Raw genomic sequence first — 72,089 nt, 5'->3', positions numbered from 1 at the left:
TCCTGCACCTATTTTCTACGTTTTCTATGTTTTCTTTTGAAAGACTATGATCACCTACATCATACAACATGGCACATAATGAATGAACGTTTAGAGGACTGATCAATAGTCTTACAGCGGGATAGAAGCCTAGTGGAATGACTTTCGGGCTTTTACACCTTCTGCCTGAAGGGAGGGGGAGAAGAAAGAGTGTGGTTGATTATGTTGGTTGTTTTGCTGAGGCAGTGAGAAGTGTAGACAGAGTCCATGGAGGGGTGGCTGGTTTTACTGATGCGCTGAGCTGTGTCCACAACTCTGTGCAGTTTCTTGTAGACTTGGGCAGGGTTGCCGTACCAAGCTGCGATGCAGACTTGCAGTTGCCACACCAAGCTGCGATGCATGCTGTTAGGATGCATTCTTGCAGTTCCCATACCAAGCTGCAATGCATGCTGTTAGGATGCAGACTTGCAGTTCCATACCAAGCTGCGATGCATGCTGTTAGGATGCAGACTTGCAGTTCCATACCAAGCTGCGATGCATGCTGTTTTACAAGAGGGGAGGCTTGGTGCTCCGCTGATAGGAAGACACCAGGAACACTGGAGGAAGTTTGCAGCTCAGGGATTCAGGTACAGTGCGGGCTCAGCAGGACCTCAGGGGTTAAACCAGAAGGTGCAATCACACAAAGTAGGGTTTAATTTCCCGTCATTTAGAAGGTCAAGGTGTGGTTTAGTGCAACATACTAAATGGAAGACTAGGTGGATCATCCAGCTTCCCATCCTAATGCACAGGAAAAGAGATGTCTCCAGGGTGGTAGATATGGCCCAGTCCATCACAGGAAAAGCCCTCCCCCTACTCAGCACACTTATATGGAGCACTGCCACAAGAATGGAAGCAGCATCCATCACCAAGGACTCCCATCATCCTGGCCACGCTCTCTTCTCGCTGCTGCCATTGGGAAGGAGGTACAGGAGCCTTGGGTCCCACACCACCAGGCTCAGGAACAGATATTACTCTCTTTGAACCAGCGTGGATAACTTCACTCACCTCAACCCTGAACACAACCCCTGGACTTACTTTCGATGGCTGTAAAACTCATGTTCTCTGTATTTTTTTTTTGTATTTGCACAGTTCAGTTTCCTTTGCACACTGGTTCTTTGTCAGTCTTCGTGTGAAGTTTTTCATCAACTCTATTGCTCTGAATTCCCTTAAGAAAATTAATCTCAGGGTTGTACATGTATGTACATATTTTGATAATAAATTTACTTTGAACTTTAAATTTCTTTTGCACATTGGTTGTCAGTCTTTGTTTAAGTATAGTTTTTCATAAATTCTATTGTATTTCTTTGTTTTCTTGTAAATATCAATGAGAAAATGAATCTCACTGTAGTATATTGTGACATATGTGCACTTTGATAATAATCTTACTTTGATTTTGAGGTGTGAGGAGTGAAGTTCAGAGAAACTCCACCACAGAGGACAGTGGAAACTGAACCTCTCTTCTGTGTACTCACATGTCTGCCATTTAGCTTCACGTCAGAGATTGGTAAATATTTGATAAAGTAAGGATGAGGGGACATGGCGTGAGATTGCATGTCAGATACGAAGCACCACATTCAGGCAGTAAACTGGCCCTGACCTGTACCTGCTGTCAGTTTTGACCTTGGGCTCAGGTCTTTGAAGATGGGGGTTTAAACCCCAAGGGTCCAGATCTCACCCCTGCCAAAAAAGTAATGGAAGTATTGGTTTACTGTATTATTGTCACATTTACTGACACACAGTGAAAAGGTTTCTTTGCATACCGTCCATACAAATCAATTCATTCTTTCATTCTGTGCTATGTCGTATGATGTGGGCGATCCTGGTCTTTCCATGACCATGATTGTTCTTGGCAAGTTTTTCTGCAGAAGTGGTTTGCCATTGCCTTCTTCTGGGCAGTGTCCTTACAAGCCATTAACAACACTCTTCAGAGATTGTCCGCCTGGAGTCAGTAGTTGCATAACCAGGACTTGTGATATAGAGCATAGAATATAGAATACAGAACAGTACAGCACAGGAACAGGCCATTCGGCCCACAATGTTGTGCTGAACCAGCCAAAAAGCAAATCAGAAACACTTAAACACTAATCTCTCCTACCTACACCATGTCCATATCCCTCCATCTTCCTTACATCCATGTGCCTATTTAAAACCTCTAATGTATTTGCCTCCACCACCATACCAGGCAGTACATTCCAGGCATCCACAACTCTCTGAGTAAACAACTTACCCCTCACATCCCCCTCGAACTTACCCCCTCTCACCTTCACAGCTTGCCTTCTGGTTTTAGACATTTCTACCTGGGAAACAGATACTCTCCATCACTCTATCTATGCCTCTCTAAACCTCTACCAGATCTCCCGTCAGCTTCCAGTGCTCCAGAGAAAACAATCAAACTTTGTCCAAACTCTCACGATAGCACGTGCCCTCTAAACCAGGCAGCATCTTGACAAACCTCTTCTGCACTCTCTCCAAAGCCTCAACATCCTTCCTGTAAAGGGGCGACCACTATATGCAATACCCCAGATGTGGCCTAACCAGAGTTGTAACATAACCTCCTGTCTTGTGAACTCAATGCCTCCACTAGTAAAAGCAAACACTCAAGCTGCTCATACGACCACCTGTTCCCATGGCTTCATGTGACCCTGATCAGGGTGCTAAGCAGGTGCTACACCTTGCCCAAGGGTGACTAGCAGAGGTGCAGTGAGACTAGTGTAGGCTAGCAAAGGGAAGGAGCGTCCAACACCCCCTTTGGTAGAGACATAGCTCCACCCCACCACCCAATAAATCACTACACTAAATTAAGTTAGAAGAGACTGCTCAACAAAGTAAGAGCCCCTGATGTTACAGGAAAGATACTAACAAGGATAGAAGATTGACTGACCATCAGGAGGCAAAGAGTGGGAATACAGGGGGCCTTTTCTGTTTGCCTGCCAGTAACTAGCGGTGTTCCACAGGGATTGGTGTTGGGACTGATTCTTTTCACATTGTATATCAACTTTGTCACATGGTGTGAGCAGAATTATCTGCAGCTTAATGTGAAAAAGACTAAGGAGCTGGTGGTAGACCTGAGGAGAGCTAAGGCACCGGTGACCCGTTTCCATCCAGGGGGTCAGTGTGGACATGGTGGAGGATTACAAATACCTGGGGATACGAATTGACAATAAATTGGACTGGTCAAAGAACACTGAGGCTGTCTACAAGAAGGGTCAGAGCCGTCTCTATTTCCTGAGGAGACTGAGGTCCTTTAACATCTGCCAGACGATGCTGAGGATGTTCTACGAGTCTGTGGTGGCCAGTACTATCATGTTGCTGTTGTGTGCTGGGGCAGCAGGCTCAGGGTAGCAGACACCAACAGAATCAACAAACTCATTCGCAAGGCCAGTGATGTTGTGGGGATGGAACTGGACTCTCTGACAGTGGTGTCTGAAAAGAGGATGCTGTCCAAGTTGCATGCCATCTTGGACAATGTCTCCCATCCACTACATAATGTACTGGGTGGGCACAGGAGTACATTCAGCCAGAGACTCATTCCACTGAGATGCAATACAGAGCGTCATAGGAAATCATTCCTGCCTGTGGTCATCAAACTTTACAACTCCTCCCTTGGAGGGTCAGACACCCTGAGCCGATAGGCTGGTCCTGGACTTATTTCCTGGCATAATTTACATATTACTATTTATGGTTTTATTACTATTTATTATTTATGGTGCAACTGTAACGAAAACCAGTTTCCCCTGGGATCAATAAACTATGACTATGACAGATGACAGAATTGATGGATTTATGTTGGGTGGTGGTGGCGTGGAGAGAAGGAACAGTCGAGAAAGCAGGGAGTCTACAAAAGGGCTGAGACATATGAGGAGAATGGAAAAGAAGTGCCTGATGGAATATAGTGTAGGGAAGAGTATAATTGTGCACTTTGGTAGAAGGAATAAAGGTGTATACTATTTTCTAAATGGGGAGAAAAATTCAGAAATCATAAATGCAAGGGGATTTGGGAGTCCTCGTGCAGGATTGCATAAAGGTTAATTTGCAGGTGGTGAGGAAGGCAAATGCAATGCTGGCACTCATTTAGAATATAAAAGTAATGATGTAATCCTGGGGCTTGATAAGGCACTGGTCAGACCACACTTGGGGTATTGTGAGCAGATTCGGGCCCCTATGTAACAAAAGATGAGCTGGCATTGGAGAGGTTCCAGAGGAGTTTACAAGAATGATACCAGGAATGAAAGGGTTAACGTGTGACGAGTGTTTGGTGACTCTAGGTTTGTACTTGCTAGAGTTTAGAAGAATAAGGGGGGATCTCACTGAAGCCTTTCTCATTGAAAGGACTAGATAGAATGGAGGCTCATAAAGTTTGTTGTAGCCAGGCAAGCTCCCACTAGCTATTAGATGCCTCCAATGGTGTGTGTCTGAAATAGACTCTGACAATCAAGTCCAGCTCCAGGCCTTCAGGTGTGGCTCAGCTAAGAGCAAAGGCGGGTTACTAGAACCTTAAAACCAGTCGCTTCCGGCAGCTGTGGTTGGCAGGTCATCTAGGAGAAGGAAAACTCTGATCTCAAATCTCCACTGCCTTGTCACTATACACACAGCTGGGGAATGATTCACAAGTAAATCCTGAGGGAAAATTCCAGCGCTGGAGTCACTAAGGCAGTCCTACGATGAGTTCAACGCTGACTGGCAACTCCTTTGATGCCACTGATGCCAAACTGTATTGGTCTCTGCCGTTCATTTGGATTCATCAGATGTGTGGAGAGGGGGAGCTTGGGCACGGGCAACAGCTTGCTCTCCATATCGTACCACCCTGGCCGAACAGCTACGAAACAATATCCATGGTCAAATCTGACCAGAAGAGGGTCTCAGAGAGAGTGGGTGTGGGGAGAATGTTTCTGAGAGTGGGAGAGTCGACAGCCAGAGATTTGGCTGTGACGTCTACGTGGTTGGACCATGAGAAGCTATTGGTGATGTTCACACTTGAGAACTTGAAGCTCTGAGCCCTCTTAACCTCAACACCGTTGATGTGGACAGGAGTATGTACCCCCCCACCTTGTCCCACCCCTTTCTGAAGTCAATGACCAGCAACTTTATTTTGTTGATATTGAAATGTTATTGTCACGATGCCATGAAGCTCTCTACCTCCTTTCTGTATTTCAATTCATTGTTATTTGAGATGCAGCCCAAAGACTGGTGAACCTGTGGAATAAAGCAGTGGAGGCTACCTCAGTAAATATATTTAAGACAAGGTGAGATAGATTTTTTGCATAGTAGGGGAATTGAGGGTTATGGGGAATTGAGGGTTGTGGGGAAGAGGCAGGCAGGTGGAGATGAGTCCATGGTCAGATCAGCCATGATCTCATTGAACGGCGGAGCAGGCTCGATGGGCCAGATGGCTGACTCCTGCTCCTATTTCTTATGTTCTTCTATCACTCCACACAGGGAATCCGTATCAAGTTTAATATTACTGGCAACGTCGTAAAATTTGTTAACCTTGTGGCAGCAGTACAATGCAATACATAATAATACAGAAAAAAACCTATGAATTACAGTTACACACGTACATATATTAAATAGTTAAAATACATAAGTACTGCAAAAAGAGAAATAAAAGAGTAATGAGGAAGTGTTCACGGGTTCAATGTCCTTTCAGATATTGGACGTCGGAGGGGAAGAAGCTGTTCCTGAATCATTGTGCCTTCAGGCTTCTGTACCTCCTCCCTGATGGTAACAATGAGAAGAGGGCATGTCCTGGGTGATGGGGGTCCTTAATGATGGATGCTGCCTTTCTGAGGCACCGCTCCTTGAAGATGTCCTGGATACTACGGAGGCTGGTGCCCACGATGGAGCTGACTGAGGTTACAACTGGACTTCACTGCCATGCCCACAGCTGTTAAATGTTGCACTGTTATTGATGTTTTTTTCTATTAATATCGAGGCTGCGGTGCCTGGCAAGGCTTGTAAAATTCCATTTACAGAAAAATTAAGAGTTGGGGGGGGCGGAACAGGCTGATACATTCCTCTTATCCTGATGTGGTAACGACACCTCGGTGTGAGCCAGGCTTCCGCTGGTGGGGCAGAGCGAGATAATATCCAGAGCAGAGGCACGGTGGTCAGCATCAGCTTTACTCCGGAAGGCACACCATGACATGAAGGGGCCTGTGATAAAAATGAACTTGACTAGGATGTGAAAGCAGAGAGATTAATGATTAAACTGTCACAATACTTTAATAAGCCTGTGGCTTCAATATGAAAAGAGGGATTGTAAAACAGTTTGTGAATCTTCAAGAGGCAAGGCCCATGTTTTATATCGTTTGCAAAGGTAAACACAGACTGGGGCTGGATTTTGGGCCAATCGGTTAGACAGAGGCAGTTAAACCATCCGTTCCGCAAACCTTTAATGTCTAACAGATACTCACTGGTTACTGTATTATCCAGGTCTCCCGTGGCGAGTTTATCGACTGAGCCACATCAAAGTGCACAGGCAATAGTTGAGCCAAAGTCTGACGAGCAGCGAGGGTGGGGGGGAGGGGGTAGAACAAGCTTAAAGGGCGAATGGCCTCTTCCGAGTCACTGGTTCTTGTTCACGACTAATAAATGCACCTGTACCTCCAAGTTGTGGAATGTTCATCAGATTGAGTGGTAGAGCAGTACAGCACAGAAACAGGCCCTTTGGCCCATCTAATCAGTGCCGGGCTGCTATCCTGCCCTGTCCCATCCATCCTTGAACTATTCCCTCCATGCCCCCCCCATCCATCCAAACCTCTCAAATGTGGTACTCAAACCTGAATCCACCACCTGAGCTGGCAGCTCATTCCACACTCAAGAAGTTTCCCCTCAGGTTCCCCTTAAATATTTCAACTTTCACCCTTAACCTATGACCTCTAGTTCTGGTCTCAACAAACCTCAGTGGAAAAACCCTGTTTATCTATATCCCTCATAATATTGGACATCGATCAGATTTCCATTCGGTCTTCTTCACTCCAGGGAATAAAGTGCTGACCTATTCAACCTTTCCCTATAACTCAGGACCTCAAGTCCCGGCAACACCCTCGGCACCCTTTCAATCTCATGTGAACAGTATGTTCTGTTCTGCCCTCAGCTCTGTTCAATGTTGAGAATCACCCAGATCAACCCTTTAATGACTGAAGAATCCAAATGGATCCTATGTTTGCCAATAATGAGACGTACAAAACTACAGTGTCAGGGGATATTGCTGAGGGAGGGTCACACTGTGGGAGGGGTGGTACTGAGGGAGGGTCACACTGTGGGAAGGGTGGGACCGAGGGAGAGTCACACTGTGGGAAGGGGGGTACCGAGGGAGGGTCACACTGTGGGAGGGGTGGTACTGAGGGAGGGTCACACTGAGGGAGGGGCAGTACTGAGGGAGGGTCACACTGTGGGAAGGGTGGTACTGAGGGAGGGTCACACTGAGGGAGGGGCAGTACTGAGGGAGAGTCACACTGTGGGAGGGGGGTACCGAGGGAAGGTCACACTGTGGGAGGGGTGGTACTGAGGGAGGGGCGGTACTGAGGGAGAGTCATTAGGAACCTCCTGTATCGAACAAAGTGGCCACTGAGTCTATGTTCCTGGTCTTCTGTTGCTGTAGCCCATCTTCTTCAAGATTTGACGTGTTGTGCACTCAGAGATGCTCTTCTGCACACCACTGTTGTGACACGTGGGTATTTGAGTTACTGTTGCCTTCCTGTCAGCTTGAACCAGTCTGGCCATTCTCCTCCGACCTCTCTCATTATCAAGGCATTTCACCATTTCTGAGGAGCAGTTTCTGAGATACTCAAAACACCCCATCTGGCTCCAACAATCATTCCATGGTCAAAGTCACTTAGATCACATTCCTTCCCCGGTCTGAACAACAACTGAACCTTTTGACCATGTCTGCATGCTTTTATGCATTGGGTTGCTGCCACGTGATTGGCTGATTAGATATTTGCAGGTGTACAGGTGTACCTAATAAAGTGGCCACTTGAGTGCATGTTACCATATACTATTCTTTGAGATTCACTTCTTGCATGCTTTACAAGAAAAATAATACAGTAGAACTTACAAAAAGAAATACATAAACAGACAAAGACCAACAAACAACCAATGTTCAAAAGATGACAAAATGAGAGGAGGAGAAGATGGCGGTGCGACGTAGCGTACGCGGCCATTCCCAATGATATCGTATCTGTGAAGTAAGATGCCGTGCGCAATCCTGATTTGATGGAGACAGACGTGAGAAGCACAGAGGAACATCTGGAGTAACTTCTGAAATGCCCGCTTCGCTGCCGCTGCTACTGCGCGATCGAGAATCTCCGGAGGGGAAGGCCCCAAATCCTCGACTTTGCCTATTGCCTGTTGCCGGGGCTGGGGTCGAAGCGCTCGGCAGAGATGGTGCTCAGTGCTCGATATCGGAGAGCTGGTCGGAGGCTTGGAGTTTTTGGACGGACTCGGAGTCGGACTGTGGTCAGATGCTTCCAGGATGCTGCTTCGGCAAGTTTGCGGCGCTGGAGGTTCACCGTCTGAGTGAGATGATGGAACTTTCGAGAGACTTTGAGACTTTTACCATGCCCATTGTCTGTTCTTTATCAAATTACGGTATTGCTTTGCACTGTTGTAACTATATGTTATAATTATGTGGTTTTTGTCAGTTTTTCAGTCTTAGTTTGTCATGTGTTTCTGTGATATCATTCTGGGAAAACATTGTACCATTTCTTAATGCATGCATTACTAAATGACAACAAAAGAGGACTGCGTGTCCTCATAATCTAAATGTATAAATAAAATAAAATTGTAAAGATTCCTTAAGAGTGAGTCTGTAGGCCATTGAACCAGTTCAGAGTAATGGTGAGTGAAGTTCTCCCCACTGGTTCAAGAGCCTGGTGGTTGGAGAGTAATAACTGTTCCTGATGGTGTGGGACCTAAAGCTTCTGTACCTCCTGCCCAGTGGGAGTGATGAGAAGAGAGCATGGTCTGTGCGGTGGGGGTCCTTGATGATGGATGCTGCTTTCCTGTAGCAGCGCTCCTTGCAGATGTGCTCAATGGTGGGGAGGGCTTTGCCTCTAATGGACTGGGCTGTTTTTCTCTCATCTTCCATAGATGACATTGGAGAGGATGCAAAGGAGGTTCACAATGATTCTGGGATTGAAAGGCTTGTCATATGAAGAGCATTTGATGGTTTAAGAGCCTCTACTCACTGGAATTCAGAAGAATCAGGGGTGACCTCATCGAAACCTATCGAATGTTGAAGGCCTCAACTGAGTGGACGTGGAGAGGATGGTTCCTATGGTGGGAGAGTCTAAGACCAGAGGACCCAGCCTCAGAATAGAGGGGCGTCCATTTAGAACGGAGATGAGGAGGAATTTCTTTAGCCAGAGAGTAGTGAATCTGTGGAATCTGTTACCACAGGTGGCTATGGAGCCCAAGTCATTGGGTATACTTAAGACAGAGATTGATAGATTCCTGATTAGTCAGGGCATGAAGGGATACGGGGAGAAGGCAGGAGATTGAGACTGAGAGGGAAAATGGATCAGCCTTGATGAAATGGCAGAGCAGGCTCGATGGGCCAAATGGCCTAATTCTGTTCCTATGTACTATGGTCTTAGGGTCCTATAAATGCTTCGTTACTGATCAGCCCATGTCAGAATGTAATCTGGGTCCTGCACTGTACAGACATGAAATACAGGATGGGACGATTTCAATGGGTAGGACGGCCTTCTTTGTCAATCTGGGATTCTATAAACTGTTCTATTGCAGGATTAGTCAAAAATGTTTTAAATTAAGATTAAGCGAAATGGAAAGCATTAAAAACCACAACAAGAACTAAAATGGGAGAGGCATCATTAAGCTCAAACTCTCTGTAAATCTTTCATGTGAATCTCTGATAGTGATCTGTGCCTTTGGATGAATGAGTACTCAAAGTGGGGCCCTCAGGTGAAATACGACCTTTCGTAATCTCCATGGTGCTTGTAAATTCCAGTCATCTGCCTCCACTGGACAGTCCACATTCTCCATCACAGCCCACTGTACTCATACCTACCACCTACTCCAGAGTACCAGAGCCATAGCTGTGGGGACGGCCCAGACAAAGCAGCTGGTTCAGGAAGGTCAGGCTTACACACACACACACACACACACACACACACAGGCACACACGCGCGCACACACTCACACTGACACTCTTCTCTACACAACTAAACCACCCTATCTACAGGCAACCATTTACTACCTTCTATCAAGAAGTGATGTGAGATGGAATGAGCGGAAGAGAGAAAGACAGAGAGACAGTGAGCAAGAGAAAGAGGAAAGGGAAGGAGGAAGACAAAGAGGGAAGAAAGAAAAAGAGAAAGGAAAGAGAGAGTACGTGGGAAAGAGGGGAGGAAGGGAGAGAGGGAGAAGGGAGGAGTGGGGAGAAAGAGAGCAGAAGAGAGTGAGTTTGAGAGCAGGGAGAAAGAAAGATAAAGAGAGAAAGGAGAAAGTGTGTGTGTGTGAGAGAGAGAAAGAGATGGGAGGAGAAGGGGAAGAGGGGAGGATGGGGAGAGAGGTGGCAGCCGATGGCAGGAAGCATTTCCCCAACCCAATCTAAGTATGGGAGTTCTTTCCTTCACAGCAGAGCTCACAGTGCCGCTGTCATGTGGGTTCCACCCTGACTGCTCTGGTTTCCTCCCGTGCCAAAAGACTTGAGGGTTGATGTGTGAATTGCCCCCAGTGTGTGGGTGAGGGGAAGAAAGGGAAGTTTTGAGGAAGGTGTCCGTGCGTGATGTCCCATCGCTCTCTGCTCCACCGGGAAGGTGTCCGTGCGTGATGTCCCATCGCTCTCTGCTCCAGAGAGAAGGTGTCTGTGTGTGATACCATAGAAAGCATCCTATCTGGGTGCATCATGGCTTAATACAGCAACTGCTCTGCCTGTGATCACAAGAAACTGCAGAGAGTTGTAGACACGGCTCAACACGGAAACCAGCTTCCCCTCCGTGGACACTGCCTACACTTCTCGCTGCCTCAATAAAGCCGCCAGCATTATCAAAGAACACACCCATCCCAGACATTCTCTCTTCTCCCCTCTCCCATTGAGCAGAGGATACAAAAGTCTGAAAGCGCGTACTACCGGGCTCAAGAACAGCTTCTATCCCACTGTTATCCCATCGCTCTCTGCTCCAGAGGAAGGTGTCCGTGTGTGACACCCCATCGCTCTCTGCTTCAGAGGGAAGGTGTCCATGTGTGATGTCCCATCGCTCTCTGCTCCAGAGGAAGGTGTCCGTGTGTGATGCCCCATCGCTCTCTGCTTCAGAGGGAAGGTGTCCGTGTGTGATGTCCCATCGCTCTCTGCTCCAGAGGAAGGTGTCCGTGTGCGACGCCCCATCGCTCTCTGCTCCAGAGGGAAGGTGTCCGTGTGTGATGTCCCATTGCTCTCTGCTCCAGAGGGAAGGTGTCCGTGTGTGATGATTGTGTTATCATTCTTTCTTGTGCCATTTGCACGATATTTTTTGTGCGGAGTTCCATGGTTTGTGTGGCTATCTGGAGAAGACGAATCACAGAGTTGTAAACTCCATACATACTTTGATCATAAAGTAACCTTTGAGTCTCTGAAATGTGAGGAGGAGACAATGGCTTTGATTCCGGATTGATGAGTGGTTGATGGTTAGTACGGGCTCGGCAGGCCGATATGCCAGTTTCCAGGTCAGGCCGTCTTCTCACCGTTACCATCAGGTAGAAGGTACAGAAGCCTAGGTCCCACACCACCAGGTTCAGTAACAGATTTTACCCTCCGACCATCAGTCTCCTGAACCACTGTGGATAGCTTCACTCATTTCAATACTGAACTGACTTTACACCTATGGACTTATTTTCAAGGGATCTTTACAACTCATGTTCTTTGTGTTATTTTTATTTTCATAATCCAGGGGTTCCGACTTTTTTTATGCCATGGATCCCTACCATTAACTGAGGGGTCTGTGGACCCCAGATTGGGAAACCCTGGCATAACTTGTTTTCTTTTGCATACTGTTTTTTTTGTCCATCTTTGTTTAAATATAGTTTTTCATAAATTTTATTGCATTTCTTTATTTTTGTTGTGAATGTCTTCAAGAAAATGAATCTCAAAATGGAATATGGTAATATATATGTATTTTGATTTTTTAAAAATTGCTTTTAACTTTGAACAACTCTGTGACGAAAGTTTGTGAATACTTTAATTGGAAATTTCACAGAAGTGTGGATTCCTGTAGGGTTAGAACTACAAAACAGAGATAAGACTAGTAAAGAAAGTTAGTGTACAGATGAATCAGGATCAAACCGAATAGCCTGTCCTGCTCCAAGCCCATAGATACCGCAGCCAAGAAAACTCAACAACACATCTACTTTCTCTGGAGGCAAAAGAAATTCGACATTGACCCTCACCAATTTTTACCGACATACCATAGAAAGCACCCTATCCAGATGCATCATGGCTTAATACAGCAACTGCTCTGCCTGTGATCACAAGAAGCTGCAGAGAGTTGTAGACACGGCTCAACACGGAAACCAGCTTCCCCTCTCGTGGACACTGCCTACGTTTCTCGCTGCCTCAGTAAAGCCGCCAGCATTATCAAAGAACACACCCATCCCAGACATTCTCTCTTCTCCCCTCTCCCATTGAGCAGAGGATACGAAAATCTGAAAGCACGTACTACCGGGCTCAAGAACAGCTTCTATCCCACTGTTATCAAACTATTAAACGGTTCCCTAATGTGACAAATTGGACTCTTGACCTCACAATCTTCCCTGTTATGATCTTGCACTTTCTTGTTTACCTGTGCTGCATTTTCTCTGTAGCTGTTACACTTTACGCTGCCTTCATAGTGTTTTACCTCAATGCGCTGTGTAATGATTGGATCAGTACGAACAGTATTCAAGACAAGCCTTTCACTGTATCTCATAACAGTAACAAACCAATTCAGATTCAGATTTAATATCACTGGCATACTTCGTGAAATATGTTGTTTGGCAACAGCAGAACATTGCAATAGATATTTGAATGAACAACAAATTACAATAAAATGTATATTAAAAATTAAATTAGTAGTGCAAAAAGACAGCAAAAAATAGGGGGAAAAAATCCCTTGTGGGGTGAGAGGGGGGGGAATCAATTGCTCCTCCCCGACAAAAGTTGTGATCCCCCTCATACTGGCCAACTTAGACCATAAGACATAAGATGTAGGAGCAAAATTATGCCATTTGGCCCATCGAGTCTGCACCACCATTTGATCATGGCTCATTTATTATCCCCTATCAACCCCAATCTCCTATCTTCTACCCATAATCTTTAATGCCCTTACTATCAAGAACCTATCAACCTCCACTTTAAATATACCTGATGACCTGGCCTCCACAGTTATATGTGGCAATTAATTTCCTCTGACTGAAGAAATTCCTCCTCATCTCTGTTCTAAATGTACATTCTCCTATTGTGAGGCTATGCCCTCCGGTCCTAGACTCGCCTACTACAGGAAACATTTCCTCCACATCCACTCTGTCTAGGCCTTTCAATGAACCCTTGGGGGTGGGCGGGGGTGGCATCTCAGTAGGTTCCACTGAGATCAACTACCTCGTTCCACTAAACTCCAACATGTACAAGCCAAGCGCCATCAAATGCTCAGCATACGTTAACCTTTTAACTTTTTTCACTCTTGGGATCTTCTAGACTCTCTCCAACACCAGCGTACTCCTTTCTTAGATATGGGGTCCAAAACTGCTCTCAATACTCCAAATGCGGCCTGACCAATGCCTTGTGAAGTTTTAGCATTATGCCCTTGCTCTTATATCCTAATCCTCTCAAAATAAACGCTAGCGACTCGACCTGCAAGTTAATCTTGAGGGAATCTTACACAATGTCCCTTTGCATCTCCAATTTCTGAATTCAGTCCCCATTTAGAAATTAGTCTAGGCCAAGGGCTCCCAACCTTGTTTATGCTGCAGACCAATACCATTGGGCAAGGGGTCTGTGGAGCCATGGTCTAGGCCTTTATTCCTTTCACCTATTTCCCCCGGGATCAATAAAATATGACTATGACTATGACTAAGTGCATGACTACACAGTATTCCATCTGCCACTTCCTTGCCCACTGAAGTGGCTGTCCTATGTTTGGTGCTCTAAATGGTCATGTTATCGAGAAAAGTTATTTGTAGAACTTTAATAACATCGCATTTCCCTCAGTCGCCATGCAACCTCCAGCACGCAGAACTGAACCCCGCACACCTCCCTGCCTTCTTCAGCCTCCTATCCACGGGCATTCTATCAACAGGTGGCATTACGGCAGCCTACGAACCGTCAGTCCCTGCCCACTCCAAACACAACAGGCCCACAAGGTGGAGGAGAAAGGTCATTGTCTCCGAGAGGCTGGAATATATCGGCCTCTGCTGGTTTGGGAGTGTACTACGGTCTCTACATTGAGGTCAAGTGACATAGATTGAGGGGGCACCTTCACCCCGTTCACTACAAATTTGGAATTTCCCAGTGGCCACCCATTTCAATTAAACTTTCCATTTCCATTCAGACATGTCTGTCGAAACAGCCACGATGAGGCCACTCTCAGGTTGGAAGAGCATCAACTCAAATTCAAAATCAGAATCAGGTTTATTATCACCGGCATGTGACGTGAAATTTGTTAACTTAGCAGCAGCAGTTCAATGCAATACATAATCTAGCAGAGAGACAAAAATAATAATAATAAATAAACAAGTAAATAAATTATGTATATTGAATAGATTTTTTAAAACGTGCAAAAACAGAAATACTGTACATTAAAAAAAGTGAGGTAGTGTCAAAAGCTTCAATGTCCATTTAGGAATCGGATGGCAGAGGGGAAGAAGCTGCTCCTGAATCACTGAGTGTGTGCCTTCAGGCTTCTGTACCTCCTACCTGATGGTAACAGTGAGAAAAGGGCATGCCCTGGGTGCTGGAGGTCCTCAATAATGGACGCTGTCTTTTTGAGACACTGATCCCTGAATATGTCCCGGGTTCTTTGTAGACTAGTGTCCAAGATGGAGCTGACTAGATTTACAACCTTCAGCAGCTTCTTTCGGTCCTCTGCAGTAGCCCCTCCATACCAGACAGTGATGCAGCCTGTCAAATTGCTCTCCACGGTACAACTATAAAAGTTTTTGAGTGTATTTGTTGACATGTCATACCTCTTCAAACTCCTAATAAAGTATAGCCGCTGTCTTGCCTTATCTGTAGCTGCATCGGTATGTTGGGACCAGGTTAGATTCTCACAGATCTTGACACCCAGGAACTTGAAACTGCTCACTCTCTCCACTTCTGATCTCTCTATGAGGATTGGTATGAGTTCCTTCACCTTACCGTTCCGGAAGTCCACAATCAGCTCTCTTGTACCTCGCAGATCTTATACTTATTTGCCGACTAATGAAGGCCAACAAACTATACAACTCCTCAGCCACTCTATAACTTGCTCAACAACTTTGAGGGGTATTTACTGAATCTGTTGACAGTGTGGGCAGACTCAGATTATCAAAAAATGCTTCCATAGCTTCAACCGCCTTGTGATAGGTAAACATTAGCATAGAACTCCTCAAAACACGTACTAATTTTTTCCAGGTCCATCCATGTTGTCGATTAAAGTTAACTTGGATAGATATATGGACAGGAAAGGAATAGAGGGTTATGGGCTGAGTGTAGGTCGGTGGGACTAGGTGAGAGTAGGAGTTCGGCACAGACTAGAAGGGCCGAGATGGCCTGTTTCCGTGCTGTAATTGTTATATGGCTCTATGGCCATTAGCTCAATTAGTACAGCACATCACAGTGGGCCAAAGGGCCTGTCCTGTCCCTAACTTGTACTATTCTATTTTCTGTAACACTGATCTTTGCGATGTAATCTGATCTCCAAAGTTCAAAGTATATTTATTATCAAAGTATGTATACACTATTCAATGCTGAGATTCATCTCCTAACAGGCAGCCAGAAAAAAAGAAACTCAACATATACATTAAAAAAGGAGTCTGTCAAACACCCAATGTGCAGAGAGAGGAACAAAAAACAAATCATGCAAACAGTAAATGCAAGCAAACAGCGTTCTGAACTGGTTCATAAAGAGAGTCCGTCCACAGACTCTTAGTCCAGCGTGGAGCGGACCAGCGAGCTGACCTGCCCGTGCCCAACCTTTCCATTTCAGTCCAGTGCTTATATCGATCGAATCCAAATCCGACCACACAGGGTGGGACTGGACTCACGTACAGGCCGGACTGGGTAACGAGAGCCACTCTGCCTCCTAAATGCACGTTACTGAAAGCAGCTGGTGTTTACAGCCACAGCCCGAGAGTTCAAAAAAATTATCCTTTTCAAACCCTCACAGAGAAACCTCCAGTAGGACACACGTTCACCATATTATGAAGCTAGTAAGTTCAGTCCCACACTGCTGAGGCTTCGGCAGCAGATTCAGACTCATCTATTTATCACACGTACATTGAAACACTGTTTGCTTTTACAACAAACACAGCCTAAGGGTATGCTGGGGGCAGCCCGCAAGTGCTCTGCACATTCCGGTGTCAACGTAGCATGTCCACAATGCTCGGCAGGACGACACAGGCAACAACAACAACAGCCAAACGAGCCCCTTTCCCACCCTTGTTCCGCTGTGACACACACAAAATGCTGGAGGAACCCAGCAGGTCTGTGGAAAGATTTCAGCCCATCGGTGCCAGGTGACAGACAAGACCGTAGCTGAACTGCTGGTGCTGATGGTGCCACGTCTCTGGACTGTCCCATACTAAGTTTACAGAAAGTCACCATTCAATCAAAGGAGGCAGACTCTGGAATAGGCCATTCAGCCCCTCAAGTCTGTTCCATACTCTATGGGATTATGGCTGATCCGTCATTCTTTACATTCAGATTCAGATTCATTACCACGTGTACAGCAAAACATGCAGCGAAACGTGTCATTTGAGTTAACGTGGATGTGCTGAGGCAGCCCACGAGTGTTGCCACACATTCCAGCACCAACATAGCATGCCCACAACGTTCAGTGGAACAAAACAGAACACAACAAGCAACTAAACGAGCCCACTATCTTCCCTCCCACCCACCCCCTCATACAGTCTGTTCTCCAGCCCCAGGACAGGCTGCCCTGGGCGCCTCCAGCGGACTTGGGGACTCGCAGACATCGGGCCTTCACTTCCCTAGTAGACTCTTAGACCCAGTGCGTCAGACGTCAGATCTCGACTTTCCAACTCACGATCGAACTTCAGGTCTCAACCCCCCAGGACTTGCCGATAATGAGCACAAATCCTGCCCATTGCAGCTTAGCACAATGCAGAGGTCAGTCCTAGAAGCCACGGGACCTCTCACACAGCCCCAGCTACACAGGGTGTAATGGACCAGAGGGGGAGTGGGTGGGATAGAACAGGCATTTGTTAGTAAAAGGCGCCATCTACTGGATGTGAAGTTGTTAACGGTGTACAGTACTCCCAAAGTTCACCACGAGAATGTCCAGAGAACAGCAACAACTTTCATTTACATAGCAGCTCTGCCGATAAAGCTTTCTGTTACATTAAGGGCCGCAAGTCAATCTAGTCCGGTTGATGCCCATGTCAAGAAAGCCTCTCCATCCTCAGGAGGCTAAAGAAATTTGGCATGTCACCAATGGCCATCACGAACCTTTACAGATGCACCTTAGAAGGCAACCTATTTGATACGTAATGGCTTGATACGACAACTGCTCTGCAGGAAACTGCAGAGGCTTGTGGACATAGCTGAGCATATCACAAAAACCAGCCTCCCCCTCCATTGACTCAGTCTATGCTTCTCATTGCCTCTGTAAGGCAGCCAATGCACTCAAAGGCCCCACCTACCTTGAACATTCTCCACACACCGCCCCATCAGGCAGAAGATACAAAAGCCTGAAAGCTCGTACCACCAGGATCAAGGACAGCTTCTACCCCACTGTTATCAGACTCTTGAACAGGTTCCTAATATAAGATGGACTCCTGACCTCACAATCTACCTTGTTGTGTCCTTGTACCTTATTGTCTGCCTGCACTACACTCTCTCTGTGTTTGTAGCACCTTATTCTGCATTCTGTTGTTGTTTTCCCTTGTTCTACCTCAATGCTCTGTGTAATGATCTGATCTGTATGAACAGCGTGCAGCACAGTGTATCTCCGTACATGTGACATTATACATCACCATATACCGACCCTGAGATTCAATTTTTGCAGGCATTTACAGGAAAATAAAGATATACAATAGAATTTAAGACAATCTATACATAACGTAGCCTGACAAACAACCAATATGCACAAGAAGACAAATTGTGCAAATAACAACAAATGAATCATACAGAGAACATGAGTTGTAGGGTCCTTGACAGTGAGTCTGTCGGTCGTGGAATCAGCTCAGAGCTGAAGTGAGTGAAGTTATCCACACTGGTTCAGGACCCCGATAGTTGAAGGGTAATAACTGTTCCTGAACCAGGAACTGTGGAACCTAAGGTTCCTATATCTCATTCCCGATGAGGGAATGGCCTGGATGATAGGCATATTTATATCTTTAAATCAAATACACAGGTTCTATATTTCTATGCACTTGTATGTACAGATGTCGTGTGTATATGTATTTATGTTGATGTACATCAAATATGTCTGTATGCATATGCGTATGCATGTATGTGCAGTGCATTTCTCAGTACTGTATGTGTATCAAATGTACAGTATGTGTATGTGTAAATACCAGTATGTGTTCTGTGTGTATGAATCAGTTTGTGCATCGAGGGTGTATGTGTATGTTGGTCTCAGTATGTGTATTGAGAGTGAGTGAGTGAGTGTGTGTATGTGTGTGTGTGAGTGTGTGTGTGTGTGTGTGATTGAGTGTGTGTGTATGTGTGTGTGTGTTTTGAGTGCTGTCATTCCTTCTCCTGTAACCAGTTAAATATAAAATTGTCAATTTGTCATTTGGTGATTAAACTAAATAAAGACAGTCAGTAACCACAAGCCAACCATGTGTTGGTTTGGGGAAAAAAACAACAGATATTCCTGGAACGTGAATGAGAAAGTATTTTCACCTGAGACCCTAGTGGTTCTGTTCTGTGAAATCTGTTCTTCCTGCAATCCCACTCATATTGAAACTGACACATTCCTGACATTCACCAAGCTCACCCGCAGGCTACAATCCAGTGGGGTGCGAGGTAGCACAGCAAGATCCCAAATTAAAATCCCATGTAGGAGCATGAGGAGAGACTTGATCCAGGTATACAAAATTATGAGGGGTATCGATAGGGTAAATGCAAGCTGGCCTTTCCACTGAGGTTGGATGAGACTAGAACTGGAAGTTATAGATTACGGGCAAAAGGTGAAATATTTAAGAGGAACCTGAGGAGGAACTTCTTCACTCAGAGGGTGGTGTGAGTGTGGAATGAGCTGCCAGCACAAATGGTGGATGCACATTCAATTGCCATATCTAAGAGAAGTTTGGATAAGCACATGGAAGGGAAGGGTATGGAGGACTCTGGTCCAGGTGAGGGTCGATGGGACCAGGCAAAATAACAGTTCTGCAAAGACCAAATGGGCTGAAGGGCCTGTTTCTGTGACATAGTGGTCAATGACTCTATGACTAGGAAGGGTGAAAATATGAATTAAGATCAGAAATGCTCCGCATTGTGAAGGAGGACCATTGCCCTGAACCACTAACGGTTTCTCTCTCCACAGATGCCAGCTGACCTGCTGGCTGCTCTGGAACATTTAACATCCCACCAGTAAACACACCTTCCCCTCCTCCCCCACTCTCCACTTTCCGTAGGGATCACTCTCTATGCAATTTCCTTGTCCACTCCTCTTTCCCCACTGATCTCCCTCCCGGCACTTTTCTCTGCAAGCAGGACAAATGTTATACCTGCCCCTTCACCTCCCCCCTCACACCCATTCCTAGGCCCCAAACAGTCCCTTCGCTTCACCTGCCACAAAAGGTGGGATTTCCCATCCATTTCAATTCGACTTCCCAATCCCAATGCAACATGGCCTCTTCTACTTCCACGATGAGGCCACTCTCAGGTTGGAGGAGCAACACCTCATATTCCGTCTAACTTGATCAGTTCCTCTAACCTCCGGTCATTTCTAACCCCTCCCCTTCTCTCTTTTCCTCTGAAAACTCTCACCTTATTTACCTGTGCACAAGGAGAACAGCCCGGACCCTGTCACCAAACTATTCCAGAGACTGAACAAAGAAATGCTATTTTAATACAGAAATTGAGTAGTTGGAAACAGATATTGGTCAATTGGTAACCTTGCAGGTGTTCAAATTCCTTATTTGTATAATCAATCACCAATCATATTACAATAATGTAGGTATTAATAGCCAATGGAATCTACATGTTAAAGGGAATAATACTTCAGAATCAGTAAAGTAACTGACCAATAGTCAGTGTCATCCTAGAATTCTTCATTCGCATCCTCATCTGTCTTGGTATGTCAAATGGTTCTGGTCCCCTTTTGGGCAGAGGGGAGCTATCTTCTTCAAAGAACTCTCTTTCCTGGGTTGACCGCACTCTGTCTGTAAACCATCCTTATCTGGACGTCATCTTATCCCTTACCTTGTCACGACTCCTCCATAAGATACAAGAGAGAGAGAAAAGAGAAACAGAGTCTAGATGGTATTAGGCTTTTACAGGTCGGTTCAAGAACCTGATGGAAGTGGGGAGGAAGCTGTTGTTGAACCTTGAGATGTTGGTCTTCAGGCTCCTGTATCTCCTGGCTGATGGCAGCATCAAGAAGAGGCATGGTGGGGGACTGACGGGATAGCTCTGAGAGCGGGCAGAAACGAAGTGGGTTTCCTCCAGGTGCTCCGGTTTCCTCCCACATTCCAAAGACGTACGGGCTAATGGGTTAATTGGTCACAATGGTGTAATTGGGTGGGGCCAGAAGGATCTGTTACAATGCTGTATCGCCAAATAAGTAAAAAATAAAAGCATTTTTAAAAGACAGTTGGACATGGATACAGGAAGGTTTGATCAGAAGGAGAGAGAAAGGAGCAAAGTGCAGGCTACCCAAAGTTGAAAAATTCAGTTTTAATACTATCAAGGTGTAGAATACCCAAAGAGAAATAGGAGGTCCGACCAGTTGCTTCCCCTTCTAGACCACTGATGGCTGCATCTCAGTTGGTCAGACGGTCTTATCTCAACCCAGTCGTGCCCTGAGCAATAGGCAAACCAATCAGCATCACAGGTAGACAGGGTAGTGAAGAAGGCATTTGGCGCCTGGGCCTTCATCAGCCAGGACATTGAGTATAGGAGTTGCAAAGCTTCGTGGCAGATGTAAAAGACACTGTTGAGGATGAACTTGGAGTATTGTTTTGGTTACCCTATTATAGGAACAAAATAATTAAACTAGACGGAATGCAGAAAAGATTTGACAGGATGTTGCCTAGACCTGGGGAAGCCTAAATTACAAGGAGCTAAGACCATAAGACTATAAGACACAGGAGCCGAATTGGGCCATTTGGTCCGTCAAGTCTGTTTTGCCGTATCATCATGGCTGATCCATCTTCCTCTCAGCCCCAGTCTCCTGCCTTCTCCCCATATCCTGACTAATCAAGAATCTATCAACCTCTGCCTTAAATATACATGAAGACTTGACCTCCACAGCTGCCTGTGGCAACGAATTTCACAGATTCACCACCCTCCAGCTAAAGAAATTCCTCCTCATCTCCATTTTAAAAGGGCAGTCTTCTGTTCTGTAGCTGTGCCCTCTGATCTTAGACTCTCCCACCATAGGAAAACCCTCTCCACATCCACTCTATCAAGGCCTTTCACCATTCGACAGGTTTCAATTAGGTCACCCCTCATTCTTCTGAGTTCCAGTGAATACAGGTCCAGAGCCATCAAACACTTTTCATGACAAGCCATTCAAACCTGGAATCATTTTTGTGAACCTCCTTTGAACCTTCTCCAGTTTCAACACACCCTTTCTAAGTTAAGAGACCTAACACTGCTCCAAGAGAGGCCTCACCAGTGCTTAAAAAGTCTCAATATTACATCCTTATATTCCAGTCCTCTTGAAATGAATGCTAATATCACATTTGTCTTCCTCAGCACTGACTCAATCTGTAAATTAACCTTTAGGGAATCCTGCACAAGGACTCCCAAATCCCTTTGCACCTAAGATTTTTGTATTTTCTCTCCATTTAGAAAAGTCAATCCTTTCATTCCTTCTAACGAAGTGCACGACTATATACTTCTCGACACTGTATTCCATCTGCCACTTCTTTGCTCATTCTCCTAATCCGTCTAAATCCTTCTGTAGCTTCTCTATTTCCTCAAAACTACCTGTCCCTCCACCTATCTTTGTATTGTCTGCAAACTTTGGAACAAAGCCATCAATTCCATCATCCAAATCATTGACATATAATGTAAAAAGAATTGCTCCCAACACAGACCAGTGTGGAATACTACGCCAACCAGCAGCCAACCAGAAAAGGTTCCCTTTATTCCCACTCTTTGATTTCTGCCAATCAGCCACTGCTTTATCCATGCTAGAATCTTTCCTGTAATACCATGGGCTCGTAGCCTGTAAGCAGCCTCGTGTGTGGCACCTTGTCAAAGGCCTTCTGAACATCCAAGCACACAACATCGACCAATTCTCATGTATCTATCCTGCTAGTTATTTCTTCAAAGAATTCCAACAGATTTGTCAGGCAAGATTTTCCCTTGGGGAAACCATGTTGACTACGGCGTATTTTATCATGTGCCTCCAAGTACCCTGAGACCTCATCCTTAATAATCGACTCCGACTTTATTGACTACAACATAGTAAATTGAAGAGTGACACTCACAACACACTGGAGGAACTCAGCAGGTCGGGCAGCATCCGTGGAAACGATGGGTCGACGTTTCGGGCTGGAACCCTTCGTCAGGACTGTAGAGGGAAGGGGCAGGGGCCCTATAAAGAAGGTGGGGGGAGGGTGGGAAGGAGAAGGCTGGTAGGTTCCAGGTGAAAAACCAGTAAGGGGAAAGATAAAGGGGTGGGAGAGGGGAAGCAGAGAGGTGAAGAAGGAAGGGTGACCCAGCAGAGGTCATGAGTACTGCAGACGGGGTAAAGGCATGCAGTCTTTTTTCCAAAAAAGTTTGAAGTTCAAAGTAAATATATTATTAAAGTACATAGACGTCACCATATTCAACCCTGAGATTTACTTTCTTTCATGCATTCACAATGAACACAAAGAAGCACAACAGAATCAGTGAAAAACCACACACAAAGATGGACAAACAACCAATGTGCAAAAGACAGCAAGTTGTGCAAATACAAAATGAAAAATGAAATAATAATAGTAATAGATCACTGAGTAACACATAATAATAAACAATACTGAGAACATGAGTTGTAAAATCCTTGGAAGTAAGTCTGTAGGTTGGGGAATCAGTTCAGAGTTGAGGTGAATAAAGTCATTCCCTCTGGTTCAGGAGCCTGATGGTTGAGGGGTAATAACTGTTCCTGAACCTGGTGGTGTGGGACCTGATGGTTGAGGGGTAATAACTGTTCCTGAACCTGGTGGTGTGGGACCTGATGGTTGAGGGGTAATAACTGTTCCTGAACCTGGTGATGTGGGACCTGATGGTTGAGGGGTAATAACTGTTCCTGAACCTGGTGGTGTGGGACCTGATGGTTGTAGGGTAATAACTGTTCCTGAACCTGGTGATGTGGGACCTGATGGTTGAGGGGTAATAACTGTTCCTGAACCTGGTGGTGTGGGACCTGATGGTTGAGGGGTAATAACTGTTCCTGAACCTGGTGGTGTGGGACCTGATGGTTGAGGGGTAATAACTGTTCCTGAACCTGGTGATGTGGGACCTGATGGTTGAGGGGTAATAACTGTTCCTGAACCTGGTGGTGTGGGACCTGATGGTTGAGGGGTAATAACTGTTCCTGAACCTGGTGGTGGAGGACTTGAGGCTCCTGTATCTCCTGTCCAATGGTAACAGTGGGAAGAGAGTGTGGCCTGGATGGTGAGCGTCCTTGATGATGGAAGCTGCTTTCCTGCGACAGCGCTCCTTGTACGTGTGCTCAATGGTGGGGAGGGCTTTACCTGTGATGGACTGGGCTGTGTCCACTACCTTTTGTCGGCTTTTCCATTCAAGGGTATTGGTGTTTCCATACCAGGCCGCGAAGCGACCATGGGGAAACAAGGGGGATGTAATAAAAAAACAAGAGGGCACAGGTTTAAGATCAGAGTAGAGAGATTTAAATGGGACATCATGGACAACTTCATCATGGAAAAGGTGGTGCATATTTGGAATGAAAACCAGCAGAAATAGTGGTCGAGGTGGGGACATTAGCAACACTTAAAAGCACATGGATTACAGAGGTTTAGGGGGCTGTGTGTTTAGATATGGGCAGATAGGATTATCTCACTTGGGCAACACAGCTGGTGTGGACCAGTTGGGTTAAAGGGCCAGTTTCCATATCGTTTGCTTTAACAGCCAATGCACTCAAGGGTAAGTCCTTCAAGTCTAGGACAGGCTGCCTTTGGGCTTCCAGTCTCTCGTCCAGACACTCAAACATCGAGCGTCCAACCACCAGACACTCAAACATCAAGCCTCCAACCATCAGACACTCAAACATCGAGCCTCCAACCATCAGACACTCAAACATCAGGCCTCCAACCATCAGACACTCAAACATCAGGCCTCCAGCCGTCAGACACTCAAACATCAAGCCTCCAACAATCAGACACTCAAACATCAAGCCTCCAACCATCAGACACTCAAACATCAGGCCAACCATCAGATAAACATCAAGCCTCCAACCATCAGACACTCAAACATCAAGCCTCCAACCATCAGACACTCAAACATCGAGCCTCCAACCATCAGACACTCAAACATCGAGCCTCCAACCATCAGACACTCAAACATCAAGCCTTCAACCATCAGACACTCAAACATCGAGCCTCCAACCATCAGACACTCAAACATCAGGCCAACCATCAGACACTCAAACATCAAGCCTCCAACCATCAGACACTCAAATATCAAGCCTCCAACCATCAGACACTCAAACATCAAGCCTCCAACCATCGGACACTCAAACATCAGGCCAACCATCAGATACTCAAACATCAGGCCTCCAACCATCAATCTCTCACCCAGACTCTCAAACATCAGGCTTCCAACCATCAGACACTCAAACATCAAGCCTCCAATCATCAGATTCTCAAACACTGACCCTCCAGCCATCAGTCTCCAGCCTGGAGTTGCACATCATAAGATTTAGGAGCAGAATTAGGCCATTTGGCCCATCAGGCCTCTGTCCTCCAGACCCTGGCCTGGACATTTTCTCTACAACAGTATTTGTTATACCATATTCTGCTCTATCATTGTTTTCCCTTGTGCTACCTCAATTCACTGATGTGATTAATGTGATGGATGGCATTCAAAACAGAGTTTTACACTGGCCCACGGTACACGTGACAATAATAAGCCAATTCCAATTCCAAATGCAGTTCCGATTCCCTGAACGGCTCCGTCCCTAACTGAGCATGAGCCAGGCCTTTATTCCATGGCGTACTGACCAGTCGCCTCTCTCATCGCTCACTCCATCTGCACTCCCAAACCGCAACCCCCCCCCTCCTACTCCGCTCCCCCTCCTCCCTTCCAGCTGCTTCTGTATGAACAACTGAAGGCAAGCCTTCCACACAAAGCTTCCTGTGAGAAGCCAAACAGAACCTATGATGCCGGTCCAAGGTTTCCGGTGAGTAGCTGTGCCGCTGCCAGCCTGGGGTTTATCAGCGGGGTGCCAGGCGCTGGTCAGGATACTGTGGTAAAAGTGGATAGCAGGAGCCATCAGTTAGGGTTTTCTTGAGTGTCAACTTTAAGATAGATTGAAGTTCCCGCACTTAATGGTGACAGTTAGGATTGCATGAGCTAATCTGTTTATGCTGCTTATTAATGTCTTCACAGACTGCATGTGGATATATTGCAACCACTCCATCAGCTACGTCCTCCACAATTGTACTCAGAGATTATGGGGGCAGTGGAAACGTCCTACTCATGTGGAAACCAAACTCACAGGTCAACGTGCCGGTAGGCTTTGCCAAAACAACATTGGTACTCATACAAGGAGGCAAAAAACTGTAACGTATTTCTTCATTACTGAAATACTGTTCCACAATTTTCTCTCCGTCCAACTGCTCCTTCAAACTCATCTTCTAGGCGTTCCCTCCACAAGGTCAAGTGATGGACATTTTGTTCCATCAACGAAGAGCAAGTCAAGGTTCTTATTCCAAAGTTCCTAAAGGTAAACCTTGTCATCTATTGGATGCTCTGATTTAATAACGTCAGTGGTTAGGACACACGGTGCAAACAACCAGCAAACCCCAAAGATCATAATCCATTGGCAACAAGGCTGATATGTTGGAAGATAGTAAAGAGGTTGTAGAGGCTATGATAGGCTGTGACAAGCAGTAAAGTGTGCTTAAGGTAGGTGAAGGACCATTCATGAAAACCTTCCTGATCTTGGTTCCATTGCCTTTTGAAGATCTCAAAGATCGGGTGAGTTGGTCTTGCCAGAGCAATCAATTTCCCCAACCAAGGTTCAACTAAGTGATAAAGGTTCTAGGCCGAAACGTAAACTATTTATTCCGCTCCTTAGATGCTGCCTGATCTGCTGAGTTCCTCTCACATTTATGCGCGTTGCTCAAGATTTCCAGCATCTGCAGAATCTCTAGTATTTATAATTAGTTTATTGTTGTCACATCTACCAAGAAATCTTAAAATACCCATTCAATGAGAACAAAGTCCCTCCAGTCTTTGGAGAGACCATTCTTGAGAAATGAAAGGAGAATCCAGTTGTCTTTCCCCCACGATAAAACACTTGGAATATCGTGTTCAGTTCTGGTCTCCTCACTATAGGAAGGATGTGGAAGCTTTACGGAGGGTGCAGAGGAGATTTACCAGGGTGCTGCCTGGTTTAGTGAGCATGTCTGATGAGGATAGGTTGAGTGAGCTAGGGATTTTCTCTTTGGAGCGAGGGAGGAAGAGAGGTGACTTGATAGAGGTGTACAAGATCATGAGACACTTAGAGATCGACAGGATTTTTTTTTCACGAGGCAGTAATGTCTAATACGAGGGGGTATATTTTTTAAGGTGATTGGAGGTAAGTATGGGGGATGTAGGCTTTTCACACAGAGAGCAGTGGGTGCTTGGAACACCACTATGGGGTGGTGGTGGTACAGGCAGGTACATTAGGGGAATTTAAGAGGCTCTTAGATGGGCAGATGGATGGTAGAAAAATGGAGGGTTATGTGGGAGGGAAGGGTTACGAGGGTTAGGGTCTTGGAATAGGTTAACAGGTTCGCACAGCATTGTGGGCCAAAGGGCCTGTACTGTGCTGAATGTTCTACATTTTATGTTCTCAGTCTAATTATCTCCAAACTATCTGTGAAGCTCTTGATATGAGGCTCACTAGCACACAGTTTAGATAATCACCAACGAGCTTTGGAGTTAGATAAGAAAGTTTGGAGATATTTGCAACTTCCAGTGTCAGTCGAGTTTAGTGTCAGAAGTGATGTCTTTCATATAAGGACACAGATAACCATCTGTTCACTGCAGAGACCCAGCTACACTAGAGATTTCTGAGTACAAGTAAGATGTCTTTCCTTCCCGTCCTGATCAACATTCCCTTGTCTTTCACCATTGCTTGAAACAGATAAGACAGTCATTCATCTCACTGCTCTTTCTAGTGTGCCCCTGAGGGCAAAATGGCTACCTTGTTTTCCACATAACAACAGCGATAATCGTCTAATATGGACCTTCTTGCCTTTGCAATCCCTTGACTCGTTTGTGTGAGAGTCGAGAAAGTGCGAGAGGGTTGATTAGTTTCGAGCAAATATTGATATTGTTATAAATAAGGAATATTATGAGCAAGGGAAGTCTGAAATAAAAACTGAAAACTGTTGGAAATACTCACAGGTTAAGGGCAGCGTCTGCGAAAGGGGAAATGGGTAATTTTTCAAATCTAGGTCCCTTCATTTAACAATATGCCTCTACAAGGTGGCCATTTATCCCCAGGTCAATTCCTGCATTGTCTGATTTTGGCTCATTCTCTTCCTTCATCCAGCCGCTCCCTCCCTCCACATTCCTTTGTCCCTCCATTCCCCAGTGTCATGGGAAATAGAACATGACAGCACAGCACAGGCGCAATCACAGAGTTCACTTTCAGGCCTCAGCTTCTGGTCTCACGCTTCCTATCCTGGTGATTTAGCCAAGGACTGGAAGTGTGTGAGTCTCTGGGCCGACAACCAGAGATGTGGAGGTGGAATCTCATTGAATGAACTGGCAGACAATGAAATTGCTCCTTCTATGGAGGGAAATGGTTCATTGAGTTAAGACCCTGCATCTTGATTGGTTCATCCCAAAATGTCAACAGTCCATTTCCCCCCACAGATGTGTCACTATCTTGTGCATTACTCCAGATTCCAGCATCTGAGGTATCTTGCAGCTACCAGTGAGCAGGAGGTATAGAAGGCTGCCATAGTTTCAAGAGCTCTACTTTCCTTCAACTAACCTGCACAACCCCTATCATCATAAAATTATGAGGGCTATAGATAGGCTTTTTCCACTGAGGTTGAGTGCGACTAGAGCCCATGGCTTAAGGGTGAAAGGAGAAATATTTAAAGGGAACCCGAGGGGGCACACCTTCAGAGGGTGGTGAGAGTGTGTAATGAGATGCCAACACAAGTGGTGGATATGGGTTTAATTTCAACATTGAAGAGAAATTTAGATAAACACATGGATGGGAGGGGTAGGGAGGGCTATGGTCTGGGTGTGGATCGATGGGACTAGGCAGTATAATAGTTCAGCATGGACTAGATGGGCCAAAGGGCCTGCTTCTCTGCTGTAGTGTTCTATGACTTCACCAGGACCATTTTGATCACTATGCACTACAATGAACTTTTTTTTCAATTCTAATTGTGTTCTTTCTCGTATAACCTTATTATGCTCCTTCACGTTACTGTCTGCCCGCACTGCACTTTCTCTTTAGCCGCAACATTTTATTCTGCATTTGCACGTTACTTTCCCTTGTAATACCTCAAAGCACTGTGTGATTTGTTCTGTATAAAAAGCAGGCAAGACAAAATTTTCACTGTACCCCAGTAACTGTGACAATGATATAATTCCAATGCTTAAATGTTTTTCTTGAGATTGCTAAGTTATCTGATGCTCTGTGCCTGTAATGCTGCAGTTTTACATTGCACCTGTCAATACATGGACTTGTGTGATAATAAACTCGACTTCGCAGGCGCTTATGTTATGAGGTTATTACTTCTGGTGACAATTTGCACTGGGCAACAAAAATACTTTTGATGTTTCTTCTAGAATTAGGTCTGCCGGCTTTGGAAATGTGGCCTTCCTTAAACAGTTGGCTGTTGGAAGCTGAACTGGGCTTACCAGCAATCTTCAGGCTCAGTCCTGAATTTTGTTTTGGCTTTCTGACCATGGGCAGCAGCAGAATTGAATATTTCCACCTCCACATTCTTATTTCTTCAGCATTAATTCGGGTTTCGATCAGAAAAAGAAGGGGATGCCCTATATCACTTTGCCAGTGTTAAGAGCGAAATAGGGGGAAAGGTCATCTCAGATAGAAAGGATGTGGATAGACTAAATGATTGGTCAAAAATAAACCAATCGGCGAGGGATTCTGAGGATTGACATCTTTGGAAACCAATGAGAAAGAGCACCTACGTCTCCAGGGTAAGGATTTGCTAACGTCTCGGGTTTTTGAATTTTACCTATGCAGAAATCCCACAGTTTTTAAACTATGTAATAAATATAGCATCAACTTGTTTATAATACATGAACGGAATAAGCTTTTCTTTCGAAAGAGAAGTGATGACAGGCAGGATCTGGCCGCTTGCCGTTGCTAAGAGCAGGGTCCTGAGCCCGCCGCTGAAAAACGCCATGTTCCCCTCATAGTAGGGCGGAGCTGTCGCTCATTGGTTTCTCTAGATGTCAATCTTCGCCGGACCCCCGCTTCGTGTATCGATTGGACGAATTGTAAACCGACGTAGGGGAAACGTACGCCAGAGCGGCAGATCATTGAATACGCTATCTTCACCGGAGCGGGCGTCGTGTGTCGATTGGATGACTTGCGAAAGGACGGGGCGGGGACTATGCGCTGGATCGCAGGTCTATTGGTTTCCCGAGATGTCAATCTCCGCGGGACCCCCACGCCGCGTCAGTTAATTGGCTGGTTGGGGATGGAGGCGGGGTCGGCGCGTTGGAGCGGCGGCCTGCGGCGACCCGCTCGGGAGAATCCGAGTCCATCGGTCACTCTGTGAAATGAGGGCGCCCCTCTCCGTCCCCATCTTGGTTTGCGGCCTCTTGGCTTCGCTGCGGCCGGTCGATGGCGACTCCCTGGTCAACGAGGAGGTCCGGCGCTCCATTGATTTGGGCACCCACTTGGCCAAGATCACGGCTGAGGTGACGCTAGCCAACGGCGGGCCCTCGGCGGCTTCCTCCTTCCTCCTGGCTCTGGAGCCCGGTCTGGAGGACCACCTGGCCTACCTCGGAGTCAACGTAAGCAATTGCATTTGACGTCCGAATGTCGCTGTAACCTTGTGTAGTTTCAATTGCAAAAAAAGTTTCACTGCGCTGCAAAATATGTAAACTTCCTCTGGTGCATTTTGCAAAACAGCCAGTTGGCCAAGCAATGTTGTTTTAAACTTGGGGGCGAGGTGGTTAACGTGCGCTCGGAGCGGTGCCTGTCACAGCCCGGGGTAGGCAATGAATGACAGGAGTGGTGTTTCCGTGTTGGTGATACTGGAGCGTTTGACACGTATGCACTAAACTCCAGTGCCTCACTGCATTGGCTCGGGGGACATCGGCCCTGCAGAGGTATCTGTTTCAATCCCATTCCATCCAACAAAAAGTTAAAACAGTTCTTTAAAATATTCTTCTGAAGGGAAGAAGCGCTGTTTCAGTTAAGTTTTCTAAGCCTCAGCTAGTTTTGCTCGTCTGCATTTGCCCATATTCCTTTAAACCTCTTCTGTCCAGTTACATAACATGGTACGGACTCTTTTTGGTTCGCAATTTTGTGCCAATCTTTTTGCAAACCTGCTCTTAAAATCAGTCTCACCCTGCCCTCCTACATGACCTTCTATGAAAGAAAAATTGAAGGTCATGTTGGAAGGGTTAGATGGATCTTCAGAGTAGGTGTGCAAGAAGGGTTTGTCCTGTCCTGTGCTGTACTGATCTATGTATCTATCTAAGAGTTTCTTAACTGCCCCTAATGTGTTTCTGTTTGGTATCATTGTGGTGGCAACACTGTCTGGTTTGGAGAGGCCACTGCACAGCATTGGAAAAAGTTATGACTCCATTCAGCTCCATCAGCAGTAGCCTCCCCAGCATTGAGGACATCTTCAAAAAGGGAAGTTCTGAATGGGGCATTCACTATTAAGGACCTGAACCGTGCAGGAGGTGCCATCAAGGAGATGGAACAGGAGCCTGCAGTCAATTTAGGAACAGCTTCTTCTCCTCCACCATTAAATTTCTGAATGGATAATGAATCCATGTAAGCTAACTCACTGATTTTTCTCTCCTTCTGCTGTGTCTCATTGTCCCACTGTGAGGAGTTTGTACATTCTCCCCAGTTTCATCCCACAGTCCAAAGACGTACCATTTGGTGGGTTAATTGGTCATTGTAACTTGTCCTGTGATTATGCTGGGAATAATTGAGGTGATTGCACAGCAGTGGGGCCTATTCTCTGCTGTGTCTCAATAAACCAATATTATGCATTGCATTGCACTGCACTGCTGTCACAAAACAATTTCATGACGTGTGAAATTAACGTTGATTCTGATCTAAGAGTTTCTTAAATGACCTGGTCAAATCTGTGCCCTCATATCCTCTTTAAAACGTGTTCTTGTATCAGAATCAGGTTTAACATCACTGGCCTATGTTGTGAAATTTTAAACACAAGAAAGTCTCCAGATGCTGGAAATCCAAAATAACACACACAGAATGCTGGAGGAACTCAGCAGGTCAGGCAGCATCTATGGAAATGAATATATAAATTGAACTTTCAGGACTGAAGAAGTGTCTTGGCCTGAAACATTGAGTATATATTCATATCAATTGATGCTGCCTGACCTGCTGAGCTCCACCAGCATTTTGTGTGTGTTGTGAAGTTTTTTGTTTTGCAGCAGCAGTATATTGCAGACATAATAAAAATAAATTTAAATAAGAAATATATTTTTAAAAAGTAGTGCAAATAGAACAATAAAAGCGGTGAGGTGATACGTGTGCTCATTGTCCATTCCATTCAGAAACCTAATGGTGGAGGGTGTTCCTGAAACATTGTGTGTCTTCAGGCTTCAGTACTTCCCTGATGGTAGCAGTGAGAAGAGAGCACGTCCTGGGTGATGGGGGTCCTTAATGGTGGATGCCATCTTTTTGAAGGTGTCCTCGATGCTGGGCTCTGCTCAACAGAGGTTAGAGATGGCCAGAATCAACTCCTGCCTAAGTTAAGGCTCTTGACCTTACTTCTAGCATTTCTGTCATTCATTCTTTGGGGCTATCTTCTGTTTCATGGATGTCTACAAAGAGTAAGAATTTCAGGTTGTATAGTGTGTACATTCTTTGATATTGAATGGATCCATTGTCCCACTGTAATTATCTTATTTCCACAATATGATTATAGCAGATACAATCTCTCTGGCTCTCCACGCCCTTGAGTTACCTGGGCAATAGCAACATCTACGTTAGACTGCTGTTTATTGATTACAGCTCTCTTCAACACAATCGTACACATAGTTTTAACCAACAAGGCCTTTGTACCTCCCTCTGCAAATGGATGCTAAATTGTTTTTGATACCCCTACTGTTTGGGGGTGTGGCATTGGTGTACCCCTCAGCCTTCATCACTTCGAGGAAAAACACGCTCAGCCTATCCACTCTCTCCCCGTAACTAAAGTTCTTGAACCCACGCAGCACAATCACCAGCTCCTCGGTTGTTCCTTCTCAGGCTAACCCTCAGTGAGGATTCATTTGCTCCAACTGTGGTTCTATGGGATATGAGGCGTCTGATGAGGTTGATTATGGATGAGTGCATAGTTGATGAGGTGGTGCATTCCTGCAGATTAACCAAACCACTGTGTGTTTCCAAATGGATCTAAAGTTTACATAACCACCCAGACTGAAGCTGAAGGGAATGGTCAGACTGCATTTGGAGTATTGTAAGCAATTTCTGGCCCCATGTCTAAGAAGGGATGTTCTGGCATCAGAGGATCTAGAGAAGATTCACAAGAATGATCCTGGGAATAAAAGGGTTAATATATGATGAGCATTTGATGGCTCAGGGCCTGTCATTGCTGGATTTCAGAAGAATGAAAGGGGGAGATCTCATTGAAACCTACTGAATATTGAAAGGTGTGGATTGAGTGGACATGGAGAGGATGTTTCTTGTAGTGAGGGAGTCTAGGAACAGAGGACATGGCCTCAGAATAGGACATTCCTTTAGAACAGAGATGAGGGTACTTTCTTTAGCCAGAGGCTGGTGAATATGTGAGGTTCTTGATTAGTAAGGGTGTCAAAGGTTACAGGAAGAATGGGGTTGAGAGGAGAAATCAGCCATTGAATGGCAGAGCAGACTCTGGACCGAATGGCCTACTTCTGTTCCAACGTCTTATGGCAAGACTCTTGATCATAGGCCAGAGATTCTTGCAAGTTAGAACCATTGAGTTATTTTAACTCGTCCTTGAATCTTTTCTTTGGTCTCCTGGTAATTTCTTCCTGTGATGAAGCTCAGAATAGTGTTGATTTTAGAAGTCTGGTAAATTGGTTTATTATTCCAGGTTTCCCTCGCCATCCGAAGGTAGGCCGTTCCTATGAAACGGTTCGTAAGCCGAGATGTCGTAAAGTGAAGAAGCAATTACCATTTATTTATATGGGAAAATTTTGTGAGCGTTCGCAGGCCCAAAAATAACCTACCAAATCATGCCAAATAACACACAAAACCTCAAATAACAGTAACATATAGTAAAAGCAGGAATGATATGGTAAATACACAGCCTATATAAAGTAGAAATACTTCTCTACAATCATTGCCGCACTGTTCTCCATAGCGAAAATCTCACGCAAGTGCTCTCGGCAGAAACACTCTTTCCAGTAACTTTTAAGCTATGAAGCTGCCAAATCATACCAAATAACACATAAAAATACACAGCCTATATAAAGTAAAAATAATATATGTACAGTGTAGTATCACTCACCGGAATTGGGAAGTCAGCGCCGAGCACACTGATGATGGTGTGTTAGGCTGAGTCATCGGAGGTTGGGGTGGTGCAGTAGTCCCCAACCTCCAGGCAGTGAACCGATATTGCATCGCCTCTGGTCTGGGCCGACATTTACGTGCCAGGCGGCATCTAATTAATTAGCTTGTTTATTTCGGGTTTTTTTCTTAAAGACGTGTCGGGTGCGTCCTGGCTACCGCTGCATTCTCTGCAGCAATGTATTGGTCCGCGGCCCGGGGGTTGGGGTGGTGGGACACTGGGGTGTCATCTCATCGTCGTCTGTTTCCATCAGGGCACAGGCAGGTCATCTTCTATGTCTGCCTGTCTCGATGTCGAAGGTTGAGGTTCGGCGTCTGCTGTGGCTGATGTGGAAGGCTTGCTTGACTGCTGAGCCTCGCGCATTTTTCTCTCATATAGTTCTTTGTAAGTACTCAAACCATCCTGCAAATATGCCCTAAACCGACGTACCCTTTCAAAATTAAAGTTGTATTTTTCTGCAATAATTGCAGCGAAAATCTCACGCAGTTGCTTCATGTTCAGTTCCTGGACTACTTTACTTTCGGTTCGTTTGCTACTACACTCGGTTTCAATTGTTATCCTTTCCTCTTCCAATTGCATCAGCTCTTCATCTATCAGTTTTTGGTCATGGGATGCCAAAACCTCTTCAACATCATCTTCGTCAACTTCCACAAGCCAAACTCACTTTGTCCTTGCTTCGTTCACCATGATCGAAACGCTTAGTTATGTCTAGTTTTACGCTAAGTATAACACCCTTACGAGCTCTTTTAGGCTTTTCTGATACCTTAGAACTCATCTTGTTAACAGCTGCTCACAGTGACATGTTTAAGCAATGCCAGCTAGAATGCAGTTCCGGGGGAGGAGCTTGGCTGCTCGGGGTGTGCGCTGCCTTTTTTCGTAACAGTGAAAACAGCTTCTGTTAGAGAAAACAGGTAACTAATGTAGGTCTTTCGTAACAGCGAGGTTTTGTAAAGCGAACGTTCGAAAAGCGGGGGACACCTGTATCATGTGGAAAACATAGCTTGCATACTGTTCATAAAGACCAGTTCATTTCCACAGCGTACTGAAGTACTACAAAGTAAAACAAGCAATGCAGAATACAGAGTTACAGTGTACTGTGTGCAGACAATAAGATGCAAGGCCACAATGAGGTAGATTGTGCGGTCGAGTCCATCTTGCCACACTATGGAACCTTTTGATAGTCTTATAACAGAGTGATAGAAGCTGTCTCTGGGCCTGGTAGTAATGTGCTTTCTGGCTTTTATACTCTTTGCCTGATCGTCAGGGTGGGGCAGGGGAGAAGAGGGAATGCTTAGGGTGACTGGGATCTTTGATTAGGCTGGCTGCTTTACTGAGGCAGCGAGAAGTGTAGACAGTTCACGGAGGGGAGGCTGGTTTCTTTGCTGGTGATGGTATCAGGCATGCAATTGGTGTAACCAATGTGTGGCCAACTGAATATAACTAGAGCAACACAATGCTGGAGGAATTTATCCAGTCAAGCAGCATCTATTGAAAAGATATACAGTCGATGTTGCAGGCCGAGACCCTGCTCATCAGTTGTTCGCCCACCATGCTGGGTGCAGTCTCTTATTGACTGCACCCTTGAGGAAACAAATCTCAGGGCTGTATATGGTGACATACATGTACTTTGATAATAAATTTACTCTGAACTTTGAACTTCATTTACGCAAGGCACTGGCGTACAGTACTGTGCAAAACTCTCCGGCACCTATATATGGCTAGGGTGCCTGAGACTTTTACGCAGCACCGTAGTAATTTCATGTATTGCGCTGTACTGCTGCCACAATAAAACAAATCTCATGACATATGTGAGTGATGATAAACTTGATTCTGATATGGTTATCTGGTGGACTAATAGTGGGAAGGGGTAGGGAGCCAGGAATCGGTTTGGGAATGGGGGAAGGGAGAAGGAAGCACCAGAGAGATGTTCTGTAATGACGAATAAACCAATTGTTTGGAATCAAATGACCTTGCCTGGTGTCTCAGGGCTGGGTGTGTCTGCACCTGCGCCGCTCCGTGCCCCTGGCACTAGCATGCCGTCTGTGCCACCTGTCCCTCATCCCTCCTGCAGCACTCCACCCCTGCCATTCCCAACTTGCTTTGCTCCCACCAGATTTACAAACTCACTCTCCACTCCACATTGACAAAAAATACGATACTGAGCAAAAGACTTGAGCACCTTAGCTATACATATGTGCCTGAGACTTTTGCACAGTACTGCAAAACAAGGTAAAATAATAATCATGCAAAATAAAGTGTAACAGCTACAGAGCATGCTGTGCAGATGGACAATAACGTGCAAGATCATAGGTAGATTGCGAGCCTAAGGGTCTAACTTAGAAAACTGGGGAACCGTTCAGTATTATAACAGCGGATTAGAAGCTTTCTTTCAGCTTGAAAGAATCTGTGAAATTCTATGCCACAGGAAACAGTTGAGGCCAGTTCATTGGCTATATTTAAGAGGGAGTTAGATATGGCCCTTGTGGCTACAGGGATCAGGGGGTATGGAGAGAAGGCAGGTACAGGGTTCTGAGTTGGATGATCAGCGATGATCGTACTGAATGGCGGTGCAGGCTCGAAGGGCCAAGTGGCCTACTCCTGCACCCATTTTCTATGTTTCTGTGAGTGCTTTCCCACTTTAGTGTTTTCTGCCTGATGAGAGAAGAAAGAATGTACAAAGTTCAAAATAAACTTCTTATCAAAGTACATATATGTCAGGCCGGCTGGTGGTGTAGTGGGATCAGCACCGGTCTTCAAGGCAGCTGGTCCTGAGTTCAAACCCACCCGATTCCCAACCTGGGCAGCAGCAGTAACTGTGCGGAAGAGAGGCCTGGGAATCTACTTCCGTATCTTGCCATGAAGTCCCGAAGAGTCGGGTGTGGACCAAGACAGGCTGGTGTTTACTTCTGGGAACCTGAAGCTGTCAACCTCAGCACTGTTGATGTGCACAGGAGCGTTGTCCACCTGCAATTTGTAGGTGATGCTTGTAGGCTGAGGAGTATTTACATAAGGTGATGCTAGCAGGAAAAGTATCGGTGGGTGGTGTGGAGGGGTGGGTTAGTGGGTGGAGATGTTGATCGGCCTTGCTGCTCAGAGAAAGTAACTGAGTTTGGTCGTGGCATGGATGCTCTGCAGCCTCCTCCCTAATGGGAGTGGGACAAACAGTCCATGTACCTATCCAAACTTCTCTTAAATGATGCAGTTGAAGTTGCATCCATCACTTTTGCTGGTAGCAAATTCCACACTCTCACCGCGTTCTGAGAGTTTTTTTAAAAAAAGAAGTTCCTCCTCCTGTTTCCCTAAACACTTCGCCTTTCATTCTTAACCCATGACCTCTAGTTCTAGTCTCGCCCAACCTCGGTGAAAAAAGCCTGCTTGTATTTACCCTATCTACATCGCTCATAATTTTGTAAACCTCTGTCAAATCTCTCATTCTCCTACAATCCAGAGGGGGTTAAAAAAAAAGTCCTGACTTATTCACCTTTTCATTATAATTCAGGTCCTCATTTATTTTATTTTTATTTATTTATTTATACTTTTTTTTTATTGCAACACCAACAAATTACATTCAATACAACCAATTGCCAATTACATTTTGACTGTTTAACCCAGCCACCCCCCAACCTTCATCACCATCCGCCCTCCACCCCTTTCTTCCCCCATCCCTCTCCCCTCCACCAACCAACTGAATAGTAGTGCATACACAGACCAAGCATTCCAATTTTAACAAAAGATCTTTTAAGTTAGATATCAAATTTGTCCACATTAAGATTGTGTTTGGTCGTGCATCATTTACTGTTGCTGATGAAAGTTCCAGGTAGGAAATGTCCAAAAAGCTCTGAAGTCAGTGAGTATTTGAAATATCATGGGGAGGTTTCCAACACTGGACTACAATCTTCTTAGCTGCAGTCAGGCCTGCCAGCCAGACTTCGCGTGTTTTTTCCGTACGGGAAAGGTGGGAGAGGTCCTCATGTATTAAAAACCAATTCCTAATTACATGAGCATCATGAAGATGCTGAGCAGTAATATTAAGCAAGAAGTTAAAAATGTGTTTTGACTTGGTGACAATTGCAGAGCAGTGATTTATTTGTCTGAATATGTGCACTTTGGAAGGAGTGGTTGAACACGTGGTTAATGGTACACAGTATGGAAATGGCCAACTCGTCCATACTAACTGACACCTGTCATTGGCGACCCAGTAGCAGCGGTTAGCATAAGCCTTACAGTGCTGGAGTCTAGGTTCAATTCCCACCACTGTGTGTAAGGAGTTTGTACCTTCTCCCCGTGACTGTGTAGCTTTTCTCTTGGGTGCTCTGGTTTCCTCCCGTAATCCAAAGACCTGTTAGGTTACGGTTAGTAAGTTGTGAGCATGCTAGGTTGGGGCCAGAAGCATGATGACACTTGCGGACTGCCCCCAGCACATCCTTGGACTGTGTCAATCCCTGACACAAACTATGCATTTTGCTGTATGTTTTGATGTACATGCAACAAATAATGCTTACTTATTGAGATACAGCTCAGAGTAGGCCGTTCTGGTCCTTTGAGCCATGCTGCCCAGCAATCCCCGATTTAACTCTGGTCTAATGGCAGGACAATTTACCATGCCCAACTGGTTCGTCTTTGGACTGTGGGAGGAAACCCCCACGGTCACGGGGGGAACGTACTCTTCAACACACAAAACGCTGGAGGAACTCAGCAGGTCAGGCAGTATCTATGGAGAGGAATAAACAGCCGATGTGTTGAGCTGAGACCCTTTATCAGAGCTCTTAATTCTTTCTCTTTATCTAAGCCAGCCATTTGCCTGTGTTGGGCCAGTATCCCGCTGTTCCATTCCTATCCTGATTCCTGTTTTAAACCAGGATGATGCAGTTCTGGCAAGCTGAAGTGTTGCTGCTTGTAGGTTGTGTGTACACTTCATAGGAGTGGTGTCCTGATTAAGCAGGTTGTATTGTTTTGAATTTCGAACTGCATGAATGTTGCTGATGCTGTTTTCCAGGGAAGTGTTCAGAGTTCCCAGTGCATTCCTGATTTGTACATTGTAGATGAAGGGAACGGTTTGAAGAGTTGACAGTTGGTCACTCCCACAAGCTACACAGCTTCGGTCTTTTGTATGCATAGTAATGGTAACTAGTCCAGGTAACTTGGAGCTCAGTGGTGCCCCCTCCAGCCCCACAATGTTAATGTTTTTGTGAAATTCTGCAGTGGTGTTATAGTTGCCATGCCAATGTGTCAAAAAGGCAGCAATCGTCATTAAGGACCCCCCATCGTCCAGGACGTGTCCTCTTCTCATTGCTACCATCAACGAGGAGGCACAGGAACCTAAAGGCACACACTTAATGTTTCAGGAGCAGCTTCTTCCTCTCTACCATCAGTTTTCTGAATGGCAATGAAGCCCTGTGCACTAGGGACTTTTGCACAGTACTATATTTGTCAATCTGGAGCAGAGAGCACGTTTGTAAATCTGGCGGGAGTAAAGGACGTTGGGAACGGTGAGGGTGGAGTTCAGCGGGAGGGGTGTGAGGTGGCAGAGGAATTGTGCCAGGGTAGGAGGGAGCGGGTGTAGGTGCAGGTACACCCAGTCCTGAGACTCCAGGCAAGGTCATTTGATTCCAAACAATTGGTTTATTGGTCATTATAGAATGTCTCTCTGGTGTTTCCCATTCCCTCCCCTCTCCCATCTACTTTTCCCAACCACGATTCCCCTCTCTCTGCCCCCTTCCTACTTTCAGTCCACAGTAAAGACCTGTATCAGAAACAGGTTTATCATGACTCACATATGTCATGATTTTTTTCCACAGCAGTATAGTGCAATACATAAAATAACTACAGTACTGTGCAAAATATGTGCCTAAAACTTTTGCACAGTACTGTATGCCAGTGATATTAAATCTGGTTCTCTTGCTGAAGACGTCCATCGATTGCCATTTGTGAGAATTAGCCCAAAATGAATCTTGTTGCTTCCTACTGTGATACAGTAGGAATGTGATACTCAGAATTGAGAATTCACATTGCTGTCTGGTTTGAGTGTTGCCAGCATTTCCCTTTACCTTTGCCTTTTAATTTCAGATATACAGGATCAGTAGCTTCCCTGAATCCCATCCTTGTTTTCCTGGACAATAATTACTCGATGATTTTCATTTGCACAAAATCCTGAAGGTGGCAAAACTGTCTGAAGTATTTAACAGCATATTCGAACTAAATTTAACATTAAAACATGCGGAAGTAGCTTGTGCTTTGGTCGTCTAGTATTTACTGTCCAAGTCTGTGATATCGTATAGATGCTGTTTTATTTATTGAGATACAGTGAGGAATAGGCCCTTCGAGCCACACCACTCAGCAATCCCCCGATTTAATCCTAGCCCAATCATGGGACAATTTATAGTGACTAGATAACCTACATGGGAGGAAACCAGAGCAGCTGGAGGAAACGCACACCGTCACGGAGAATGTACAAACTCCTTACAGACAGCAATGGAAAATATCGAATAGGCAAGATTACTGCAATGTACTTTTTAGTGACCTTCCAAAGCAACCTATTGACAAACTTCAACTCATTCAGAATGCCGCTGCTAGACTTTTAACCAAAACCAGGATGAGGGCACATATCACTCCCATCCTGGCTGCTCTGCATTGGCTCCCTGTATCTTTTAGAATTGATTTTAAAGTTCTGTTACTTATTTTTAAAACTCTTAATTGTTTGGAACCATAGTACATCACAGAATTGTTTTTGTTTTATAATCCTGCTCAAGCTCTCAGGTGTTCTTTCATTGGTCTCTTAAACTTAAACAATCTCCCTCAAAAAAAAAAAAAAAAAAATTGGCAGGTGAGCTTTTTTTGAACTATGGTCCTAAAGTGTGGATTCTGGTTAATGAGGACATAACGGACCAATGCATTTTGGCCCAATTAAGCGGCTGCCTCAATTAACCAAAGTTTCATTGAAATAGTTTGAGGTATTAAAAAAGACAAACTATTTAATTGAGTAACAAGTTGTGTATTTAAATGAAATGCAGAACAAATTAGAACATTACCAATACTGCTAGTACTATAAAACTGTGTAGTTCACAATAGTTATTGATGGAGGAATTCATCCAGTGTATGCTGCCATATTCTGTTTGGCTGTAAATGAATAAAATCAATGCAGACACCCAGTATGGATAATGGACTACCTTTATACAATGTTTTCAATTATTTCATCCTCCAAATCTTTTTCATTGTAACACTCACAATAATTGTTGCCATCTTCACTAACTTCAGAACTATGAAGAACTTTAAGTAGTGAAATCTGTATTTACACTTCCAGCTGTTTCTGGCATCTCCAAGCCTGAACACTTGAAACTACAGAGAGCAAAACAGCTCTGAGTTGTCTGTTTATTTCTTGCCAGCTGTCAGTGACAAATCGCTGCTTTTTGAACACAAAAACATGCAACTTTAAAAAAAAACTGTTCTCTGTAAGCACGGTACAGTGTCTAAAGGTTACACAAGTTCATGTAACTGATGCTAGTTCGAAACTGTTTGGGAACAGTCTTCTGTTTTAATTAGTGTCCCAAGTAAATGAAAGGAATCCTGGCTATTTTCTAGATAGTTTTTGTTCTTTAAGAGTTGTCCCAAATAAGCAACTGCCCCAGTTAACAATGAGCTGGAATCTAATTTATATGGAGCTGACAGGTTAATAAAGGCAGTTAGAGAGAGGGAACACCAAGTAGTGTGTAAAGCTCTCGGATTCGCTTATGAGATGCAAAAGACAGTGGCAGGTTGGATGCAAAATGGGCAACGAATTGTGTCTGTGAAGGCAAGTGTAAGATTCATTGAGATCAATAGCCAGGTCATTGTCTATTAACATTTATCGGTTTCATTTAATTAATATATACCCTCTTGTCACTTGTGCATTTATAAAACACCTTGAGTTTTAAATTTACTTGCCAATATTTCTTTATGCCCTTTGGAATTTTAGTTGCTCTTTTGTCCTTGCCATCCCTGTACTTTCTGTGAGCATTAGGCACCAGCATCAGTGCCAGTGCCGAGGATGGTATGGTAGTATTGTGGCTAGCAGAACACTTTGCAGTGCCAATGATCGGAAAATCCCACCGCACATTCAGTTCCCACCATAGTAAAGTGTTGGTACGTTCTCTCTGTGACTGCATGGGCTTTCTCCTATGTTTTCAATGGCATACAGATTGGGGTCAGTGAGTCATGGGCATGCTGTGTTGGCTTTGGATGCATAGCGACACATATGGGAGGCGTCATTTAATTACCAACAAATCTATGGGTCATAATGCATTTCACTAGTTTTGATTTACATCTGAAAAATAAGGAATCAGAATTGTTTAATATCACCGCCATTGGTCATGAAATTTGTTAACTTGGCAACAGCAGTGCAATGAAAATAGAAGAAACAATAAGTAAATCAATTAAGAGTGTGTGTGTCTGTGTCAAAAACAGAAATAATGAATGAGAGGTACTGTTCGTGGGTTCAATTTCCATTTAGACATCAGGTGACAGAGGGGAAGGTGTTCCTGAATCACTGAATGTGTGCCTTCAGGCTTCTGTACCTCCTTCCTGACAGTAACAATGAGAAGAGGGCATGTCCTGGGTGATGGGGGTCCTTAATGATGGACACTGTCTTTCTGAGGCCCTGCTCGACTCAATGTAAAATGACACTTCATGTGTGAGTCGGCTGGGGTGATAAACTGCGTCCGGTGCTCCCAATGCGGCCTTCTATATATTGGCGAGACCCGACGCAGACTGGGAGATCATTTTGCTGAACACCTACGCTCTGTCCGCCAGAGAAAGCAGGATCTCCCAGTGGCCACACATTTTAATTCCACATCCCATTCCCATTCTGATATGTCTATCCACGGCCTCCTCTACTGTAAAGATGAAGCCACACTCAGGTTGGAGGAACAACACTTTATATTCTGTCTGGGTAGCCTCCAACCTGATGGCATGAACATTGACTTCTCAAACTTCCGCTAATGCCCCACCTCCCCCTCGTACCCCATCCATTATTTATTTATTTATATACACACATTCTTTCTCTCTCTCTCCTTTTTCTCCCTCTGACTATACCCCTTGCCCATCCTCTGGGTTCTTCCCCCCCCCCCCCCCCTTTTCCTTCTCCCTGGGCCTCCTGTCCCATGATCCTCTCGTATCCCTTTTGCCAATCACCTGTCCAGCTCTTGGCTCCATCCCTCCCCCTCCTGTCTTCTCCTATCATTTCGGATCTCCACCTCCCCCTCCTACTTTCAAATCTCTTACTATCTCTTCTTTCAGTTAGTCCTGACAAAGGGTCTCGGCCCGAAACGTTGACTGTACCTCTTCCTAGAGATGCTGCCTGGCCTGCTGTGTTCATCAGCAACTTTGATGTGTGTTGCTTGACTTTTTTTGTGTTTGGCTGCTTTTCATCGCACTCTAACCATTGATTTGAGTGTCCTTAGAAGTACAAGAGTTACAATCTCATCCCATTGTCCTGATGTTCATTTGCAATACCGTACCTGTATTCCACCTTTCATTTCGGCTTGATAAAACTGGCCAGTTCTCATACAGAATAGTGATAGTATTCTTTTAATCAGTGGTATTAGAAGGTGAGCTGTCATTAGGTTCCACATTAACTGGTGTAGTTGTCCAGAGGGGAAGAATGTTGGTGTGTTTGTTTATTGAGATACAGCATGGAATAGGTCCCTCAAGCCGTGCTGCCAAGTAATCACCTGGTTTAACCCTAGCCTAATTGGGACAATTTACAATGTCCAACTAACGTACCAGCCGTTACATCTTTGGACTGTGGGAATAAACCAGAGCACCCGGAGGAAACCTATGCAGCCACAGGGAGAACGGACAAACTTACGGAGAGCAGCAGAAACCACACCCTGATCGCCTGTACTGTAAAGCATTGTGCTAACCACTACACTACCATGTATCTCCAGAATATGGATCTTGAAGCTATTTACACTCGTTCATTCAATAGATGTCTGAAAATCCTGGTTCTCTTCCACAGTTGCATTGACTGTTTTGTTAACAGTAAACACAAAGCGTATTTGTGTCACCCTCTGTGAGCCCCTCCCTGCACCCACTTGATCTCTACCTTGATGCTGTTATTTAGCATATTACTCTGGTTCACCTTGGCATCTTCAAAAACACTATTTAATTGTTTCTAATAATATGGTTAAGGAGGTCTATACAATTGTTTGGGGAAAAGGTTCAAATTGTGGGGAGGGTGGCGGTAAGAATGTTCGTTCCTCTTATCCTGATGTGGTAACGACACCTCGGTGTGAGCCAGGCTTCCGCTGGTGGGGCAGAGCGAGATAATATCCAGAGCAGAGGCACGGTGGTCAGCATCAGCTTTACTCCGGAAGGCACACCATGACATGAAGGGGCCTGTGATAAAAATGAACTTGACTAGGATGTGAAAGCAGAGAGATTAATGAGTAAACTGTCACAATACTTTAATAAGCCTGTGGCTTCAATATGAAAACAGGGATTGTAAAACAGTTTGTGAATCTTCAAGCAAGGCCTGGGTTTTATTTTCGAGGTAAATACAGTCTGAGGGCATTTTGGGGCTTAAAATCATTACAGTTTATAGTACTCATTGCACAAGTTTTTAATGAACATACTCATAACTTGAGCTCTCTGGTGCTCAGCGTTGGCTGGGTGAGTCTGATTGCTCTGACTGTGTAACACGACGGGTTGAAGAGCTGAGTGGGTTTCAGGTGGGAGCCAGAAGTGAGTGGTGAGATAACGGTGAGGGTTTCAGCAGCTGGCAAGCTGAGACACACTTTCTACAGCAATAAAGTGAGAGGTAATGCTGATATAACACGAAGTTGTCAAGGGATCTAGTTTGGCCTGGAAGGTTGCCAAGAAGTAACAAAGTTGGTAGTCGTGGAGTGGGACTTGTGATGGACACTGAAGATGGGTGGCTTTAAAAGACATGTTTGGTGATTTTCTAGTGCCAGTTGTCAGGCAAACTGACAAAAGGAGAGTGGTATTCAACAATTGGAGATGGAGGTGAGGATGGGGGGGGTCTTTTGGTGGGTTTATTTCTGTATGAAATGTTTCAAAATTCTGGATATAAACAAAATGCTCTCGAACTTTGCATATTCCGAGGCTGGCCTACCAGTGAGGAGCTATGCAACCCATTAGAAACTAGTGCTTGAATTGCAAACTAGTCTTCACAGTTAAATGTATGAGATTGCAAGTTACCTCTTTAAAAACTTCAAAGTGACATAGACTTCAGTTCCTTAAGATCTAAATTTGAATTGTCCAACTTTTCAGGTTGCCAGTGCAAATTCGAAACAGCTGCTCTGTTTACTGTCCAGCTGAGAGTCGGCTAAGATCATTCTCGTGGCCTTTGTAGAGTACCTGCTCTTGGTTTAGACTACTATAGCAGGCAAATTGGCAAAAGGAATACTCCGATCAAAGTTTTTTTTTTTTTGTTGACTGTAACTTTAAAACCATAATATTTTGGGACTGAAATGTCCCCACCTCCCATTATCTCTCTAATACCTGGTCGAAGGCAAAGGGCATTATTGACCACTGTGATGGTTGTGGTTTCAGGTGATCTAGGGTCTCACTTGTGAAATGGAGCACTCTTAGCGAAGAGTGTTATCTAAGGCTCTTGCATTGGCTGTGAAGTGCTTTGTGTTATCCTAAAGCGTGTGTAGTATTAATGCAGTTTAGTTCTCTTCAATGAATGATGTGTCACTTCACTGTCAAACCTGTGATTGCCTCCCTTTTGTCTGACCTGCTTTTTGTGGACCGACTATGAAAACAAGTTTAAAGTTTATTATCAAAGTATATGTATGGACTATATACAAACTGGAAATTCATTTTCTTGTGGGCATACTCAATAAACTCATAATAGGAAAACCATGACAGAGCCAATGAAAGACCACGCCTTCGTGGGCATTCAACCAGTGTGTAAAAGACCACTAACTGCGCAAATTCAAGAAGGAAGTGAGAATAAATCAGCAATAAAATCAAGAACATGATATTAAAAAGTCTTTGAAAGTGAGTCCATTGGTTGTGGGAACAGTTCAATGGTGGGGCAAATAAAAAGGCAGGAGCGTTTTGTGTTTAAGAAAATCCATAGCAAAACAAAGTGTGATAAAGGTCTTTAATATAATTGCATTATCATGTCAGAACAGCCTCTTAAAGTAAACCCAACCCAATGTTGGTGGTTGTGAATTCTGTACGTTTCCACCAACGACAAGGGTCCTTGATGCTGCTTTCCTGCAACAGCACTCTGTGATGGTGGGAAGGGCTTTGCTTGTGATGAATTCGGCTATATCCACTACTTTCTGTATGTGTTTTTTTTTGGCAAGGCACTGGTGTTTCGATACTGACTGCATCACAGCCTGGTGTATATATATAATCTCAATCGTACATCTATAAAACTCTGCCATTGAGACACCCTCCATTCTGATCAGTGCTTTTGGGGCAATATACTCCTTTCCAGTCCAGAAAAATTGTGTGCAAGTATTCTAACCTACACAAAATGATAGAGGGACTCAAAGTGCTTAGAGAGGGTATAGAGGAGGTTTACCAGGATGCTGCCTAGATATCGAGGTGGACAAGATGATTAGAGGCTTTGATCGAGTGGACAGCCAGAAGCCTTTTTCCCAAGGTTGAAATGACTAATACAATGGGGCATAGTTTTAAGGTGAGTGGAGGAAAGTATAGGGAGGGTGCCAAAAGTCAGTTCTTTAGAGTGGTGGGTGCATGGAACACCCTGCCAAGGATGGTGGCAGAGGCAGATCCATTACGGGCATTGAAGATATTCTTAGATAGGAACATGGATGATTGAAAAATGGAGGGAAGGTTAGACTGATCTTAAAGTAGGTTAAAAGTCAACACAACATCTGGGGCCGATGTACTGTGCTGTAATCTTTATTCTAAGTCAGGCAGCATCTACGGAGGGGAGTAAACAGTCAACATTTTGGACCAAGACTCGTCATCGGGAATGGCCATATCAGCCAATCATCAGCCAATCCTGATGAAGGGTGTTAACCCAAAACGTAGAATGTTTATTCCTCTCCATAGATGCTGCCTAATCTGCTGAGTTCCTTCAGCATTTTATGTGTTGCTCAAGATATCCAGCATCTGTTCCACTACTGTTGAGAAGTGTTAAATCATTTAAATAATTGATGTGTTTTTTTACTTGTCTTGAACTTGGACATTGGGCGAAGTTAATATGTAATTGTTGGAGCTGCATTTGGCTTCATAAATTAAACTTTTTTTTTATTCCAGTTAAAAACCAATGATGAAGAAGAAACTTCATTGAATCTGGAAGAGACTCCAGTCAGAGGACAGAGGTAAATGATTCATTCTCACTCGTGTAGGAGCACGGTAGTTTTACAGTTAGGGCAAAGCTTTACAGCACCAGCTGTAAGATCGGGGTTTAATTCCTGCCACTGTTGGTAAGGAGTCTCTCCCCGTGACGACGTGGGTTTTCTCCAGGTGCTCAGGCTCCCTCCCGCATTCCAGTCCTCCTATACATGAGTGAATCTGATTCGATCCTCCAAATACCAGTTTTATCATCTAAAATGCCAGGAGTTCGTGGGATGGGATTTCCTGGTGGCCCCCATTTAGTTCTACTCTCATTCCAACATGCTGATCCATGGCCTCTGCTGCCACGATGAGGCCATTCTCAGATTGGAGCAGCAACACCATATTCCGACTGGGTAGCCACCAACCTGACAGCTTGAACGTTGATTCCTGTAACTTCTGGCAATTTCTCCCCAGTCCCTCTCCTATTGTTCCAGTTCCCATCCAGGTTCCCCTCTTACCCCTTCTCTTCTGCCTCTTACCTCCCTCTGATTCCCCTTCTTCCCTTTCTCCCATGATCCACTCTCCTTTCCTATCAGTTCCCTTCTTCTCCAGCCCTTTACTACCTATCCCCCACCTCTCAGCTTCTTACTTCATTCACCTCCCCCCTCACTTATCACCTACCAAGTTGTACAACTTCCCTTCCCCTCACTCCTTATTCTGGCTTCTTTTCTCCCCCACCCCCGTCCAGTCCTGAAGAAGGGTCTCTATCTGAAATGTTGGACTTTGATTAATTTCCTCAGGTGCTGCCTGAGACCTGCTGAGCTCCCCAGGCATCTTGAGTGTGTTAGTCAGGAATTCCCGAGGATCCATTTTCCATACAAAATTGAAAAAGCATCACTCATCATATAAATTTTGAAAACAGTGGAGTGGGTTTGTGGAGGCTAAATCTCGACTGTGGGATAAATGGCTGTGGGTTTTGTTGCTGATGGAATTTGCAAGCATGTAGTCAGTGAAAAGGAAGCAAGCTGTGGTCAGGCAGCATCTGTGGAGGCAAAAAGAATGGTGCAGGGTTTCCACGTGAAACTTCGACCATTCCCTGCTTCCACGGATCCTGTCTGAGCTGAGTTCCTCTAGTGTGGTGGTTTTTGGCTCCAGATCCCTGAGGAGGTACACTGGGAAAGTTGTTGGGTAATGGTAGGGAACCCCTATCTTAAAGGTATGAGATTGAGGGATGAACCTGAGTGTATATAAAACTGAGGGACATTGATGGGGTGAATGCACAGTCTTTTTCCCAAGGTTGGGGAATCGAGAGCTAGAGCATCTGATGGGAAGCTTTTTCCACCCGGGGGTGGTCAGTATGTGGAACGAGCTGCCAGGGAAAGTGTTTGAAGCAGATACATTAACAGCATTTGAAAGGTACTTGGATAGGTACATGAATAGAAACAGTTTAGAACAGGGTTCCCAACCTCTTTTATGCCATGGACCCCTAAGTTGGGAAACACTGGTTTAGAGCGATACCAGTCAAACATGGACATTCGGACTAACTTGGATGGGCATGGGTCATTTGAGCTGAAGGGCCAGTTTCTTTGCTCTGTGACTGATTACTCCCTCGCCTGCAGCATTGAAACTAGTTGTAGCCCTCCTATAGTTGCCCACAGACTGGCTGATTGTATTTTCGTAACTTGTGAGATGTAGCCAAAAGTGCTGAGACTGGTTGTAATTTTCTCCTCGACTGATGCTGTTGTATAGCATATCGGAAGGTGCCTGCCTGCTGAGTTTTCTTTCATGGTTGTCTTGTGAAAAGTGGCAAATCCCGGTTAATAGATTCTGATTTAACATGGAGGGAGATGAGGGGTAGCATTTTGGACTGTTGTGTTTGGTGATTATCAGTGTAAGTTTAACTACAGGTGACTTGAGCACTTGTCATTTTCCCTGCCTTCGATCTTGCCATTCTTTCTTTTATCATTTACTGTCACCACCTGCCAATATCTGAATCACATCAGAAATAAAAACAGGAATTGACATTCTGCCCTGACTAACTGCTCTGTTACCCCATGAGATCACAGCTGAGCACTGTACATCACTGACACTTTCCTGCACAAATAATCATAGTTATAAGCACAGAAACGGGCCCTTCAAACGAACTCCTTTACCAACTGCAATGCCAACTTGAACTGGTCGCATTTACCTGTATCCTCATGTACCCGTCCAAATATCTTTTAAACATTGGAATTGTACCATAGCTGCAGACTTAGACCATTTTGGTCCAATGAGTCTGCTCTAACATTCCATCATGGCTGATTTATTAACTTTCTCAGCCCCATTCTTCTACCTTTTTCCCCATAACCTTTGACACCCTTAATAATCAAAAACCTATCAACCTCCACTTTAAATATGCTTAGTGACTTGGCCTCCACAGCTGCCTGTGGCAATGAATTACACAATTCACCACCCTCTGTCTAAAGTAACTCCTTATTTCTGTACTAAAGGGGCATCCTTGTATTCAGAGGCTGTGCCCCTGGTCTTAGACTACCACACAAGGGAAATACCCTCTCCACATCCACTCGATCTAGGCCTTTTAATATTCAGTAGGTTTCAATGCAATCCCCTCCTTATTCTTCTAAACTCCAGTGAATGTAGGCTCAGTTATCAAACATTCCTCATAGGTTAATCCTGTCTTCCACTTCCTCGTGCAGCTCGCTTCATATACCCATCACCTGTGAAAGGTAAATATTTCACCTCTGATCCTCTTTAAACCATCCCCTTCGCACCTTAAAGTATGACCTCCAGTTTTAGGACCCCCTATCCTGAGGAGAAAGGCCTCACCTCTCTCAGTATGTCTGTTCATTACTTCCGTATTGTAAATATCTATCACTTCCTATCTTGACGGTACTCAGTGACTAAGCTTCACAACCCTCATGGGGAGAAATTATGAAAAATGCACCGTCTGCTGGGAGTGAAAAACGTATCACTTCACCTCCGTCTGAATGGCTATCTTGAGTGATGTCAGAGCTGGCTAATATTTAGAAGACTGGCTAAACACACAAGAACCCTTGTGGTGGTAGAGTGATGTAACTGGGTTAGCAACCGGGTCTTCAAGTATGAAACAGCAGATAGAAAGTAGGGATTGGTCACTGCAAAATTCCAACTAAACATATGGGTCAGGAAGCCGCCTGAACTCAACCTGGTGTGATATGTCAGTGTGAAAACCGCTTCTCACAGTTACGAAGAGGGTCACAGGGCCACTCTTAAAATGCTGCTGAATCTGGAGGCTCAGTCAATAACTGGAGTATCTCTTTCACCACTCCTTCCCGCCCCCCCCCCAAAAAAAAATCGGGCATAAGATACGAAAGCCTAAAAGCATATACCTCCGTGGTAAAGACAGCTTCTATCCCACTTTTGTCAGACTCTTTTCATAATGAGGCCTGTTTCGCTATGATCTTGCTGCTTATTGTTTACCTGCACTTCACTTTCTCTATACCTTGCACGTTATTCTGTGTTGTTGTTTTACCGTAAACAGTCTCGATGCACTGTAATGATTTAATCGTATGCATGGTATGCAAAATGAGCTTTCTTTCTACTTGTGACATTAATAGAACAATTCCAATTCAAGAGGCTGTTGATTATCTGAAGACTATAAGACCTAGGAGCAGAATTAGGCCATCTGGCCCACCGAGTCTGCTGCATCATTCAATCATGGCTGATCCTTTTCCCTTGCTCAACCCCACTCCCCAGACTTCTCCCCATAACCTTTGATGCCATGGCCAGTCAAGAACCTATCAATCTCCGCCTTAAATATACTCAACAACCTGGCCTCCACAGCTGCCTGTGGTAACAAACCATCTGGCTAAAGAAATTTCTCCACATCTCCTTTTAAAATAGATGCCCCTCTATCCTGAGGCTGTGCCATCTTGTCCTAGACTTCTCTTCTTCCCCCCCCCCCATTTAAAAAAAAAAATCCTTACCATATCTACTCTGTGTAGGCCTTTCAACATTCAAAAGGTTTCAATGAAATCCCCCCATCCTGCTAAATTCCAGCGAGTACAGACCCAGCGCCATCTAACGTTCTTCGTATAATAACTTTTTCATTCCCAGAATCATCCTTGTGAACTTGTTCTGAACATTCTCCGATACCAGCACATTTTTTTCTTAGATGAGCCCTAAACTATTCACAATACTCCAGGTGAGGCCTCACCGGTGTCTTATAAAGCCTCAGCATCACATCCCTGTTCCTTATATTGTAGACCTCTTGAAATGAATGTTTACATTGCATTTGCCTTCCTCACCACCAGCTCAACCTCCAAGTTAACCTTTAGGGTGTTCTGCACAAGGACTCTCAAATCTCTTTGCATCTCAGATTCCTGTATTTTCTCACCGTTTAGAAAATAGTCTGCACATTTATTTCTACTACCAAAGTACATGACCATACATTTTCTAACATTATTTCATTTGCCACTTTGTTGTCCATTCTCATAATGTCTTTCTGCAGCCTAACTGTTCACTTAACACTATCTGCCCCTCCACCAATCTTCGTATCATCTGCAAACTTGGCAACAAAGCCATCTACTCCATCCTCCAAATCATTGATATACAGCATGAAAAGCAGTCCCAACACTGCCCATTGCAGAACACCATTAGACACTGGCAACCAACCAGTAAAGGATCCTTTTATTCCCACTCACTACCTCCTACCAATCAGCCAATGCTCTAACCATGTTAGTAACTTTTGTATAATACCATTAACTCTTAACTTGGTAAGCAGCCTCATGTGTGGCACCTTGTCAAAGGCCTTCTGAAAGTCCAAATATACAACATCCACTGCATCCCCTTTATCTATCCTACTTGTAATCTCCTCAAAGAATTCCAACAGGTTCTTCAGGTACAATGTTCCCTTAAGGAAATCAGGCTGACTTTGTCCTATCTTGTCCTATATCACCAAGTACTCCATAACCTCATCCTTAACAATTGACTCCAACATCTTCCTGACCACTGATGTCAGGCTAACTGGTCTATAATTTCCTTTCTGCTGCTTTCCTCCTTTTTTTTTTTAAAAAGTGGAGTGACATTTGCAATTTTCCAGTCCTCTGGCACCATGCCAGAATCCAATGATTTTTGAAAGATCATTACTAATGCCTCCGCAATCTCTACCGCTACCTCCTTTCAGAACCCTAGGGTGCAGTTCATCTGGTCCAAGTGACATGTACCCTTGGATCTTTCAGCTTTTTGGGCACCTTCTCCCTTGTAATAGTAATTGCACTCACTTCTCTTCCCTCACACCCCTCAACACCTGGCATACTGCTAGTGTCTTCCACAGTGAAGACTGATGTAAAATACTCATTTAGTTCATCTGCTGTCTCCTTGTCCCTCATTATTGTTTCTCCAACCTCATTTTCTAGCAGACCTATATCCACTCTCAACTTTCATTTTTATATACTTGAAAAAGCTTTTTCTATCAACCTTGATATTATTTGCTAGCTTGCTTTCATATTTCATCTTTTCCCTCTTAAATATCCTTTTCATTGCTCTCTGTAGGTTTTTAAAAGCTTCCCAATCCTCTATCTTCCCGCTAATTTTTGCTTCGTTGTATGCCCTCTCTTTTGTTTTTACATTAGCTTTGACTTCCCTTGTCAGCCACTGTTGTACTATTTTGCCATTTGAGTATTTCTTTGTTATTGGAATACATCTATCCTGCACCTTCCTCATTTTCCCCAGAAACACACGCCATTGCTGCTCTGCTGTCATCCCTGCCAGCATTTCCTTCCAATGTACTTTGGCTAACTCCTCTCTCATCCCACTGTAATTTCCTTTACTCCACTGAAAAAACACTATGTCAGGCTTTACTTTCTCCCTGTTAAATTTCAAGTTGAACTCAATCATGTTTGTTATCTTGTGGTTTTTCTTTTTGTGCTGCATCGGCTCTGGAGTTACAATTATTTGTCTCTCCTTTACACTTGTGCAGTGTGATGTTAATCATGAATCTTGAGTCAAAGGCTCTGAGAGTGAGTGGTGTTTTTCTAGAGACAGTTCATCACTTTTTATTTCCATTTCCAGTGGAAAGTTCTTCAGAGTGAAGCTGGGATCGAACTTGGCAGCTGGTGCCAGAGTTAAGTTGACCATCGAAACCACGTTCACTCACGTCCTGCGGCCTTTCCCGACGCACATTGCCCAGGCTGAGAAACAGTTTGTGGTGTTTGAAGGCAGCCATTACTTCTACTCGCCGTACCCCACCAAGACCCAAATGACTCGGGTCAAGCTTGCTTCGAAGAACGTCGAAAGTTACACCAAACTTGGAAACCCCAGCAAATCTGAGGACTCCATCGAATACGGGCCATTCAGGGACATCGCTCCCTACAGCCAGGTGATGAGAGCAACATTTTTTGTTTTGTCCACTCTTTCCTTACCGCCTTCAGCAAACTTCCCACACCTGTTCTTTCAGTGACTCTAGTGATCCACCACTGGGAAGGACAGGCATGTCTGCTGGGGAATCTCAGTGAGTCGAGCAGCGTCTGCTTGCAGGGGAATGAGTAGGGGAGGAATTGCTAACATTCAGCTTTGACCTCTGCATTGGGGCTGGGTTCCACTGCAGAGATTTGCCCTGTAACATCAGCAATTCCTCCCCCACAGATAGTGAGTAACTTCACTCACCTCAACTCTGAACTGATTCCCTGACCTATGGACTCTACAACGCATGTTCTCAGTGACACATCCTGTACCAGGGGTTCCCAGCTTCTTCATACCATGGACCAGTGCCATTAACAAAGGCGTCTGTGGTCCCCAGGTTGGGAATCCCTGTCCTGTACGTACTTTCATAACAAATGTACTTATGAATTTGCTGAGTTCTTCCAGCAAATTGCTTGTTGCTGTAGATTCCAGCCTCTGTAGTCTCTTGTACCCTGCCGGTATATTGCCAGCTCCAGTTAAAATTGCCCCTTGCCACATGGTTTTACTGAGGGCAGAGTTCCACTAGCCACTACACCAGCTGTAGTTGAAACCTGTTGTGTGTGGTGGAGGAGGGGGCGGCTCTGAGGTTTGTTTGTGTCCATTAGGGTTGCACATTTAACATTGCTGGGCCTTTAGCAAACATGTTCACTACTGAGAAAAGTCAACCTTGTGAATAAAGCAAATAAAATTACCAAGACCACAGGCATAGGAGCAGAATTAGCCCATCAAATCTGCTCCACCATTCCCTCATGACTGATTTTATTCTTCACCTCAACCCCATTCTCCTGTCTTCTCCCTGTAACCTTTGATACCCTGACTAATCAAGAACCTATCAAGCTCTGTTTTAAAAATACCCATGACTTGGCCTCCAGCCATCTTTGGCAATAAATTCCACAGATTCATCACCCTCTGGCTAAAGAAATTCCTCTTTATCTGTTTTAAAGGATTGTCCTTGTATTCCGAGACTCCCTCACTGTAGGAAACAAGTGGCCCTGTATCCACCTTATAAATTTCCCACAAAGCAACTCAGATGTATCGGAACCTCTGCTTAGACAGGATAGGATTAACATTAGGCAGACCTCCAGCACTGAATTGTGACATCTGGCCACCCGTGCAGGGTTGTCCTTGCAAACATCTGCGGACGCCTGGCTAAATTTGCAGGTACTGGCCGTAGAGATTTACATGTGAAAAGGGAGCTGAAGATTAGCACACACACAATGCTGGAGGGATTCAGCTGGTCAGACAGTGCCTATGGAGAGGGATAAATAGTCAACATTTTGGGCTGAGACCTTTCATCAGGAACTGCAGATGCTGGAGATCTGGGAGGAGGGGTTAAAACACTGAGCTGGTTGGGCAGAATCTGAGGGGAGAGAGAAGGATAAATTTTCGACTCGGAAGTTTCTTCAGAGAATTAATTATGTGTTACGGAAAGGATTAATGTATTAGTATGCAGGCAGTGGGGAAAATTATCCTTCTTGTGTTTATTGATCTCGATTCGGCGTACACTTTGACCTGCTATAGGCCCTTATTAACCTAGTCCTGCTTCACTTGCCTTTCTTGGGAACTGTTTAATAATTATCTATTATCTGTCATATTACAGTAGGAGAGGGATGCTGGATATTGTCGTATCTGTTTAGCACAGAACGGGCCGTTCTGTCCCAACAAGCCCGCCATCCAGCAACTGGCCTTTTTAGCCTTAGCCTAAACACAGGACAAACCTAAACGACCAATTAACCTACTAACTGGTGTGTGTATCTTTGGACTGAGAGGAAACAGGAGCATGCTTGTGTGTGTTCTGTGATCCCAGCTTGGGTTTGACCTTATGGTTCCTTCTTGCCTCTCTCGGGTATCTTGGCTTTTCCATTGGCATTTTGTGGACCAAGACAATGAAATAATGTCTCCTTGAATATTAAGGTGTTAGTCTTGGGGATCAGTATTCAATTCCTGCTACTGTACCTTCTCCCCATGACTGCATGGGTTTCCCCCGGGTGCTCTGGTTTCCTCCCAGGTTCCAAAGGCGTTTTGCTTAGGGTTAGTTGTGGGCATGCTGTGTTTGTGCCGGAAACGTGCAGACACGTGAGCTGCCCCCAGCACACCCTCAGACTGTTATTCACGTACTCAAACCTTGCATTTCACTGTATATAGACCATAAGACAGGAGTGGAATTAGGCCATTCGGGCCATCGAGTCTGCTCCACCTGTCTATCGTGGCTGGTTTATTTTCCCTCTCAACCCCATTCTTCTGCCTTCTCCCCATAACCTTCGACACCCTTACTAATCAAGGACCTATCAGCGTCTTTTTTTTAAATAAACCCAATGACTTGGCCTCCTCGGCTGTCTGGCAATGAATTTCATAAATTCACCACTCTGGCTAAAGAAATTCCTCCCCATCTCTGTTCTAAATGGATGTCCCTCTATTCTGTGGCTGTGATATTTCAGTGTGCATGTGACAAAGTTAATCTTTAAATCTTTCCTTTGCAACAACATCCTAAAAAGGGCAAGCATTAAAGCTCTCAGAGCTGCACAGACAACGCTCTCCTGCACTAACCTCATTACTTCTGAAATAGTGTGATTTGCATTTATAATGGAAATACTTCTTGCAAAAGAGATTCATTCTTCATAAAGAGTCTTTCTGCAGCTTAAATACTATAGTAAGTGACTAATTGTTTAATAGGATACTGTCAGTTGTACCTTCCCAATATCCAGCAGCCTCTGGCAAAAGCTGCAAATAATTCCTGTCATCTATGAACTAAATTGTATTTCCTGTCTTGTATATTTTCCTCCTTGTAACAGTTTCCCCAGCACCAGAAGCAGGTGTTAGTGTGGCCATGGCTTTCCTATCAGCTACTCGGAACAAAAAGTACTTGCGATCACTTCACATGTTCCCTTGGCACGGGGTTCTGTGGCTGATTAATGACTTCCCTGTGCATTTGAGCGACTGTCAGAGCACAGCTGCAATTTGCCATATCCTTGTGTATACACACACACACACACACACACACACACACACACCATCTGAGGTGATTCTTCTCTGAACAAGTGTTAGACCCATTACATGCCACTGTTAACTCTTGCAGGGTTAATGAGCTGGGCAGTTGCAGGGGAAGCAAGTGATTAGATTAGGCCCTGAAGAAGGGTTTCGGCCAGAGACGTCAACTGTTTATTCAATTCCGTAGATGCTGCCCAACCTGCTGAGATCCTGCAGCATTCTGTGTGTGTTGTTCTGGATCTCCAGTGTATGACTGGATTAAGATTAGCTTTACTTGTTACATGTACATCGAAGCACACGGTTAAATGTGTTTGCATCAAACAGACGATGCAGTCTGGGGATGTGCTGGGCTCAGTCCGTACATGTCGGCATGCTTTCAACACTAACATAGCATGTCCACAACCTACCCGAAACTGTACGACTTTGGAATGAGAGAGGAAACCCACATAGTCGCAGAGAGAATGGAGAACTTCCTTGCAGACGGTTAAGGAACTATCCTGTGGCCCCTTGCTCTCAGTTGATTGTCTGCTCTCTCCGTATCAGGTGTCTATGAGAGCAGGACTGAGTTTGATGAGCAGATTTAATGCTGACAGTTGTTCTCACTGATGTGCTGTACTGCCCTTCCAGGACCCGCTGAGGGTGCATTATGAGAACAACAGCCCCTTCTTGGCCATTGTCAGCATGACACGCCTCATCGAGGTGTCGCACTGGGGGAACATCGCTGTGGAGGAGACCATCGACCTGAAGCATTGTGGCGCCATTCTGAAGGGGCCTTTCTCCCGCTACGACTACCAGAGGCAACCAGACAGTGGGATATCCTCTGTTAAATCCTTCAAGGTATGTCTCACATTCAGAAGCATAGAACTTCGCACAGTGTACAGTCCTTCAAAACACAACGTTGTGCCGACTTTTGCCCTGCTCCAAGATCAATATGATCCTTCCTCGCACCTAAGCCTTGAATTTTTCTTTCATCCATGTGCCTATCTAAGAGTCTCTTAAATGGCTGCCTCTACCACTACCCCAGCAGTGTTTCATGCACTCCACCCAACACTCTGTATATTTAAAAGATCTCATCTGACATCTCCACACACTGTCTCCCTTCTCCCCGCCCCCACCCATACTTTCCTCCAATCTGCTTAAAATTATGCCCCCTCATGTTGGCCACTTCCTACCTGGGGAAAAGTCTCTGGCTGTCCGCTCGATATATGCTGCTTGTACACATCTATCATACCTTTCATTCTCCTTCACTCCAAAGGAGATGAGAGATACTCCCATTCCAAGGTGATTCACTTTAAGGAATACAACTGTTGTATCACAGAAGTCTCATCCTGAATGACCCTGCCCTTCTACTGACCCCCACAGGGGTAGAAGGTCAAATCCAGGGTGGATTTTATCCACGTGTAGATTGATACTAATGTAACTGGAGAGAGGAACATTTGCATTTCTGTAGCGACCTTCACCAGCTCTGCCTCTCACCTCACCTCTGTGATGTGGCTGGCTCCAGCTGGCAGGTCCACGTCTCTTAGTTTGAGGCTCTGATTCAACCGGAAGCTGTTGTGACAATCTCTCTGCTGTCCATTCCAGACCATCCTCCCTGCTGCTGCCCAGGACGTTTACTACCGTGATGACATTGGGAACATCTCCACCAGCCACTTGGTTGTCCTGGATGATTCTGTGGAGATGGAAGTCCGTCCTCGCTTCCCACTGTTTGGTGGCTGGAAGACCCACTATGTCATTGGATACAACCTGCCCAGCTATGAGTACCTGTACAACATTGGTCAGTACCAGTCCCAGGTTTACACCTTAAGTAGAGATTGATACGGAATTGGGTTTACTTTCACTGACGTACATAGGCACCTATGTGTGTACAGCTAGGGAGACTTTTGCGCAGCACTTCAGTAATTTTGTGTATTGCACTGTACTGCTGCAAAAAAAAAACCAAATTTCTTGACATATGTAAGTGATAAACTTGGTTCTGATACGGGTCTCTATTGTGTACTGAGAGTGGGAAGGGGACAGGGAGAGGGAAATCATGGTTGGGGAGAGGGGAGGGAGCAGGAAGCACCAGAGAGACATTCTGTAATGATCAATAAACCAATGGTTTGGAATCAAATGACCTTGCCTGGTGTCTCAGAGCTGGGTGTGTCTTCATCAGCACCACCCGCTGCCCCAGCGCTGTTTCTCTGCCACCTGTCTCACGCCCCTCCCGCGGCAGCGCATCCTCACCACTCCCAACATCCTTCGCTCCTGCCTGTTTTACAAACTCGCTCTCTGCTCCATGTTAACAATTACAGTACCGTGCAAAGGTCTTAGACACCCTAACTATAAATTTGCATGCCTAAGACGTTTGCATAGTACTGTATGTCAGGAAATTGTTCTGTGGCACCATTAAAGTGCAATACATAAAATATACTATAAATTACAAAATACAAATTCTGCAAAGGAGGAATACTGAGGTACAGTAATGTCCATGGACTGATCAGAACTCTGGTAGTTCAGGGGAAGGAGCTGTTACTGAAATGTTAGGTGTGTGTCTTCAGGCTGCTGTATCACCTCCTTAATTGTAGTCATGAGCAAAGTGTTATAGCATAGAGACCACTTGGAGACTGGTCTTTGGTCTGTCTGGTCACCGTTCTTTGTGAAGGTCTTTTGTGAGATGGAGCAGAGATGGCACTTGTTGGTTTGGGCAGTACTGCAGTTGTAAGGCTTCAAAGGTACATATAATGTCAAAGAAATGTACACAATATACATCCTGAAATGCTTTTTCTTCACAACCATCCACGAAAACAGGACTGCCCCTAAAGAATGAATGACGGTTATTGACAGAATGAATGACAGAACCCCAAAGCCCCCCCCCCAGCTCCCCTCCCTCCTGTGCATAAGTGGCAGTAAGTAACGGTCCCCCTCCCCCCACAGGCAAAAAGAAGCAATGGCACCCGTCACTGAGCACGCAAGCGTGAGCAAAGCAACAGCAAAGACACGGACTTGCAGTTACCCCAAAGACTACTTGTTCACCCGGTATTCAACATACCACAGGCTCTCTCTCTCTCCCTAATAAGGGAGAAAGAGGTGTCTCTGTTTCACAGCAAGAGGGGAAATATAACAAACTACTCACTGGTTTGCGATGTTAAAAGTCCTTTGCGTTGCTTTTTCCAAGCTCTGTGCCCAAAGATCTTGGGTCTCTGGGCACGCAGCCTTAGTTCTTCCATCTCCCATGGCACACCGATCTCCTGCCTGGACACCGACCTTCAATTTTTCTTTCTCTCTCTCTCTCTCTCTCCCCTCCCCCCCTCCCCTCCCTCCCCCCAGTTTCCAGAGCCACGAAATCTCAGACCTCCCGAAGGCGAACAAAGCTCTTAGGCCGAGCCCTCAGTGTGCCAAATAACGGCCAGTCGTGAAACCACAAGAGCGGATCCCATTCCTGCAAAGAACTGTAATCAGCATGTAACTCCAGCTCAGGGTCTTCAAAAGAACCCTAGTAGAGATGTTAAAGGTGGAAGTAGAGCTGTTTCTGAAGAGGCAAGCAAAGGAGTCGCAGTTAGGCGCCATTGTCGCCTAAGCTCTCAGCTTGCCACCTCTTCCCAGAATACATGGTCCTTCTTCCATCTCATTCCTGACCACTTCCCTTTCCACACAACACTCCTACCTTAAAGTCAATGACGTCCTTAAGCCATCCTGGCAACGCCTCACCAGTGGGCTCCCCAACTACTTCATGTGGAAGTTTACTTGGGAGCAGATGATTTTTCTCTCCTGATCTACCTACTTACACTCCCCATCACTCCTGCTGCACCCTCTCCATCTGTCCTTTACACACAGTCTGGTTCCCCTCTCTCCATGATCCCATCTGTCCATTACCCACAGTCTGGTTCCCCTCTCCCCATGATCCCATCTGTCCTTTACCCACAGTCTGGTTCCCCTCTCTCCATGATCCCATCCGTCCATTACCCATAGTCTGGTTCCCCTCTCTCCACGATCCCATCTGCCCTTTCACCTCCCCTGCTAGATTCCACGCTCCAACTGCCTCGCAGTATCCATTTGGAGACTGGTTTCCTGGCAGATTCTCGTTTCAGTCCTTTGTCACCTTTCACCTTCCAGCTTCTGTCACTATTCCTACTCTCCCTTTCTCACAGTACTCCTCTTCACCTGGGTCCACCTAACACCTGCCAGCTCTGGCTCCACCTGTTTCCCTTTGCCTCCTTATACCAGCTCTCTCCCTCCTTTCACTCAACTCAACACACACAAGATGCTGGAGGAACTCAGCTGGTCGGGCTGAGGGGAATAAACAGTCGACGTTTCCATCAGAACTGGAAGGGACGGGGGCAGTTTGGGGGGAGAGGGAGGAGTACGAGGTGGCAGGTGATAGGTGAGTCCATGTGAGAGGGAAGGTGGGTGGTGGAGGAGATGAAATTAGAAGCTTAAAGGTGGTGGGATGAAGAGAGAAAGGGCTGAAGATTGAATCTGATTGGAGAGGGGGAAGTGATGGGCAGGCAGGGAGAAGAGGAGGGTTAAGAAAGGAGTCAGTGAGGAATAGAAAAAGAGGAGGGAGGCGAGAGAGATTACCAAGTTAGAGAAATCGTTATTCATGCTCTTGGTTTGGAGGCTACATTTTTCACCCCCTTCGACACTGCTTGACTTTCTGAGCGCCTCCATTTTGTGATTCACTCCAGATTTCAGTAACTATGGTATGTTGTCTCCCTGGGTCTGGATGGAGATTGGAGTTAGGACTGATACCTTACTGCCCTCACCCTGGGACAGAGTGACCTGTCCTTTCACTCATGCTGATTGGTCAGTTAAGCCTATGTTACCTTTCTGTCTCCTATCAGGTGACCAGTACGCTCTGAAAATGAGGTTTGTTGATCATGTATTCGATGATCAAGTGATTGACGACCTCACCGTGAAGTTGATTCTCCCAGAAGGAGCAAGGTGAGTGATTGGTGCCCGCCACACGTTCACCTCGTGTTGTAGCTGCTCCCTGTTCCTGGGTGTAGGTTGTGAGCAGTAGTTTTGCCTTTTTCCCAGCTGATAAGTACTAACACCCATTTAGTCTGGAGATGAAGTCCAGACCACACAAGTCTCCAGGTTTGCATGTACGTGTGTTTTTAAGTCACCGCGCTAAAGCACAGAAATCTAGTCTGCACTGGGTATTCACCATTTGTTGGGTCAGCATTTTCCAAGTCTCCCATGGTGAGTTTATCAAGCGAGCAACATCAAAGTGTGCATGCAACAGATAAGCCACTGTCAGGCGGGGCTCCAACAAGCTGAAGGAATGAATGTCATCTTCCTTGTCGTTAGTTGTTCTTGTGTTTCGTATGGACCTGGATCAACACGCTGACATCGTGTGGAGGCTGGCGTCCTTCAGGCGATGCCAGCTCGGGGCCACCCATGTTGTAAGGGCTCACGTTGTGGACGAGATTCCAGAGGAAGACTGGTCCAGCCCCTGTTCCTGAACGGACAGACTCACGTCTGCTCCTCCTGGACCACACTTCATCATGAATCAAGCCAGCAACTTCTTGTTAACAGCTAATGAATGCACGGTGACCTCCAAGTCCCAGAATGTCAAAGGTCTGATTGAATCACTGAGACCACAACATGGAAACAGGCCCTTTGGCCCATCTAGTCTGTACTGAACTATTCATCTGTCTAATCCCATTGTCCCACAGCCGGACTATAACCCACCCATCCATGTACCTATCCAATTGAACCCGCATCCACCACTCCTCCCTCCCCCCAAGCAGCTCATTCAAAAGTCTCACCTGTCTCTGAACGAAGAAGTTTCCTCTCGTGTTCTCCTAAAATATTTTACCTTTCACCCTTGACCTGTGACCTCTAGTTCTAGTTTCACCGAATCTCAGTGGAAAAAGCCTGCTTGCTTTTACATGAGATCATGTGATCGTGTAGTATAGCTGTGCTATTGTTGAATGATGGAAAATTTTGAGGGGCTGAATGGCTTCTTCCTGCTTTGTGAAGCATAGAAAATGAGACAGCAAGCAGATTATTTGGTAGGGATTGGGGGGCGGGGGGGTGGGGGAGAGAGGTCTTTACCCCTGAAAATCTCTCCCACCCTGTCTATGTGTGGGGAGAGTGTGATGGGACAGGCTAGAGGGTGTTTTACTCTATCTACAGTAAGTCAGTGTTCTAAGTGTACTTGGCCTCTGGAAACAGGAATAAAACTCTGTGCGCTAAGTTGCCTCTCCCACTCTCATGTCAGCCTATCTGTATTTTCTGCAGGAACATTCACTTGGACACGCCATATGGGATCAACCGACAGCCTGACGAACTCCACTACACCTACCTGGACACGTTCGGCCGGCCGGTGATCATTGCCCACAAGTCAAACCTGGTGGAACAGCATATTCAGGATATCGTGGTACCTGCTGCCTTCCTCCCATTCTTAACCATTGTCCTTTGGCCCTCGTTGCTGCCATTTCTCTTGATTCAAGGATGGTCAGACCCCTTATACATGACTGAGCTGCGTTGCAGAGCACAGGAGATTTACCAGGATCCTCCCTGCCTTGCAGGGAGGAGCTTTTCTCTTTGGAGCAAAGGGTGAGAGGTTGACCATGTGACATTGGAGTACAATTAGGCCATTCAGCCCATTGAGTCTGCTCCGCTTTTCCATCTCAACCCTATCCTCCTGCCTTCTCCCCTTAGTAATCAAGAGGTCAGCAACCTCAGTTTTAAGTATACTCGGCGACTTAGCCTCCAGACAATTCCTTGTCTGTGGCAAGAAATTCCCCAGATTCATCACCCTGAAATTCCTCCTCATCTCCGTTCTAAAAGGATGCCATTTTATTTTGAGCCTGTGCCCTCTGATCTTGGACTCCTCCACTAAGGCAAACATCCTCTTCACATCTATCTAGGCCTTACAGTAGATTTCACTCCCCACCTGTCAATTCTCCTGAAGTCCAGCAAGTACAAACCCAGAGCTATCAGACATTGACAGAAAGGGGTTAACCTTGTTAAGCCAGCTCTCTGTATGTAGTGACCTGGGCGATCGTGTTGTGCGGTCCTCCTTGCCCTGTACTGACCACTCACTCCTGTAAAGATGATTTTTATTTGTCACACGTACATCGAAACATGCATTGTTCGCGTCCAGTCAAATCACGAGGGTTGTGCTGGACAGCCTGCAAGTTTTGCCACACTTCCAGCGCCACCGTAGTATGCCCACAGCTCACTAAAGCCTAACTGTACGTGGGAGGAAACCCATGTGGTGACGGAGAATGTACACTCTCCCTGCAGACAGAGGTGGGCATTGAACCATAACCTTACAGTTGGCACAGTAAAGCAATGCCCTCGCCACCGTAATACTATACCACCCACACAGTGCTGAGGACCATCCACGGAGTGGGACTGGCACTACAAAGGATAATGTCACTGTGGATGCAATCGTATGTTTCACGAGACAAATAAAGCTCATCTTTATCTTTATTTCCTATATCCATGACTTTTCTGACCCTGGCTCCTCAATCCTTTCTCGGAACAGTATTTTGGGATGGTTGGTACATGTTGCCTCAGCTGACCCTGTACCTTAAATGCCTTTACTAATCAAGAACGTATCAACTTCCCGTTTAAATATACCCACAGCCCTCTGTGGCAATAAATTCCACAGATTCACCACCCTCTGCTAAATAAATTCCTCCTCATTGCCATTCTAAAGGGGCATCTGTAGCTCTGCCCTCTCATTCGCTCGGCTTTCCCAGTTGAGAGAAGTTATCAGACCTAGTGCCGGGTCCCTGTGACCCAGTGCCCCTCTGCCAGGTTGAACTGAACCAACAGGGTTACCTGACGGGGCACGGAGTTGTGACTGTGAATAATTTCCCTCACCTCTCGTGCTCGTTCCTCCTACAGATCCACTACAACTTCAACAAGGTCCTGATGCTCCAGGAGCCCCTGCTTGTGGTGGGAGCTTTCTACATTCTGTTCTTCACTGTCATCATCTATGTCCGCTTGGACTTCTCGATCACAAAGGTGAGCTGGTGCTCTTGACAGTGGTTTAACCCTCTGAGAATCAGGTTTATTAGTGCTGACATCTCCAGCGTCTTTATACAAGAGTAGTGGCTGCCAGGGGTGGTGGTAGAGCCCGATACGTTAGGAAGCTCTTAGATCAGCAAATGGATGACAGAAAAGTGGGGAACGATGCAGGAGGGAAGGGTTAGATTGATCTCTCAGTAGGTTAAAAGGTTGACACAACATTGGGGCTGAGGGACCTGTCCTGTGCTGTAATGTTCTGTGTTCTGTACATCATGAAAATTGTTTTGTAGCGGCAGTACAGTGCATACATATTACTTTAAATTACAGTAATATAAATATCAGCAAAAATGAGCACAGTACTGAGAAAGGTTCATAAATTCATGAACTGTTCAAAATCTGTTGGCAGAGGGGAAATTGTTCCTAAAAAGAAGTTTCTTCCCTGAGCTCTGCTTATCCCAAACTAACTCCCCAGACGAAGCAATGTCCTCTCCAACTGTGCCTACTACCTCAGTCTGACAGTCTCCTTGTTCCTTCCCCTACCCTAGCCTTCACCCTCTCTCCACATAGTCCAACAGCTGGGAAATGGACCCTTTTGGCCCAACAAGTCATGGTGCTGTCGAGCACAGCTTTACACTAATCCTATTATATTCTTCACTACGTTCCCATTGCCACCTCCTTTCTCGTCCCTCTTTCACCACAATTCTAGCACTCACCCCCATGTCAAATTCAGCTACTAATCCAAACTTCCTTGAAATGTGGGAGGAGAGCGGGGCATCGGGGAAGTGGGGTTACCAACAGTAAGTTCATCCGTGTGCCACATGCAGATAGTTCTGCTGGTCAGGATCGAACCCAGGACCCCTGGAGCAGAGAGGCACTGTGCTGACGCCTTCTGCAGTCCTCTATTATGAGCTGCTTCCCATACAGCCCTGCATCACAACTGGTGACTGTAGCTCTTGTAACTACAGAACTCCTCCCAACATCTCTCTGTCCTCTCTCGCCTTGTCACATACTCAGATCCCACACACCAAGAGTGTATTTGGGCTCAGTGATACATTAACATCTCCTGTAAATGTCTTGGGATTATTGTACTAAATTGAGGGGATTTTTTTTAATCTACAGTTTACATCTATTCTCCTTGACCATGAACCTGTGGCCTCTCCCTGCTTGCTGTTCTCTAAAAGATTTGGTCTTTGTGGGTAGACGTAAGTGTGAGCTGATACATTTTGGAAATGGACTGTAAGTCTTGAACAATGAATCCTGGGCACTAGGGAGTGTGATGGAACAGAGACACTTGGGAGTACAAGTGAATATTTCACTGAAAGCAACATCAGCTAGACAGGATAGTTTAAAAATTGTTTTGTATGCCAGCCTTCAGGCAGGGCAATGAGTATAGGAGTTGGGGCATTATGGTCAGTTGTGTAAAGTGTTGGAGTACTGTGTACGATTTCAGTCCCTGTTATATGAAAGAGGTAGTTAAACTGCGATCAGAATCGGATTTGTTATCATGAATTTTGTTTTGTGGCTGCTGTACAGTGCAATACATAATTTTTTTAAAAATGCAGGGAAGATCTGTGGATATTGTTGGGACCAGAGCAGTGGTCCCCAACCACCGGGCCGCAAAGCACGGGCTATTAGGCCGCGAGGAAACAATATGATTTGGCGATATGAAATGATATGAGTCAGCAGCACCTTTCCTCATTCCCTGTCACGCACTGTTAAACTTGAACACCACCACCCCCACCCCTGCCAAACCGTCTGCAAGAATATTGTCAATATTAAACCGGTCCGCGGTGCAAAAAAGGTTGGGGACCCCTGGACCAGAGGACCTGAGTTGTAGGGAGAGGTTGGCCAGGTTGGTTCTTTACTCCTTGGTACGTAGGAGAATGGGGGTAGGGGGGGGGCAACCTTGTAGAAATGTTTAAAACTGAGAGGTATAGTTGAGGCGGATAGTAATGGTCTTTACCCCAGGGTAGGGGAGTCCAAAACCAGGGGGTATAGATTTAGGATGAGAGGGGAAAGACCTGGGTAGAACTTTTTCACACAGAGGGTGGTAATTAAATGGAGCAAGCTGCTAGAGGAAGTGTCTGGGGCAGGTGCGATAGCATCATTGAAGAAACACGGATGACACAGGAAATTGGGACCAGCTGGTGGGCACCATGGTCAGCATGAACTAGTTGGGCTGAAGGGCCTGTATCCATGCTGGGACTGGATGGTTTCAGCCAGTGCTCCTTGCTGAAGTCTCCGCTTGCCCCGCTTGTCACTGCAGGATCCGGCAGCGGAAGCCCGGATGAAGGTGGCCTCCATCACCGAGCAGGTGCTGACTCTGGTGAACAAGCGTCTCGGCCTGTACCGCCTCTTCGAGGAGGCAGTGAACAAGTACAAGCAGTCGCGGGATATCGGCACCCTGAACAGCGGCCGCAAGAGTCTGGAGACGGAGCATCGCAGCCTGTCCGGGGACATCAGTGCCCTGCAGTCGAAGCTGAAGAGCGAGGGCTCGGACCTGGCCGAGAAGGTAAGGGGTGTGGGGTGGTCCTGTGGTTTCAGCAAAGGAGGTCAACGCAGAGAGGCCCTGGCAAATCCTTTCCCTCCGGGTTCTAGTGGTTTTGTGATCAAGGTGTTCAGAGGTCCAGAATGAGGCTTAAAACAATTATAATTGGTTGTTGGGTGTTACAACAGCAAAGAATGAACAAAGGAGAAAAGAAAGAACAAAAGTCTTGGTATTAAAAGAACTTAATTAAAAAGTTAACAGTCTTTTGTTGGATTCAGGTGTTTTTAATTCAAGGTTATTTTGTAAGTCGAGAAAGAAGCCTTAAACTTGGTTCACAATTGTTTTATTAAGTGATAATAGAACAAAATGAAATGGAATCAGGGAGAAGCAGCTAAGAACAAAGGACAGAAAGGCTGAAAAAGATGGCAGGGCAAATTGTTCATCTAGTCATAGTCATACTTTATTGATCCCGGGGGAAATTGGTTTTCATTACAGTTGCACCATAAATAATTAAATAGTAATAAAACCATAAATGGTTAAATAGTAATATGTAAATTATGCCAGGAAGTAAGTCCAGAATCTCTTTTTATACCTCATAGAAAAGGAATGTTCTATTTAAATTGACAGATAAGAGTTAATCTATCAGATAGACCCCATTCGAAGCTACCAGAATCATACGAAGGGGCACATTGCATAGACATACTGTGACCACTTAATGACAGATGCCCTGGAAGACCACATCAGCATAGTCAGCATCGGAGGACTTTTCCTAACAAACCTTGGATTTGTCAATGACATTGATGGGCTGACAGGGAGTGAGGATGATGCATTTACCAGAAACCCAAGCTGATGAGAAACAGGAGCCAGTCACAGTGGACATGAGCTAGAGGTTGTCAAACAGTTCAAGTATCTTGGTACCAAGAAGGATCAAAGCCTGAATTCCTTGCAAGGACAGCCCAAACAACAGCAACGCTGGCTAAACTAAAACCAATCTGGAGAGATGATAACGTCACTCTCAGATCCAGGTTGAAACTCCTGTATGCGCCTGTGCTCTCCATCTTTTTGTATGCACGTGAATCATGGACTTCAACAGAATATCCAGGCAGTAGAAATTAGAGGCTTCAGAATGTTCCTTGACATCTCCTGTACAGACCATGTCTCAAATGACAAAGTAGGAAGAACCATCACCCAGCACATGAGACACTACAAAGATCTACTGTCCACAGTAAAGAAGAGGAGCTGAGATGGTATGGCCACATAACAAGATCAAATGCACTCTCAAAGACCATTCTTCAGGGAACAGTGCAGGGGAAAAGAAAACGGGGCAGACCGAGGAAGAAATGGACAGACATTGTAGAGTGGACCGGAGAGAGCTTTACAGCAACCCAAGCACTCGCCCACAACCATGAGAAATGGAGGCTACTGGCACAGTGCTCATCTGTACGGCACCCCTACGACTGTACTGACCACTAGAGGACACACTGTACAATTGCATATCCATACTGACCACTAGGGGGCACACACTGAACAACTGCATATCCATACTCTGACCACTAGGGGACGCACTGAACAGTAACATCTATATAGATAATTATTAAAAAAACAGACAATTACAGTTAAACTACAAAGGCATATGTTCAGTCTAATGTAACACTTGTGATAACAACCTATAAAATTCAGATTTAAATTAAAGGTGAGCATTTGTCACATGTACGTCTGAACATGCAGTGAAATGCATCGTTGGCATCACAGACCAACATAGTCTGAGGACGTGCTGGGGGCAGCCCACAAATGGTGCCATGCTTCCAGTGCCAACATGGCATCCCCTCAACTTACCCAAACCTAACCCGTACGTCTTTGGAGTGTGAGAGGAACCTGGAGGAAACCCACGTGGTCACTGGGAGAATGTATAAACTTCACAGGCATTGTCAGGAATTGAACCCTAATATCAGATTCTGTAAAAGTGTTGCTCTAACCACTACACTACAGAGTCACCCTACACATATCAGGACGAAGGGTCTGGGCCCGAAATGTCGACTGTACCTCTTCCTAGAGATGCTGCCTGGCCTGCTGCGTTCACCAGCAACTTTGTGTGTTGCTTGAATTTCGAGCATCTGCAGAATTCCTCATGACTGAGTCACCCTCTCATAACAAACCCATCAAAGGAATCAGTCATATTCTACATTCACAGTTCGATTATAGAGCAATCGGAACAATACAGGCTCTTCAGCCCTCAATTTTGTGCCAGCCTTCTAACGTGCCCCAAGATCAATGTAATCCTTCCCTCCTACATGGCCCAACATTTTCCCATCGTCCATGTGCTGATCTGTAACACCACCAACTGTAAGATCCGGGTTCAGTTCCTGCTGCTGCCTGGAAGAGTTTGTTCATTCTCCCCGTGACCATGTAGGCTTCCTCTGGGTGCTCTGCTTTCTTCTCACAGTCTAAAGGCTTGCGGTTAGGGTTAATAAGTTGTGGGCATGCAGAGTTGGTGCTGGAAGCATGGTGACACTTCCCAGCATAATTCTCGCCGATTTGTTTTGACGCAGATAATGCATTTCACTGTATCTGGCAAAATGAAGTTAATTCAGATAAATCCCGAAGTTCCCCTCAAAGCTGCACAAAGTTGGCCCCATGTTGAAGAAATGAACTTGTGATTATGAAGCTGGGGAGGGGGTGAGGATCACGAGCTTGTGTCCTTTGTGATCCTCATCTTCCTTCGCTGTACCAGGGAGGGGACAGTACAACTGAGTTTCTCTTTTCAGAACAAGGTTCACTGACTTGTATGATGTGATATTTGTCTTGTGGCAGCAGTGCAGTATAAAGTCATAAAATTACTGTATATTTTACAGAAATATACAGGCACCAAAAGGCAGGACAATGTGGTCAGAAATCTGACGGGGAAGAAGCTGTTCCTGAATCTGAGTTTGTCTTCAGGCTTCTGTCCCTCCTCACTGATGGTGGCAATGTGAAGAGGGCATGTCTGTGGTGGTGAGGGTCTTTAATGATGGATGCTGCTGCCATGAGGCATTTCCTTTTGATCTACATTGAGCTTTCCTCAGAAGCCCTCGAGGATGCAGTGTCTCTGCAGAGGAAAGCCCCTCCCATAACAGAACAAGGGTTTGAGCTTGTTGCCCTGGGCAGGGCCCGTTTACTGCCCTGTTAATATTACCTTCATCTTGGGTGTCCTCTGTTTGATTGTAGTTCAGCTGTTTTGCTGGGAGCCCTGCTGTATGGGGCAGGGACAAGCTACCTGTCATTGACCTCTGTCTCCCCCACCCTCTCCCACTTTCCCCCATCCCCACCTCACCTCCCTCTCTCCCTCTGCAGGTGGCTGAGATTCAGAAGTTGGACGGGCAGGTGAAGGACTTGGCCTTGAAGGCCAGTCAGGAAGCAGAGCGGTTGGTAGCTGGGAAGGTGAAGAAGGATGCTTACATCGAGAATGACAAACACCTCTCTTCAAAGCGGCAGGACCTAATTTCCAGGATCGACACCATCCTGGACACCTTGTAGTGCCAGACTTCCCCTCTGTTCTTCCTCCCTCCCCCCCCCACCCCCAAAAAAAAGATTGAGTGGGAGTAAAACTAATTGAGTTCCTTTGTGCAAAGTGAGTTGAAAGTGGTGACTGCTCCAGCTCTGAGCTCCAGTAAGGTATGGGCAAGCAGTTAAGTTTGTTTAATCACCCTTCGGAGTTTGGGGCCTGGCAGATGATTCCTAGAGTCAAACGGGGCGACTGGCACTCAGAGGCACGTTCATTGCGGGACCGACTGAAGATGACCCCTGCCAGCCCCATCTGACAAATGTTCCCCCTGTTCTGTAATCTTCTGTGGATGTTTTTTTAATGCATGTAAAAGCTACAATTTTGTATTGCCAATCCAGAGAATTCCCTCCCCAGAACACCGAGTAGCTCTGGTGCGGTGAAAGGGCTTAGGGTTGTGTCGCCCTCTTTCTGACAAGTTTACTGTAAATTCAACTTTAAGTTGGAAAATGAAAAAATTAAAAGGGCATCTTGCCATCTCTGATACTGGTGTTACCGTCTTTGTGAAATACATTCTATATTCAGTGCATTTTTTGTTTTATTTAGAGATGGTATTGTGATCCGTTGAGGTGAGTTATGTTCTCCGAGGGGGCTGTGTATTGGTCAGTCTTCACATGGCTATAGAGTCCAGTCCAGGATCATTTTATTTACAGATACAGGCCCTTCCAGCCCAGAACACACCTATTTAATCCTAGCCTAATCTCAGGATGATTTACATTCATCAACTAACCACCTAATCCATATGTCTTTGGACTCTGGGAGGAAGCTGGAGCACCCGCAGGAAACCCACATGGCTGTTCGTGTTCCTGCTCCCTTTAACTTGCTGATCAGCATGAGACCTAATCAGAGGTGTTGGCGTGGATTGCCTTAATGGAGAGTGCCTGTACGTGACCTTGTTTAACGTGAGGAGTTGATGCACGGGCAGCCACCACATTGTCCTTGACAGGGTCCAGCGGTGTGACGACTGGGAACCCTTCACTGCTGCAGGCTTCCTCGGCCTTGCTGCCCCTGCCATGGGCGACCCTACCAGGAGCTGAACTCCAGACAGCGTCACTCTCGGGAACTCTCAAACTTTTCCACCACAATAAG

General features: G+C 45.4%; 1 protein-coding gene across 1 annotated transcript; it reads left to right on the top strand.

Moving 5' to 3' along the window:
* The first annotated feature begins 30,239 nt into the window (after positions 1-30,239).
* rpn1 (ribophorin I) lies at positions 30,240-71,484 on the top strand. Its single transcript, XM_072280238.1, has 10 exons — positions 30,240-30,562; positions 47,554-47,618; positions 53,626-53,932; positions 57,631-57,840; positions 58,588-58,780; positions 61,827-61,926; positions 63,232-63,370; positions 64,852-64,971; positions 67,241-67,486; positions 70,793-71,484. Exons 1-10 carry the CDS (start codon positions 30,326-30,328, stop codon positions 70,973-70,975), a joined length of 1,800 nt encoding a protein of 599 aa, XP_072136339.1. The 5' UTR covers positions 30,240-30,325; the 3' UTR covers positions 70,976-71,484.
* The last annotated feature ends 605 nt before the right edge of the window (positions 71,485-72,089 follow it).

Source organism: Mobula birostris, chromosome 16 (genome assembly GCF_030028105.1).
Source record: "Mobula birostris isolate sMobBir1 chromosome 16, sMobBir1.hap1, whole genome shotgun sequence".
Lineage (NCBI taxonomy): Eukaryota > Metazoa > Chordata > Chondrichthyes > Myliobatiformes > Myliobatidae > Mobula > Mobula birostris.
This window is presented reverse-complemented; position numbering and strand designations above follow the sequence as displayed.

Bases quoted from the DNA above. Each gene is read 5' to 3' on its own strand.
- rpn1 (XM_072280238.1), top strand. From the start codon at position 30,326: ATGAGGGCGCCCCTCTCCGTCCCCATCTTGGTTTGCGGCCTCTTGGCT. The intron at 58,781-61,826 runs GTCAGTACCAGT...GTCTCCTATCAG, and splicing joins TGAGTACCTGTACAACATTG to GTGACCAGTACGCTCTGAAA. The intron at 64,972-67,240 runs GTGAGCTGGTGC...TTGTCACTGCAG, and splicing joins TGGACTTCTCGATCACAAAG to GATCCGGCAGCGGAAGCCCG.